The 60,948-nt window shown below is 38.1% G+C and overlaps 3 protein-coding genes and 1 non-coding gene across 6 annotated transcripts; 2 read left to right on the top strand and 2 right to left on the bottom strand.

The window, feature by feature from the left end:
* Positions 1-820: 820 nt before the first annotated feature.
* On the bottom strand, positions 821-11,557 carry LOC130439782 (eukaryotic translation initiation factor 2 subunit 2-like). The gene is made up of 9 exons (XM_056772323.1): positions 11,412-11,557; positions 10,914-11,091; positions 10,711-10,811; positions 10,452-10,584; positions 10,209-10,303; positions 9,943-10,091; positions 9,741-9,797; positions 9,552-9,637; positions 821-2,169 (listed from the first exon to the last, which is right to left on the bottom strand). The coding sequence occupies exons 1-9, from the start codon at positions 11,424-11,426 to the stop codon at positions 1,994-1,996; spliced, it is 990 nt and encodes a 329-aa protein (XP_056628301.1). The 5' UTR covers positions 11,427-11,557; the 3' UTR covers positions 821-1,993.
* A 652-nt stretch (positions 11,558-12,209) lies between these two features.
* Positions 12,210-15,579, bottom strand: chmp4bb (charged multivesicular body protein 4Bb). The gene is made up of 5 exons (XM_056772324.1): positions 15,249-15,579; positions 14,117-14,294; positions 13,909-14,023; positions 13,623-13,749; positions 12,210-12,969 (listed from the first exon to the last, which is right to left on the bottom strand). The coding sequence occupies exons 1-5, from the start codon at positions 15,430-15,432 to the stop codon at positions 12,905-12,907; spliced, it is 669 nt and encodes a 222-aa protein (XP_056628302.1). The 5' UTR covers positions 15,433-15,579; the 3' UTR covers positions 12,210-12,904.
* Positions 15,580-16,451: 872 nt separating this feature from the next.
* On the top strand, positions 16,452-25,266 carry pabpc1l (poly(A) binding protein, cytoplasmic 1-like). 3 transcript variants are annotated; one of them, XM_056772321.1, is made up of 16 exons: positions 16,452-16,663; positions 17,525-17,731; positions 17,997-18,190; positions 18,325-18,440; positions 18,913-19,052; positions 19,140-19,234; positions 19,313-19,450; positions 19,538-19,633; positions 19,711-19,980; positions 20,058-20,139; positions 20,599-20,718; positions 20,862-20,998; positions 24,266-24,368; positions 24,469-24,599; positions 24,702-24,782; positions 24,905-25,266. In XM_056772321.1, exons 2-15 carry the CDS (start codon positions 17,539-17,541, stop codon positions 24,762-24,764), a joined length of 1,878 nt encoding a protein of 625 aa, XP_056628299.1. In that variant the 5' UTR covers positions 16,452-16,663; positions 17,525-17,538; the 3' UTR covers positions 24,765-24,782; positions 24,905-25,266. The 3 variants fall into 3 exon arrangements, with proteins under 3 accessions (XP_056628299.1, XP_056628298.1, XP_056628300.1); XM_056772320.1 differs by lacking the exon at positions 16,452-16,663 and adding an exon at positions 16,700-16,934; XM_056772322.1 differs by lacking the exon at positions 16,452-16,663 and adding an exon at positions 16,946-17,343.
* A 1,550-nt stretch (positions 25,267-26,816) lies between these two features.
* On the top strand, positions 26,817-26,923 carry LOC130407352 (U6 spliceosomal RNA). The gene has a single exon (XR_008904614.1). It is a non-coding gene; the product is annotated as a U6 spliceosomal RNA (small nuclear RNA).
* Positions 26,924-60,948: the final 34,025 nt, after the last annotated feature.

The following is a 60,948-nucleotide window of genomic DNA, read 5'->3' as shown; positions in this document are numbered from 1 at the left end:
TACATATAAATTACTTGACTTCAACAACATACATGCAAGTTACCATACTTTACCAAATATATTATTTCTGCACGTTTTGGTATTGTTGCAAACTGTTATTTCATATTGTAATTTTAGGTTTTCAGTCCTGATTAAAATACTTAAAGTAATAATATACCTACATTAAATACTTAAATTAAATTATTGACAGTTTCTTAAAATCATAGAATTTATTTCAGTTAAATTTATCAGTGTACATTGCTTAGAAAAAAAAAATTACAATAAAACCATGTATCTTAATACCATATACTCATTTAATTTCCCCCCTTGTATTTTCATTATTAAGTTTTTAATATGATGTCTGTATGTAAAGCTGCTTTGCAACAAGGAAAATTGTGAAAAGCACTATATCAATAAATAAAATATTTTGCAGGTAAACATGGACTTGAATTCTTAGCTCATTGGTTAAGGGCCAATTTTTTACTCATTTAAAAGTATTTGTATAATATTTATGTATAGATATTTGGCTCCATCCATGCTCTTGGAGAGCTGTCCTGCATTGACTTCAGCTCCTAAAACAATCCTGAATCCCTTGAAAAGATGGTTCAGGTGTGTTTGATTGGGTCGGAACTGAAATCTTCTGGACGTTAGCTCTTCGGAGGTTGAATATGCAACATTGTGGTCATGTGAGACATTTAATTCCTTTGTATGTCCCACATATAACAGAATGACAATAAAACTGAGCTGACTTGAAAGTATACACAAGTTTGCTTTTCATACTTTAAGATATAAAGGTGGCCTCAAACATCATATTATTCTATCCTGAATCAAACACTTCCACTGAAATAATACACTTTTATTTATTGTGATTAAATTTGAAATAGGTTTCACAAATATTAAGTATCTGATGATAAGGCATTATATTTAATTATATGACTAAATACACCCAACCTTGAAAAAAATTGCACAATAATGCACAAAGGTATCTCAGCTTTATAAGTGTTACCAAAGGGGCTCACTTACAAATATTGATGCATAGTGTTTGACATTCGAATACTGATATAACTGTACTTTTTCTAAACAAACTTGGCTATAGAAATATGCAAGTGTATATGAAAATGTTTGGTGAAAGATGCAAACAAACTTACACTTAATTAGCCTGATATTCTGAATATTGCCATGCATTGATTGACATACTCACAAAGTCACAAAAGATTTAAAGAAAACAGCGAAACAAAAAATAAAGGAAAAAAATCACGAAGAATTTTCCTTATTATTTTAATTTGAAAAATCTTTCAAATGTCAACCAAAAGCCATTACTTCTACTTGAATCTAGGAACTGTAAAACATGCCCGGACCAATCAATGTTAAAGTAAGAAAACAATACAATTTGTTGTTTTCTGTTTAACTAAATAAAAACTCTTATTTTCTAGTGCTCAGAGGAGACTCACACTTGTGTTGAACTCTCAAAACAAGACCAAATCAAAATCTCTGAACATTCTCCTTGTGCATAAATGCACCAGTTAAAATTTTGAGTTTTTCAGATTCACTCTTTCTTTGATAAAAGACAAGTCATATATAACAAGCTTACTTTCCAAAGGAACAAAGGAGAATATGTAAATCTTCACATCTTGAAAGATCTGTACTATTTCCATCCAATAATATCCTTGCATATTTCTCTGAAATATAAATACTCTGCGAGTGTAAATTAACTTAACCTCCTTTAGTGTTCATATGCTGAATGCAGAAAAAAAACTATGCATAATATGTCTAGAGGTGAGACGATAAACAGAAGAGGCAAAGCAAAGACAGCCTGTTTACTACAGCCCTCTAGATTCACACTCGATTATATTCATAGAAATTACATCCAAAACTTTAAAACAGTTTATTCCAGAGATCCACACACTGGATCAAATCACCCACGTCAGAGGGCAGAAGCAGGGAGGGATTGAGCCTTGTCAGCCAGAGAGGCAGTGCATCAGTGTGGGGAAGAGACCAGAACATGATCATTGTATTAGTTGGCTTTGGCTCGAAGCTGAGCTCTTTTTCCAGTGACGGCCTGGAAACCGGTCTTGATGCTAGCTACAGAGCAACGAGAGTGACAGGTTTCACACTGCAGGAAGTAGAGACGCGTGTCCTTCTGAAGAATTGTATCTGGTGAGCGGCAAGTATGACATGTCACATATTCCTCTGTGAAAACAAAACATTGTTAAGAACAGCAGCATGGTAGCATTCCACCGCAAAGATAACTAAACTAAACCTTTGTTCTTAAACCAAATAAAACAATTTAGCCAAACAAAGACTAAGAAGATATGGAATTTATCCAGTGCTATATGAGGACCAGTACTGACTGACAGGCGCAATTTACGCAAAGGCTTGCCTAGGCTGCATCCTAGGGACCCCACCTGTTTAGGGGCCTCTGATTGGCCAGATTTCTTTATTTATTTTAAATCTACTTCGGTGCGAACTGAAGGTTTGTCTGTCAGTAAAGATAAACAGAGACATTTTTAAGGTACTTTAATGTCTAGCGTATAATTACACTCCCTTCCATTGAGGACATCCAAAAGAAACGCTGTCTGCGTAGAGCTCGCAGCATTATCAAGGACTCCTCTCACCCCGCTCATAGACTGTTTACTCTCCTGCCTTCCGGTAGGCGCTTCAGGTGTCTCCGGACAAGAACCAGCAGACTAGGAAACAGCTTTTTTCCCAGAACTGTTTCACTATTGAACTCTGCTCCCCACTGATTCCACTACCCCTCATAACTTTAACTGTAATGCTGCTATTACATTGTTTACAGTGCACTACAGGGCTGCCATGCATGACTGAACGGTACACACTTTACAGTGTACATTTTACAGTGTGTACAGAGCAGATAACATGAAGTACTGTGTAACACATCTCAATAAAATGGAATGAAGGAGGCGGGAACCGGAAGACATTTTAAACATTTAATAAATTAATATAACAGCCGGCGGCCCCTCACGGACGACCGCCGGCGAACAAAACATAATATAAATACAAATACAAACATAACACAAGTTCAGGCCCGGTCCTCTCTCTTCGACGGTCCGGTCGCTCGTTCCTTTTATATGCTCCCATCTCCTACGTGATTCGAGGCCGGTGTGCGCACAGCTGGCGCTAATTCACAATTACTCACCGGACTCGAACCACGGTCTCGCCCCGCCTACTCTACTACATACTGACTTCAAGTTATCTGCTCTACCGGACAGTTTACACACACATAGCATCATTTGCACTCTATACTGCTCACTTGCAAACCAGGAATATTACACTGAATGCTCATTTGCACTAATGGACTACTCTCATAACTGCATAACCTCATCTACTGCACTGTAACTTTCATAACTGCACCAACTTCTCTACTGTAGTGTAACTCATCTATTGCATTACTGCATCTATTGCATAACTAACTGCATCTACTCATCTATTGCACTATAACTTCAATAACTGCATTAACTCATCTACTGCACTGTAACCTTAATAACCGCATTAACGCATCTACTGCACTGTAACATCAATAACTGCACTAACTCATCTACTGCACTGTAACCTTAATAACCGCATTAACGCATCTACTGCACTGTAACTTCATTAACTGCATTAACGCATCTACTGCACTGTAACTTCAATAACTGCACTAACTCATCTACTGCACTGTAACTGTATAACTGCATCTACTCATGTATTGCACTATAACTTGAATAACCGCATCAACTCATCTACTGCACTGTAACATCAATAACTGCACTAACTCATCTACTGCACTGTAACCTTAATAACCGCATTAACGCATCTACTGCACTGTAACTTCATAAACTGCATTAACGCATCTACTGCACTGTAACTTCAATAACTGCACTAACTCATCTACTGCACTGTAACTGTATAACTGCATCTACTCATGTATTGCACTATAACTTCAATAACCGCATCAACTCATCTACTGCACTGTAACTTTAATAGCTAATGTCTGTAACTTATGCACACTCAAGTCACTTGCACTATTGTATAGTCTATATTGTTATCTGTTCATAACCACCTGTACATTAATGTTCACAGTATATAGCCTTCTGTTTATATTGTTCATAGTACATACCGACTGTCATATTTTCATAGTACATGCCCATTGTATAGTATTTTCCTAATATTGTATTCTGTATTTATTCACACTCAAATTTCAAAAGTAAATCAAATAAATATAGCGAAAAACTTTAAGGCGGACGTCCGTTTTTAATGTAAGTGCAAATAAATGAATTTCTTGAGAACAAATGATGTTTTATCAACGCTCATGTATAGGTTGTTGTAAATACGTCACAGGTCAAAGAGCATACGGGTCACATGAACATAAAACATGGTGGACACAGTATGTCCTACTCCCACTCATACTACAGTTGTGTTCAAAATTATTCAACCCCCACTGAAATTGATTGTTTTGGTCGGTTTGACATTGATTATGATCATTCAGTCATCCTGCTTACAATTAAATCAAAGAGGCACGTGTAGGTCAGACAAATATAACATAACATTTATAATGAAATAACCACAAATGTCTTTTCTGAGCTCACATCATTATCAGTTTTATTCAACCCCCAAGTGACATTCAATCTTAGTACTTAGTACAACATCCTTTTACAGTTATAACAGCTTTTGAACGTGAAGCATAGCTTGACACAAGTGTCTTGCAGCGATCTACGGGTATCTTCGCCCATTCGTCATGGGCAAAAGCCTCCAGTTCAGTCACATTCTTAGGCTTCCGCACTGCAACTGCTTTCTTTAAGTCCCACCAGAGGTTCTCAATTGGATTTAAGTCTGGTGACTGCGATGGCCACTTGGACAACTCCAAACTTGAACACAAATGTTCCAGCCTTTAATCTGCGATCATGCTCTAGTGGACTTGGAGGTATGCTTGGGATCATTGTCCTGTTGAAAGGTCCAACGTCTTCCAAGCCTCAGGTTTGTGACGGACTGCATCACATTGTCATCCAATATCTCCTGGTACTGAAGAGAATTCATGGTACCTTGCGCACGCTGAAGCTTCCCAGTACCTGCAGAAGCAAAACAGCCCCAAAGCATGATTGACCCCCCGCCATGCTTCACAGTAGGCAAGGTCTTATCTTCTTCATAGGCCTTGTTCTTCCTCCTCCAAACATAGCGTTGATCCATGGGCCCAAACAGTTCTAATTTTGTTTCATCAGTCCACAGAACACTTTCCCAAAAATTCTGTGGTTTGTCCACATGACTTTTGGCATACTGCAGTCGACTCTTCTTATTCTTTGGGGACAGCAAGGGGGTGCGCCTGGGAGTTCTGGCATGGAGGCCTTCATTACGCAGGGTGCGCCGTATTGTCTGAGCAGAAACTTCAGTACACACATCTGACAAATCTTTTCTCAGTTCCTCAGCAGTCACACGGGGACTTTTCTCCACTCTACGCTTCAGGTAGCGCACAGCAGTCGAAGTCAGCATCTTCTTTCTGCCAAGACCAGGTAGCGTTTCAACAGTGCCCTTTGCCTTGAATTTGCAAATGATGCTTCCTATGGTGTCTCTGGGTATGTTTAACATCTTTGCAATCTTCTTATAGCCATTGCCCTTCCTGTGAAGAGTAATCACCTGTTCTCTTGTCTTCCTGGACCATTCTCTTGACCTCACCATGTTTGTAACCACACCAGTAAATGTCTAGAAGGAGCTGAGTATCACAGTCATTTTAAAGCTGCCTAATTGGTGCTTATTAAGCTTTATTGCTGCTCCCTGATATCCACAGCATTGAACCTCTGTTCTTCAGAGTGGTAGTCTTTAAGGGGTTGAATAATTATGTCAATGAAGAATTCACAAAAGAAACATTTACTACTGTATTACAAAACTAATTGATGTCATTTTAGTTGCATATGGTTCTTTAAGAAGTACTTGTAGGATTTCATTCTGAATACAATTACAAATGTACAATAAATTCCCTAAAACCATTTACAGCATTGGGGGTTGAATTAATTTGATTGGGGTTAATTTGAACACAATTGTATATTGAACGTACTGTTATAATGGCCTATAGGTAGGTACTTATTCAAATTCAGAACATACTGTCACAGCATGCGATTTCGGATGCACCACATGTGTATCCGAATGTTATTGTTCCTGACGCTCCTCGCACCATTCGTTTGGTGTCTCAGCTTGATTCTATCGAACCCTGGTGCATTTTCATTCATCTTATATCATCACAAAAATGCATGACACATGATAGTAAACAGAACACAGGTCAATATAGTGTTTTTTATTCACTTGATGCTATTATGCAGAGGTGGGGGACTCGAGTCACATGACTTGACTCGGGTCTGACTCGAGTCACAATTTTCAGGACTTGCGACTTGCTTGATTGAACTAAGGAAATTACTTAACTTGACTTGAGAGCAAGTGACTTGAAACTTGACTTTTAGTGGAATACTCGATAATGACCTGAACTTTTAATACAGTAAAATAAAGTAATAAAATTTGTTTTAAAAATAATTATTGTGACTCGGCAGGACTTTGATCAGCGCCTGTGCCTTTAACGCTGCACACTTCAAACCGCACCAAACATGGCAGACAACAGTCGAGCTCCACAAATAGTCACATTTGGAATTAAGGACTTTGAACTGGACCTTGCCAATAAAAAAAGATTTGCCAGATGCAGAGTATGCAACGTAAGTCTATCTGACACGACAACCACAATGTCAAATTTCATCCAACATTTCAAGAACCACAAGGAGGGGTAAGAAAGTAATGTCTTTATATCCTTACAACGATTGCTAATGTAATTAATTAATCGTTTCTGTCTGTCATAATTTGGCCTTGGTTTTTTCTTTATTATAAGAAATGTGATCATCGATCATCACTGATAGGCCTAACCTTACGTCTCATCTCATAAGAAGATATATAGGGGAATTTGGCTATAACAGTGGTGTAGCCCGAATTTTAATGTTGGGGGTCATCTTAAAATAAAGGGCCTCTCTATTACATGTAGGCTAATGTCTATATTAAATGTGCGCATTTTCAAGTGTTAGTGGACTGCGTGTGCGGGTCCACCGCAGAGATGACGATTAAGTATCATAATTCATAAGTGGGCTATATTAACATACATTTTATTTATATTCTGCCAAAATGAAAAAGATCTGTTCATTTTGATTAACAATATTCAAGATCAAAGTCAATAAAATGATATGAGATTCCCATAACTGATGTAAATTCCATATAGGCCTAACTTTACTGTGCCCTATAATGGACAGCACAAGTATTACAACATCATATTTATAAAACATATAATAGGCAGATTTTCAGTCACAATTCTTAGTTTATAAGGTTCATCATAGCCTCTATAAATGCTTAAGTTTTACATTCTATCAGATACAAGTATTTCCATTTCTGTGTCTATGTAAACATATGAAAATGTGTGTCTGCTGGAACCAAACTTTGAGCACATACATAGGCAAGTGATCATCACTTAAAATGAATTTATATTTACAATTGATTTTCCTCAATATATGTACAGTATATAAGCTCATCTTTTCTGTGCAAAAATAAAAATGAACCCCTTTTTATCTTAGTACTGTGACTTGACTTGAAACTTATCAGGACTCAACTTGACCTGCTTAGGGTGAACCCTTGACTTGACTTGCTTGATTTGTCTAAACTGTGAATCGAGACTTGATGGTTAAGATTTGAGACTTGCTTGGACTTGACCATATGTGACTTAGCCCCACCTCTGCTATTATGCACAGAGCAGAGTATACAACACTTGGTCTCACTGTGTGTTTGCTTACAGAGCTTTCTGCTGCTTGCAAACAGACTATTTATCAGGAGTATTTTTAAATCTGGAAATATCGGAAATAAAGGCTGACTGATATTATAAGATTTTTTTTCCATAATCACAGGTTTGAAGCAATTGGGGGAAATCACGGAAAACCGTTAACCCCGGGTTATTCTTTGCCCCAGTTAAACAGAATCCTGGGTTATCTGTTTCCATTTCACACTGCTTATAATTTAACAGGGGTTAAGAGATAACCCTGGGTATTCATAACCTGATGTTTCACACTGTACATCACTAAACACTTGGTTAACATTCTTATTTGCAGTGTCAACAGTCATGATTGGATAAATACTGCAGCATCAAACTGATTGAATAAAAATAGTGCATGGTCAATAACTGAAAACCTTGTTGTTCCGCATCCGGGGAAGAATGACGCCCTTGTAAATCCTTTTTGTCTGTTTTAAGACTCCTAAGACGTTACTTACTCAAATAAATAAAAACTCAAAGGAATGTTTCACAGTGCACAGAGTTTCTGTGACTGTACACAGCTTGTGAAAAAAGGTAAGCACTGTTCAGTTTTTGATTGGGTTGCCAAGCATCTGGTAGTATCATTCTACCCCAGCTTCGTTTCATACTGCACACGTTGGCATCACAATGCGGGTTTCATCCGGGTAAAATGCGGGGATAACCTCGCTTCAAAATTTCAAGTGTCAAAATTAGTTTTCCTGGGTTAAGAATGAAGATAACCCGGGGTTAAGTGCAGTGTGAAAAGCCCTATATTGTACTATTGGTTAGGGATGAGCGAGTAAAGAATTATCTGTATCTGTATCTGTATCTGTTAACCATATGAATTATCTGTATCCGTATCTGTACTCGGACTGGGCGGGGCCTAACCAGGAAGTGGGCGGGATTTAACCCGGAAATTGGGTCGGGTTGTCTTGAGATGGGCGGGGCTTTAACCGGTATGTTATTTTAAGCATGCAATTGATATGGGTTGATCAGAAATTGTTATATTTAATGCTAATTAGAAAAATATTTACATGACAGCATCAGCATTGAGCTTCAGATCAATGGTTTTGATCACGATGACAAACGAACTATATACAGAATAAGTTTTGCAACAATGAATACAACACATGCGGTTGCAATTATGAAGTAAAATGTAATGAACAAGAGTTTTCATCTCAACATAACTTTATTTTTTTAACTTTTAATTAAAAACTGGTTAGAGCCAGCTAACGGTTTAAAAAAGACAGGCAGAGACGCAACGCGAGTCGCATTCTACCAAGCACCACGTCTGAACAAACCCCACGTTTACCAAACTCTACTGGTTAATAAGTAAGTACTACAAACCGAAATAAAAACAAACCTGAAGCTGAAGAGACCTAAATGTTAATGGAAAAGATCCGCGAACCTGAGTGACTGAGGGAGAGACAGAGAGAGAGAGAGCTGCGAACACAGTCAGCAACACAATACATCTGTATGTGTGTAGGGGAGGGGCGCTGTGACTATCACAGAACGCAGACACAGTCAGCTACCCAATGAGGATTTTTAATCAATCCGAGCACAGATATTGACTCGTATTACTCGTATAGTACTCGTACTCGGCAAAAGTGCTTTATCCGTACCGGATTCTCGTTTCAGCCGAGTATCCGGCTCAACTCTACTATTGGTGATGTAATTGTATTTACATAGACTATAGAATTAATGTTTTATCTACAAGTCAACCTTTTACTTTGTGCTTGTATTCACAAAATTTTATATCTCCTTGACTTACTTATATATCTTCTCAAAACATTCTCTATTTGTTTCTGTTGAAAACGTCCTTTGATCACAAGCTGGTTATTTCCATCTATCGACCCACTAAAAAGAGAAAACAAACCATTTACAAAATCACTTAATCACATAATCACTTTCCACCTTTACAAATCCAAACAATTGAAAACAACAGAATTTAAAGGTTTACCTCGTTCCTAACTCGGCTAACAGGAATGCCAAAAGATGCTTGGGCTGTCGATGCAACCTGCAGATACACAAACAAAAACTTATTTAATAGCAAAAAGGCCAATATTATTGAGACGTTAGGCCTGTTAGTTAAGTTGTACATATACAGCCGTGGAAGTCCATTTCAAAGTTATTTTCAGTTTTTCTCAGAATTTTGGACTCACAGTTTGCAGATGTCAGTAAAGTTGACGAAGGATGTTTTCTTGCTCCCAACTCGGACCACCTGAGGAGGCTTCATCACAAACTTTCTCTTCTCACCTGCCACCATATCAGGATTCTTCTCCCTCATGATGTTAAACACTCGGCTTAACAACTGTTAAAGGACACAGAAGGCTGAAGCAAACTTACATCTAGATGCCTTGAGCAGAGCAGAAGATAGGTGAGAAAGACATTTCTGTCTTGGGTATTCTGCCTCGTATTATTATCATACCTCATCATATGTGTAGTCTCTCTCTGAATCTGCCCATGCTGGACCCGACAGTGAGCTGAATGTGATGCCATCAGAGTTTTTATCATCTTCAGTGACTTTAAATAATAAATATTTAAGTTATGTGGAGTTCCGATAACATCCATACATGTATCAAAGCACTACTGACCATCATAGTGTGACAAACTACTACTATTTATTTTTACTGACATTGATCAAATGATCAAATTGTGTCTATCTTCATACCATCATCTTTTTCAACAGTGTCACTTTCTTCAACAAATTCCACTTTTTTAGCTTTCTTTTTCTTAGCTGGTAGCATCAGGTCCAAATCCTCTTCCTCCATTAACTCCTGTTGTTCTCCTTCGATTTTCAGCTCCTGGTCACCATACAAACAAAATTAGGGGTCAATAGAATAGAAAATCAGTCTAATATTTTTGAGAAAATGAGATTATGAACACCAAATGCAGATAGCTGTTGACAGCTGTATTGGTTAATAACTAACCGTTATGCCTTCTTCTATGTCATTATCAAACACTTTCTTTGGTTTCTTTTTCTTTTTCTTCTGATTAAAGAAATTTAGATCGTCCAAATCATCCGAAGGCTCTATGGAGACAAACTGTGATGTAAACTGTCATGATTAAATCTTGATTCTTATTTAAATGCATTTAAAACACTGCATGATAACACTAGCATCAATCCTCTCACCCCTTTTCTTAAACTCATCTTCATCTAGCTCCATTTCTCGTTCCTCTCCTGCTTCAGGCTCAACCTCACGCTGTTCAGCCTGCTGAACCTCCTCACCAAGTCCATCACCATCCTCATCCAGCATGAAGGGCTTCTTCTTCTTCTTCTTTTTCTTGGATGAAGTAGGGTCGAATAAGATCTGAAGACACATAATAAAGCACCATGCTTGTTTTCAATTAGACCTCAACGTACTGAAGGAAGGAAATGCTTAAAATACATTGCTTAACTGTTTTTTAAGCAAAGGATAACCTTACTCTTAATGATATGTTTCCCTTTATACTATATTCAATAAATAACGCAATAATTATCATGTAACATATTTATTATAAATTAAAAACACGTAGTTTTATATGAAACATACTGCACGTCAAAGTCAGCAGCATTGCAACTGGCAAGCTTTCTCACAATCTACAGACGAGTGAGAATAATGACAAATACAGGAATAAAATGGCACAATACCTCGTCTTCTGACATGATGGCTTAATCAAAAAGCTATTCTCGTGTAATTCAATTTCAATCACTCGGTTAACCAGACATCCAGCATTCACTCTTGCATCAGCGCAAGGAAGCTTAGAGGGCAATGCGCATGCGTGCTTCAGGCGACGGGTCATTGCGTCACGAACACGACAGACGACAACAATGCGACTGTCCTAGGGTCAGCAAAGAGACTTGATAAGTCAGGGACTATTTAAACTGTGTCTAACAAATAAACACGTAAACGGTTTATTTGTGACTTGTAAAAATAATAGTTCCTGAGCTCGCAGCTCATTGTTGTGGGTTCGATCCCAGGGATCACACACTCTGAATTAAAAGTGTATGAAATGAAAAGTCACTTTTTATATGAGGTCTGGCCGTATCTCTAAATGTGTAATGCTTTTTGAATAAAAACAGGAAAACAAATGATTTTCTTTGCAGAAGACAGCAGCGATACACTTTATTAAAAAGTAAACTCATCCGACACTTGGGATAGGGGAATACACAACAGGGGGCTTTTAAAGGCAGGACAGACAAAAGAAAATGTTTAAGTGTATTACACTGTCTAGCTGCAATACGTGTATCATGCCGAACTTATCCAATAGATCTATTATATACAGACACTCAGGCACATAGCAATAAGGCACATAGCACAGCAGACACATCCGTACTCAATTTTCTTTCGGGGGGGGGGGCTGGGGGGGGTGGCGGGTGGGAGAGGAGGGGCTGTAAGAGTGGACGATATAAATTTTCTAAATACCACATAAAAGACTGACAACAACAGAAGGAATCCAAAAGTTTAATGATCTCTCAAGTAAAAGCCATCTGAAAATGTCAAACACACAAATGTGCACATTCGCAACTTATGTCTCAACCTAAACAGAACAGATACAGCATTTTTCAAAATAAGTATGCTCTCAAAAGAAAAATGTAATATATATATATTTATTTTTTAACAAGTACAACCAACTACTGCCAACTGATGATTAAAATGCTCAGCACATCAATGAAGGCAAGAAAAAGCATAACAGGAGAGACCTAGGTAATTTTCTTAAACAATTTGGACTTCGCACCAAACTATACACAATGGGGTGTCGATGGGGAGGTACTAATTAAGATTGTGATCAAAGACTGAAATAAACAAGTAACAAATCCATTTTGTCAGATGATTTATGTCAACTTTGTATTTCCAAAGTAACACATTAAATAAATTCTATGAGACGAGTAATGGTTATAAACCACAATGCATTGTTTAAATAAGCTTTACCAAATATTTTAGGGTAACCTCACATCTTATGTTATCAGATTGCATTGTCCGTTTAACTTTAAAACCTTTCATATCCATTTGAGTTTGAAACTCTTGACTTCTTTTAGCCACACTGGTAATTGTTTTGTAGTGTTGACCCTCTGAAGGTGCTCAGGTTTGTGTATAGACCCTAACCACGACAAGCAAGAGAGTCTGTCAGTCTGGAGTGAGTTCACATTGCCCATGCTTTTAGTTCTTCCATGTCATCCTCATCCTCCTCTTCTCTCTTTTTTTGAGCTGGATAGACACAAAGACAGAAGCTTATAAAGATTTAGTTTAAGACAAGTGGTATCGTATATGCAACTATTTTAATGTATTTTTAAGTGTGTGAGTTTAATATAGCATGACTTCCCCTCCTGATTTAATTAATATGCATTCAACAGTCGATAATCAGCAGTCGATGATCCAGTATTCAGTACCATTGTGTTTAGAGATACAGAAATTTACAGAGTTTACATAGGGTATTATGAAATGCATTTTATCATAATGTAAAAATTGCCTGTCTAACAATTATAGTCAGCAATATGGAATAATTTTACATAGGCTCTGTGCTGAAATTAGTGTTAGACGATCTGGATCTTTCACCAAGAGAAAAAAAAACAATATTTTTTTTAAAAGCAATGATGACAAAACAGCGTTCTTATTTGATAAGCTAACAACTGCTTATAAAACTGAACCGTCTTCTGACTGTCTAAACAAAGAATCTGTAGACTGTGGTCACATGTCGTTTACATAGGGCTGTCAGGTGACATCAGGTTTCATAACACCTAATTCCCTTATACGAAGTAAGTATTCTGTGCCATTTCATACAATAAAATTAATAACTAAAAGCAATTTCAAATATATTGAAATGTATGTTCAGTGTATATATGTACTAAACAGCACAACACCTGTTTTTTTGGGTAATGGGTTTGAAGGCACATTGGGCAGAGGTACATCCTCCGTGCCACCAATTTCCAGCAGGTTCTTGTCTAGCTCCTCTTGTTCCAACTCCTCCAGTTCAGCCAAGAGCTCATCCTAGAAAAAATATATATATTGTTCAGTCAAAATACAGCAAAGCGGTCTCTGTGCAAACTGTATGCCATGTTGCTGTTTATGGCGCCGTTTAGGAGGTTGGTACAGACCAGAACACCTCGTTAACCTCATTTGGTGAAGCGTATGGACATCTTGACATACCTCATCAAAATCTTCTCCAAAGCCGACAGGCCTTGAAATAGCATCCGAAATTTCCTGTGCTAATTCCTGCTGCTCTGTGATATCTTGCATAAGGTCATCTACTTTGTCTATATCCCTGAAAAATATATAGCAAGTCCAAATTACTAAAAATAACTGTTCTGTTCCAGTCAAACTTCATGAGATTTGAGGTGAAATTTCAATATCTTACATATTTTCATGGGCAGTCTTCATGGCCTTGGCGGCAAAGCCCATGTTCTTAAGCACTTCTGTATTTGTATTAGCATTCTCTAATGCTTCTCGCTGGAACTCAATGGTGGAAAGAGTGCCATCAATCTGAGCAAGCTGCTTTTCATATCGCTTCTTTCTTTTCAGAGCCTGTAAAGCAGCTTTAAAAAGGCAGCAAATTCAATATGGATACTTTCACAGCAACATATTTTTATGTCCGTAACAAAAAATCGTAGGTGTTTAATATGGATAAAACCATACTTAAATACTTTGATACCGTTACTGATAACATCTAAAAGCAACCATGAACAATTATGTTTTTGTAAAAATCCTTAGTAGTTACTGCACTTCTGTAGGAAAACAAATAATTTCCTTAATGACTTTTATTAGACCTGCCCTATCTTTCTGTATTGTGGCCTTGTTCAGACATCTAACCATTTGGCAGGATAAAACTTGATGAACTGGTTACAATAGCCAGGAAGGTCACTGGTGTGAGTCAAGCACAAAAATCTGTTGTTCTGAATGATTTTGAATGATTCAGAATGATTTCTGAAGTGTGGATGAATTCTTCATGGGTTGCCCTCGCCACTTCATAAAATGAACTGATACTGAGTATCATTTAAGATCTAGTATTTATTTTGAGTTTGTCATTTTTATATTTAATTTAATGTAATGATGTTAAGAAATGTTCTGATTCTCTTTTAAACACCGTCTGTAGATAGAACATCAATTCGACTCATGTGTGTTAGGATGTTTCCTGTTTAAATGACAGGTATTTCACAATCACAACACACCACGTGACACTAATGATAAAACTGTGATATGAGTAATGACATTTGAGCAGTAGCAGGCCAAAACTTCTGAATACAACTTCTTAACAACAGGGTAGATTGTTGAATCGTCTCTACTCGTAGTCTTTTAGCAGATCTACGTCTTACATTTAAAAATTAACTTTGTAAATTCGATTAGCACTCAAGTCACGCAAGGGTGTAGCCATCACATCACTGAAATCAGTGACAGGTAGAAGGAGAGGGCTTTTAAAAGTGAAAATTATAGAATTTATAAAAAGTTATAAATACACCATTTAATGGGAAGGTTTGTCGTTAAATACATACCTCGTTTGTTTTTCGTGCCGTTTTTCTTTGCTGTTACTAGTTCGGCTCCAATCTTTTGTTCTAAGTATTCTTGTTTCTTCGTTAACATCGCTTCTGTCTCGCGGAGTTTCTGGATTGCTTCTTGTGGGCTGGGGGCTTTTCCGCCTTTCCCCCCACCGCCAAACAATTTGCCAAATACAGACATATTTTTTAATATTACACGAAGCTAAAACAATCCCTCTGATACTGCTTGTTTTTAGACACTTATAATATCGCCAACCGCTGTTCCGTGTTCAATTGTTGATTGTCTTACTTCCGCCTTCAGGCCCACTGACGTCATTTATCGCGTCACTCTCAGGATACCTATCATCGGGCCAGGAGCCGAAAAGAGCAAACACATGTTGTCAAGCTCCACTAGGGTTCCCTAGAGAAACTTTACATCTCATGTTTTTACCATCACACGTTTTCTTTTTCTCATTTAGTTGAAAGGAACACAAAAATATTCACCAACAACAATCATTACTTACAACAGACCTGACGTACGATAACGATTACTTAAAGTCCCAAGGAAATTAAAAATGACAATGCTCAAAATGGTCTTTTTTTTAATGCTCAAATATCTTATTTTTTCATGAAATATTGCATCGTTTACAGTGATAAATAGCTTTCAATGTGTCTAATTTTCTTTTTAAAACTCGGGAAACCCTCAGAATCTTGATCTGAAATGCACTTCCGCCGTGAAATTACTATCCATCTCAAATGACGTAAATAAGATAGCTTGGGTGGGGCATGAGTTAACTCCCTCCCCTTCAACTGTCAGTCAACAATGATAACATTAGTGGGCGTGGCTTCCGTTTTTTCACTGCGAATTGATTGGTCGTGTAAAAACAAAATCAAAGATGTTGCTTTGACTTTGAAATGAAGCGGAGGAGTTAACGGATGCCCCACCCAAGCCGTCTAATTTACGTAATTTGAGATGTAATTTCAGGGCGAAAGTGCATTTTCTAGAGTCTTTTCTAAATAAATATTTTTCTAAAGTCCAGTGGAGTTTAATAGCTCAGAAACAAACCAAATAAGAAACTCGTCAACAGCTGTCACAAAACATAAAATCTGACATGAACTGTTCAGTTGCCTTCAAACAGTAGTAAGAATCACGTGTGTATGTAAACTTTTGAACTGTCTTATTTTTTGTACAATTATTTACTATTTTTTGATGTTGACTAATATCATCTGTTATCTAAAATAATTTGTTCAAGGCAGTACCTAATTGAAAACAAACCATTATTTTAAAAATGCCTCTTACTTTTCTTAAATTCGCAACATTTTACACATTCTGCAAGGTGTAGGCCTATGTAAACTTTTGACCTCAACTATATGCCTTTTGTCACCTATCCTAACACGATCCTGTCGGGAATTTGCCTGTTCTTATACTTCAGGTAGGTAATGACCGTGCTACATCAAATTAACAGCCGTCAATCTTTAGATTTTTAAACAATTTGCGGCACTAGTTGTACGAGGCAACCCTGAACGGAACTATTTTCTCGCGCGGATGACGGATGAAAATTTAATTGGTGCGCACTAGAGCGCGTTACAAATTTCAGGTGTTTCTCGAGCAATAATTAAATGGACGCAAAATTTGCGGGGTGGAGACCTCTTACATCTGCACTGAAAGATATGCTCATATGCTCCAAATAACACCAGGTTACTGTACGTAACGTTATTAGGCAGAGTTTTCTTACATCCGTTGTAGGGCTTAAATCACAATTTAAAGAACATCAGCAAGGAGTAACATATCCTCATCGTGCTTATTTGTTTTTGAACGAAAGACGCATGCTAGGATTTGAAGTGATCTTTCCGGTTTTGTTTCTTATTTTTGTGGCAATTGTTGTGATGAACGCTTTCGAGTTAATTGGTCATGTCGCATGGCTCATGAGTTGTTATCTTTAACTGCGTAGAGAAGGCTATCTAAGTGAAATGGATCTTCGAATTATTGTTTGATCGCAAAATGTGATGCATTAAAACGTGTTTATGTATACAGGACGTGACTACATCAGTTATTAATGGCTTTGCAATGTGATCACAACAACTGTGCATGATGTGTTCTATGCCAGTTTTGGTATGCAAAACTCCGTTCTATATGAGATGGAACGCAGGGTGTAAAAAAATCTTTTTTTGGTCAGATTTGTCTTTAGTGGCCTACTGGCTTCAAAATGTCCTCCCTAATTGGTTTAAATTGGGTATAGTGGTTAAATGTCATGTTTTAAGATTATAATGTCTTTTCATGGTCCTGTTTGCAGAGTGATTCTGAAGGATGAACAGCAGTGGTCCAGCATACCCTTTGGCCTCTCTGTATGTAGGTGATCTTCATCCAGATGTCACTGAGGCCATGCTCTACCAGAAGTTTTCACCAGCTGGACAGATCATGTCCATTCGTGTTTGCCGTGATGTTATTACACGCAGGTCCCTTGGATATGCTTATATCAACTTCCAGCAGCCGGCAGATGGTGAGAAAAGAAGCCTGGTTGTTCTGATGCCTTTGGATAAAACTGTATAAAAACAAACGGCTGTTTTAATAATTCTTCAAGTGATGTTTACAATTTAATGTATGCAGAGATATCAAGAATATAGAAAGAGATGCTGTTGACTTCCTTTCATGTTGTCCCAATAGTCATTGAATTAGTTTAATATTTCAACAGGAAGATTTCCATCTCTCCTGTTGACAATAATGTTTCAGTGCTCACTAATTACAGTATTTTAATTATTTTTTAGCGGAATGTGCCCTTGACACAATGAACTATGAAGTCATCAAGGGTCGTCCAATAAGGATCATGTGGTCGCAGCGAGATCCAGGCCTGAGAAAATCTGGGGTGGGAAATATCTTTATCAAGAACATGGATGAGTCTATTGATAACAAGGCTCTCTATGACACTTTTTCTGCTTTTGGTAACATCTTGTCATGTAAGGTATGTCCCATTTTCGTCAACATTTGTGATCTTGACAAATATTTGAATAAAAAAAAAACTTTATTGTATAGGCTATTTTTTTGGAATATATCTATTATGTTTAATGGTGAAGTTGTGTTTTTTTTTCATTCTAGGTTGTTTGTGATGAAAATGGCTCAAAAGGTTATGGGTTTGTGCACTTTGAGACTCAGGAAGCAGCCAACAGAGCTATTGGGACTATGAACGGCATGCTTCTGAATGATCGTAAAGTGTAAATATCATAGTCTATCAATGGAATACCACCTCTTTATTTTTCTTTCACATTTGGCTTTTTTAAAAAGGGATTGTGCATCCAAATATTTAAAAAATCTTTTATTTCCTCATGCTCATGTTATTCCAAAACGGAATGATTTTCTTCTGAAGAACACAAAAGATTTTGTTGGATCCTGAGAGCCAAATAGCATTGGCGGCTTTTGACTTCAATTGTATGGACACAAAACCACTTTGACATTTCTCTAAATATATTATTTTGTGTTTTAAAGAAGAAATAACATGAGGGTAAATAAACAATATTTTTTGTTCTGCTTTCATGCAACACCTTGCTTATGCTCCGTTGTCTGGATTTGTTGTTAAAGGGCGTTATTATTTTCCTATTATATGATTGCATTACTCTCAACCTAATAAGTGTTTAAAACTTTACATTGGTTACTGTGTCTGTTTGTCTTACAAATCTTCATGTGCAGTTTTGTAGGGCATTTTAAGTCTCGTAAGGAGCGTGAGGCAGAGATGGGGGCTAAAGCCATGGAGTTCACCAACGTCTACATTAAGAACTTTGGTGAAGATGTTGACACCGTGAAGTTGAAGAGCATCTTTAGCGAATTTGGTAGATGATCATATAACCACTTACTTCACATCTCACCTTGATTAGATTTATTACAGGATATTGATTTACTCGCCCTTTGATTGACAGGTAAGACTCTCAGCGTTTGTGTGATGACTGATGAAAGGGGACGCTCTCGTGGCTTTGGTTTCGTCAACTTCGAAAACCATGAAGATGCCAGAAGGGTATGATAATATAACATTATGCTTGTATGTGTGAGAATAACCTGGTGCTGTTGAATATGAAGTATTTTGCTCTGTTAGGCAGTAGCTGAAATGAATGGCAAGGACTTGAATGGCAGGGTGCTGTATGTGGGTAGAGCTCAGAAGAGACTGGAGAGACAGGGAGAACTCAAACGCAAATTTGAGCAAATAAAGCAGGAGCGCATACAACGGTACCAGGTAAACACTATTGCCTTTTCCCCATATTCTTGACATACTCGTACAGAATAAACAATAGTTATGTATGCATTGTTTCTTTCATTGTAGGGGGTGAATCTTTATGTAAAGAATCTAGATGACAGCATTGATGATGAGAAGTTGAGGAAAGAGTTTGCGCCTTATGGAACAATTACTAGTGCAAAGGTACTGTAAAGTGGACTATAATACACAAGCATAATCAACAGAAGATAAATGTTAAGACTAATATGAATATGTCCTAGGTGATGACCGATGGGGGGCACAGCAGGGGCTTTGGCTTTGTGTGTTTTTCTTCTCCTGAAGAGGCCACGAAGGCAGTCACTGAAATGAATGGTCGGATCGTTAGCACCAAACCGCTATATGTGGCACTCGCCCAAAGAAAAGAAGAGCGAAAGGCCATCCTTACCAATCAGTACATGCAGAGGTTAGCCAGCATTCGAGCCATTCCCGGCCCTGCCATACCCAACACTTACCAGCAGAGCTCTGGTTACTACATGACCTCTGTACCACAGGTTAGGTTAATGCGAGTGTGTTTATTGCAGTGTTTGTTTAATCACTCTTGTGTTAATGTAAAACTTTGCGTTTATAGCATCAGGTTCGCTCTTATTACAATACTGTGCCAAACCTGCGGCCCGCACCACGCTGGCCAGCACAAGCTCCAAGAACACAAGGTAAAAGTCACATCACATGAAACCTAAAATCACAAATTGAAGTGAGTGTCTTAAAGGGACAGTTCACCCAAAAAATATAAAAATTATGTTGTTTACTCAGCCTCGTGTTGTTCTAAATATGTATAAATGTATACGTTTCTTTGTTCTGATGTACACCGAGAAAGATATTTGGAAGAATGCTTGTAATTAAACAGTTCTTGGACACCATAGTTGCTTTATGAATTTCTTTGTTCTGTTGAACTCAAAAGAACATAACTTGAAGAATGTAGGGAAGCAAACATTTCTGGGGAATGTTTTTAAGTGTTACGATGCCATTGCTTAATATTGTTTTTAACCTTATTTCAACAGACCATGTTTATGATGTTTGTTTATTCTTTAGACCCTCAGTAATGTTATTTTTATTCAGTGTCCATTTAAAATATAACTAGATGTTTTCATTTCTGTTATTGTCCACACCAGCTCCATTCCCTGCTGAGTTTGTGAGACAAGCAATGCCACGCAGACCCTCAACCACCATAAGCACGGTCCGCCAGGCCTCCACTCAGGTCCCTCAAATTGTTAACAACAACCAACGAATGGGTAAGGATCTGTATATTTACATATTCTTTGTAAGGTCTTCATATTATTGAGCACCAACGCGTGTTGTTATTTTGTCTCATTTTAATTATATTGTCTTTGGATTAACTGTGCGTTGTCTTTTTAATGTCTCTTTGTTTGGACAGCTAACATTGGGACACAGACAGCTGGTGGGAGAACTGCAGGAGGAGCTGCAGTCAGAGGAGTCAGTCAGTATAAATATTCCGCCGGAGTCCGTAATGTGCACCAGGTCATCCATGCACCAGCTCCTGTCGTTCATCAGGTAAAATTAACATGCATGTCACCACTGATGCAGTTTGCATCATATTAAAGCAGTGCAGTGTTTATTACAAGTCCTAAGCTTTGATTGCTAATGTAAAGCTCTGACTGATCGCTTAAAGCATACATTTTAAGAAGGTTATTTTTTGGGATACTACCAGTGTTTGTATAAAGTACCTAAAAGCAATACCTGAGTAAAAGTACAAATATCCTGCCAGAAAATTACTTTGAAGGAAGTAAATTATTTGGGCGGAAGTAAATTATTTGGGCAGAAGTAAAAGTAACCTTTTAGAATATGGCTTGGCGTCAATATGATCCCGATCAAGTTGTCCTTAGTTCAGAAAGGTTTCCTTCATCTCGGTGGAATAAGATTTTTTATGACTTTCTGCAATTCCTATCTTTATTCACATGAAAAAAACTGGCCTTGATTCAGTTGTTCTGAAGGTATGTAAAATAGTTTTTATTAATCTGGTATTTGAGGTCAATATAAATGAAAGCCTGGTACTAGAGCACATATGCAATGTAGAAAAGAAATGTTAAACATATGTAAACATGTGTACTGTACAAACTGCTTATTCTATTCCCTGACCCTATCCATCACAGAAAACTATGGCATTTTTTCCTTTTTTTTTTTTTAAATATCATTATTTAGTATGTTTTTCTTTGTCCATTTAGAATACGAGGACACAGGAAATGTGTTTACGTTGTTATACACATGTCAACACACATTTGTGTCCTCGTTAACCATGTATTAAAGCACACGCACACACACCTCCCCAGGGGCCAGGGAGATTACAAACTGATTTCGAAATGCATCAAAAAGGAAAAAAAATTGACTAGGAAAGAATATTTATTTGAATCTCTTTTCTAACGTTTATATATACATAAATCTGCAAAATTTATCACAAAAGTTGTGATGCATGCATCTGGCAACATCCAGTAAAATTAACTTTTTAGGTTTATCTCTACTCAGCAGATGGCAGAATTCTACGCCTTAGACCTAGATCAATGTCCAGAAAAAAACTTAAATTGAATTTGGATAACCATTTGTGACCCTGGATCACAAAAGCAGTCTTAAGTAGCACTGGAACATTTTTAGTAATAGACAAAAATACATTGTTAGGGTCAAAATTATAGATTTTTGTTTTATGCCAAAAATCATTCGGATATTAAGTAATATTTTTTAAATTTACTACCTTACATATATAAAAACTTTATTTTTGTGAGTGGATGGCCTGCTACGGTGGGCCTGATAGACAACTTCAGAGGCGATTTTCTCAATATTTAGATTTTTTGCACTCTCAGATTCCTGATTTTTAAGCGGTTGTATCTCAGCCAGATATTATCCTATACTAACAACTCATACATCAATAGAAATCTTATTTATTTAGCTTTCTGATTATGTTAACATCTCAATTTCGCAAAATTGACACACAAGACTGGTTTTGTTGTCCAGGGTCACATTTAAGGATTTTTTCATAAAAAGTGTAATATTTCACATTCAAGCTAATGATATAGTTGAGAAAAGTTGTGTTAAATAGTTTCCGAAGTACTTAATATCTCCCAAAACACAGAATTAATGTATAGATGAGAAGTAAATTATTAAAAATGTTTATATTTTTTACAATTACTTCATCAATTGTTGGGTCATACGGTGAAACGAGGACCATATGAGGGTTAAGTATCGTTTTTATATTAAATATACTTAAGTATTTAAAGTAAAGTTGAAGCAAATGTTGTTAATAAAAATAAATAAATAAAAAATTTAGCGTAAAGATTGAAAAAAAATACATTTACATCTATTCATTTGGCATACGCTTAAGCAAGAAAAGCAAAAAAATGGTGCTTACATAGAAGTTGACAACTTTGAAAAAGCTTTATCTCAAGCTCAGTACTTTCTTCTGGGACATGATGTTGCCAAATTGCTAAACTATCAAAACACAAGTTCAGAAACCACATCTTTACTTTATAATTTAAAACCTTATAAAAGTATAGTTCCGTCCCACCCCCAATATTATTCCTCTAAAAGAACAACTTGGATTAAAAAGAATCTGCATAAATATAAAGACTCCAGTATGTTTTGGGAGTGTTTGTACTTTATTTCATTACAACACTAGATACCAGTCAAATTGCAGTAAGTAATAATGTACATCAAAACTGTCTTTTTACCATCCGAGGCCATAAAGTTACTGTTTGAGAGACCCTAGTGGTAGACGGAGGCATTCTAGCTAAAACACATTTAAGGACAAATTATGGCCATAATAAAACTACGAATTAGATTTGCACCTATTCTTTGAATTTCTTACCAATTTGTTAAAATAATAAAATAACATTAAAATCTATTTTTTTTAAATGGCTTATGTTATGTAAATGTAACAAAACAAATCTTTTTTTTCTAAACTTAATTTTTAAAGTTAATTTCCGACTATGCAGTGAGTTGTCATGAAACATTAGATGATGAACACTTGCTTTTGTTTATTTGATGAAAGAGGTTAATCGGGCAAGCTATGCTTTCATCTGTGGCTGCTAAGCTTCCTTTTCTCGGCACTCATGTTTCAGATATTTTGAATGCTTTGGCATCTTAAGTAATAGTCTCTCACGAGTGAAATCCAAAATGATTACTTTTTGAAATAATCTTTGTCTTTGTTCTGTTTTTGAAGTAATTTGTGTCCCGATTTGTGTCTGTAAACATTGATTTTGTTTTTTTATGAGCTACTGGACGGAGACACAGAAAAGCATAGACTGCTTTCTTTTCAACACCCCCACTGTTTCAGATTTTAAAACACCGTGTCTACACCGGACGTGACGCAACAAGACAACCTGCTTGTCTCAATGGGTTTGTCACATTGCGCCGCATCCAGTGTGGACAAAATTTGAAATTATAACGGGTTCAAGTGGGTTTCTAATGTCTTTTGTTTAGCAGCAATTTGAATTTGTTTTTGTAATAATTGACTTAATACCAGAAAAGCTGACTTGTTTGGAACCCAGAATATTTCTTAGAAGAATTAAACAATTTAAACAAAGTTTCCAGAGGTTTTTCAAACCTTAAAAAATACATTTATGTATGTGCGAAATACACTTGGCCAGTAAACTTGTCTTTTATCTTTTTTTTAAGGAGCTTGGCATGTTACAATAGTTCCATTACACTATTAAATTGGTTCAAGATCATATCTGACATTATAGCGCCCCCTGATGGCTAAACTGAAAGCTTAACTTTAAGTTCCTATATGCTCTCGGCATTTGTTTCAGCATACCTCATTGTTTCATTTAGGTGGCACATAATACAGAACCTGCGGTTCATGTGAGGGGTCAGGAGCCTCTTACAGCCTCAATGCTGGCAGCTGCACCCTTAAAAGAACAGAAGCAACTACTGGGTATTACACACATGCACATTTGAGGGAAAGGAAATGATTAACAGCAAAAAACAACTTTGTCATGTTCTTTATATGCCGGACATCTTTGCATCCTATACAGGTGAACGGTTGTACCCCCTGATACAGGCTATGCATCCCAGCCTTGCGGGGAAGATCACAGGTATGCTGTTGGAGATTGACAACTCTGAGTTACTGCACATGCTTGAGTCTCCAGAGTCTCTGCACTCTAAGGTTTGCACACTTAAATGAATAACCATCAGTGTCCATAATATGATTAATAGTGAGCAAAGATCTAAAGTTATATTATGCCGGTGTGTTAATTTGAACTTTTAGGTTGAAGAGGCAGTAGCGGTTCTTCAGGCTCATCAGGACAAGGAGATAACAACGAAGAAGTGAAGAAGCTCCCTGAGGCAGGCCAGTTATATCCCACAAACATGCACAACTAGTCTTCTGGATAAGAATTAGGTTATATTCAAGCAAAATAACAAATTTTAGCATATTGCGAGTTCACATGTCAATCGTTTTGTTTTTTGTAGGCATGCACGCTGGAGTTCCATGGAGGTTTTTTCAAAAACGGGGATGAAGGAAAAGAGTTGAAAATAGCACTTCAGAGTCATGTTATTCAATGTGTAATTTTGACAAAGCAAATGCCATTTTGCTCCCCAAAATGTTAAGTTTATTCTGATTTTGTTTATAAAAATGAAAAATGGAAAAAAATGGAAAAAAGATGAAAAAGCAAAAAGATTAGTTGAAATTTCTCTCCAATAAATATTATTCTGGCTTGGTGTACATGCAAATGTGGTTTCAGACTCTTATTTTTGATCAATTTTATCTTTGTGACATACACCTCAAGAACACATTGCACTTCTACCATGTTTAATATTGTTTTTACCCAATAAATGGATGAAAAGGGTGTTTGTGAGTGTTGTTTTATCTTACTCATCATTTGTACTTGGTAAGTACAGAATCTCAAATACTATGTGAGTTGTTGATCCCTTTTTTTTTTTTTTTTTAATGTTTATTTTTCTCTGTTCGCACAGCTAATATTGGGCTGACAGGAGAACAGCAGGAGTCTGTAATGTGTAGCAGGGTCTCAATTCACAAGCTCCTGTTTTTCATCAGGTAAAGTGAACACGCGTCACCCCTAATGTCATTTGAATCCTGTAAAAGAAGTGTTAGATTTATTAAATTGGGGATAATAAAATTTTCTGGTTGAGCCTTATTCCGTTTTATGCTTTTTAGCTGCCAGTCTGAATAAGAAAATGTTATTGGGATGCCAGTTAACTTGCAGAAAGTATAATGCACTTAAAAACTGCCTCTTTATAGCCTTTGGTCCGGGGACAGCATTACTTGTGTTCGAGAGCCTCTAGTGGTAGCCAGAGGCATTACAGGTTTACAGACATTTTGGGTTGGTTTCCCGGACCGTGATTATTTTAAACCAGGACTAGGCCTTAGTTTAATCAGAAAATGTAAGTACTTTTAACTTACATGCCCTATAAAAAACATTACTTGTGTGCTTTTTGAGATGGCACAAAGGCACTGATGTATTTTGAGATATGTCAGCAGTTTTCAGTTTGGACAGCTCTTACACTTATTTTAGTCTAGGAAAGTTCTAATCCCTGTCCGGGAAACCACCCGTTTATCAATTTTATTACGTGAACATAAAATAACCATGTTAAAAATAGCCTGATAAAAATGTTATTAGGTTTTGCACCGCTTCATTAAATCTTTAACACGTTAATCCAATGTTAATCTTTTTTTTTGTGCGAATCTAAATCTCACTATCAGCCATGAAAATAAAAAAATGAATAATAGCTGAATAAATACTTCAATAAAGATTATCTCCAAATGTATATAGAAACTGTGATAGGGCAAAGTCTCATCACTTTATCACATTATATATTAGTCTTGGATCTGGTTATGAAGTAAATTCTGTACTAAAATATGACTGTCAACATATTTGTTTTTTTAAGAAGCGGGTGGACGGAGACAAAGAGGAAGCATAGATCGCTTTCTTTTCAACAACCCCCAAGCCACCCCCTCCCGACTCAGACATTGAGCGCCTGGCCTTGTGGAATGTTCTCGTACTAGTGACGAAACCAGTTTGGGTGTGGGGAGGTTGACGAACGTCTGTTCCGGGGGGAGGGGGCGAATCACAAAGCTTCGGGACGTCACCACTGTGAGCCAATCCTGTTTGTTTTTTGGGCCCTCAGATTTGCATGTTTGTCTGTTCTTGGGTAGATAGATGTAGTTTACACGAAATATGTTGTTTTTATTGGTTTAATCATTTATGTGATGCTTGAATTTGTAATGTTATAGCAAATGTACCGGTTTGTATCAGGGATGTGCCAGCCAAAGACCAGTACATATGGTTTGTCCACATACCATCTATTAGAAGACTTGCGGGAGGACGTTGGTATAAATATCCAGCGTCTCAACTGCTTGTTCGTGCTTGCTTCGGCAGCACATATACTAAAATTGGAACGATACAGAGAAGATTAGCATGGCCCCTGCGCAAGGATGACACGCAAATTCGTGAAGCGTTCCTCATTTTTGTCCTTTATTTATAGTTTAATTCATAATTTTAATCAAATTCATCAAAATAAATCAGCTTTGCACATTTCTAAGGCTTAAGGAGGGCTCTTTTTTCATTATTTAAGGACTGTGTGTTGAACTTTAACTGCATAACTTTAAATTCTCACCTTTAGGTTTTTATCTCTTTAAAAGAACATTCTGGAGTCAATACAAGTTAAGCTGCGAGTTGAAACTGTTTTTGTAATAATAACTTCATGCCATAAAAGCTCTTTACTTGTATTGGTAACCCAGAATATTTATTTGAAGAGATCTAAATCCACTAACGTTTTTTGCACAGTCCTGTGGATTATTATTATTATCTATTTTGATGTATATTGTACATATGCAAATTCTCAATACATGGGCTTTGTAAGGGTTATTTAAGCTTTGTGTGTTTTGTAAACCACAATTTAAAATTCTCACTTTAAGGTTTTTATCTCTTTAAAAGAACATTCTTCTCATATTTTATCCATACAAATTAAGCGGCGAGTTGAAGTTGTTTTTGTAATAAAGAATATTTCTACAAAGAGATTTTAATGCACAATTTTTGCACAGTCCTGAGGATTATTATTATTATCTATTTTGATGTATATTGTACATTTGCAAATTCCAGAGCTCTTATAATTCTCAACTATTTATGTGTGTATGTGCAAAGTACACTTGACCAGTAAACTTGCCATTTCCCCTTAAAAAAAAAAAACAATTTAAACAACTTTGCCTTTTATAATAATTCTGCAGGACTATTTAATGGGTTCAACATAATATGTGATCCTATGGCGCCCCCTGGTGCATAAACTGAAAGTTATCCATTAAGGTCTTGAACGCTCACGATGTCCGATTTAGTATATTTATTGAAGGACTTTTAAATGATTTCTCTTGAACAAATCAAATCAGGAGAACCTGTTTGAGTTGTTTAAACGCTTTAAAAATCTCGATATAACTGCGTAAAGATTACAATGGTCGGCAGATGGCGCTACAACATTAGATTACTGTCCTGTGATTAAAACGATGTGTGCGATTTAATAACAATTACAAACATGTAAAATAGAGATATATCTTTGTAAACATGATAGTATAATATATGTGGTCTTTTTTATTTTAGGAGGCAGCAAAATGCAAAGCCTGAGGTTCAGCCTGCACAGAGCCTGTGCCAACTGTTGGTTCCCGAGTCAAGTCAATTAAATGCCACATCATGATCAACTAATCCAACGTTACCAGTTTTTGGCTTTAAAATAACAAACACTATCAAACTCCGTACATTGTTTCATGCAGATCTCGACAGTTTTATTGTTTTTAAAAATAGCTGAATAAAATATTTGTAAATAGCGCTTCAAAGTCACGTTTTCAATACTTTCTGTGTGCAATAATTATTATTCTGCGTTATTTCAAACTCTATTTATAATCATCTTCACGATGGTTTGTGGTTGTTACATATAGCATAGTCATCTCTTGGATCTTTTAGTCGTTGTTCTGATTAAGAATAACATATAGCCACATCGAGTGTAAAACAATATTGTGTAGTGTACCATTTGCTGCGGGAGGCCAAAGAAATTATGTTTTGTACTAAAAGCTTGCAAGAAGTTTTTAGGAATCGGCAATGCAGAACGTGACGGTGCTCTTTTTCACGTTAACAACACATCAGCCAATCAGAGGCCAGCACATTGTTCCAAATTGAAACATTGTTCAAAACTGCTATCGTTTCATTGGCTGTTTGATAAACATTTTCGTGATTCATAAGGCTACTGGAGTTTTTTGTTTTATAATAGTCCTGGAAGCAAACATAATGTGTGACGACACAGCGCATTAAGGAAGTTTAGTTTAAGGAAGTATTGTTTAAAATAATATTTGCCACAAGAAGCCAAACAGTGTGCTCCGTTAAGGTTTTGATTTAGCGTGCCAGAAGGTCCTGGAATCTGTGATATCTGCAACGATGTTTTATACAAAAAACACTACCGTAATACTTTCAGTAATGCAGAGACCGTAAGGGGTGGGTGCTGAAACATATCAGCCAATCAGAGGACAACACATTGTTCCAAATTGAAACATTGCTAACCTTTTATTGGCTGTTTGATCAAATGTTTCACGATAACTCCACCCACCTCCTCCGTTTAACAAACGTTTTCTTAATAGCTACAGTCCAGACAGACAAACATAGAACTCGTAACATTGTCTCCTATTAAGATGTTGAATATAATGAATACATTTAAGAGATGATTAATTCAGCTAATTTCAAAGACCTCGGTAGAGCTCTATGGGCTTATGGCAACACATCAGGCCCGGTTCCAGAACTAAATCACCGAGGGTCCTTTATAAAATAGTGAGGGTGCTCACTTATATCTAAATATATTTTTGTTGTAAATCGCCTGTAATAATAAACGGGAAATAAAACAGAAAATATTACCTCCAAACCAAACATGGTATTATCCATATAGTACAATATATATGTTACCTAGATTTAGTAAAAAGAACAAAATCTGTAAAATTCATAAAAAAATTGTGAACAATGGGACATTACCAAGAAATAGATCACCTTCTTCACGAAAATTTACCACGAAAAACATGTCTTTTAAATCCATAGTTACACGATGGTTTTGCCATTATCAATACACCAACAAGTAATTTTCGTTAGGGATGAGATTTAACAAAAATAGTTTAATTTAAAACCATGTAAACAATGGGTGTAACTCACTCACAGCGGATACAGCACCTCAACGGAAGAGAAATACAAATTGAAGAGCTAAATGGACGAATATTTCCACAGCCGCTAATGGTCACATGTAAGGCTCTTCATCACCTAGATCAATCGGTGGCACTCGCTGGTATTTGGCGAACATCTTGCTTGTTTGGGCTTTTTTTAAAAACATTTCTGAGGTCCATGATTACATTGTTTTAGAACAAAATGGCCGATAAATGTTTTTATTTTTTACCAGTCAGCTAGCAGAGTTGACTTCCAGAGTGGAACGTTCAAACTGGCTGACATGCGCTTCAATTTCGTTTAAGACATGAACCAAATAATACACTATTATAAGAATACAGACATAAAGAAATTAAGATTTTAATTCGAAAGGTTGTGTTTATTTGTTAATTTACTATGTTCTTTGCATCAGCTTTTATTGGCTAATTGTAGTTAACATTATTAATAATACACTATTTCCATACTGTTGTGCTCAAAAGTTTACATACCTCTTGCAGAATCTGGAAAAAGCTGAAACATTTGGAAAAATAAGATTTTTGAAAATTAAGGTTTATTTTTATGAAGTCCTGCCCTGAGTAAAATTATTTCACTAAAGAAATGTTAACATAAAGTTCACACTAAAGAACAATAACAGAATTTCTAAAAATAGCCCATGGCAAACGTTTACTTAGCCCCGATTCTTAATTCATGTTTGATGCTACCTAAACAACCAATAACAGTTTTTATGTTTAGTCATAGTTGTTTAAGGAGCGTCCAACAACAAGTTTATGTACATATACAAGGTGTAAAAACACTATTATGTTGTAATAGGCAATTATTCTTACCATACTTCTTGTCTGACTCTCAAAAGTTTGGTTCCGCGATTCATCCGTCTAGTCCCCTTCTATCCGCTAGCCTTTTGTCATGTGATTGGACAGATGGTGTAGTCTGTTGTGATTTGTCAAACGCGTTCATCATGTTGCCAAATGGTAAGCCTACCATCATTACAGGATTGCTGTTTAGAGGTGGTTGGATGTCAAATATATTATATGTGTAGCTAGAGATGCCGGCGATTTTACATTACCAGTTTTAGCCCGAGTCTGACGAAGAAGCATCAGAAGACGCTAATCCACAACAAACTCCACCACGGTGGCAAGTGACAACTCTTGTCATTTTAAACTCCCAGTGTGACAACATGCATGTTGTGCTTTTGCTCATCAATTTCATAAAACATTATATTAAATTCATAAACGTTGAAAGTATTTAGAAAATTAATCGACCCTTCTGCAGATGCCAGTAAGAAAACGGACATTTACAATTCTCTTGTAACAGTATTATACATGGACTAGTTGAGACGGCATACAGTGTACGGTGTTCGTATTTTAAGATGTTATTACAATACAGATAGTACTCGACTCTGTTCTTGAAATAAATACTTTGAGTGTTAATAGATTGAACAATTAAATTAGCCGAGTTAATAGCAAGATAAACAAACTGCAACACCCAAGAAATAACGGTACATGCTAATGATTGCGTTATATGCATTAGCTAAACACAGACATAGGGTACACACAAATATTTCTTGAAGTTAAGACAAAAATCAATAGTCACGCTTACAGGTTGTAATTCAGTGGAGCTAACAGGTCCAAATAAAGTTCGCATTCCCAATCTTTCAAGGGTAGTCGTTTAACATATCCTGCAGTGAACGCGCCAATATTATTGAAATAATCTTTGGTGAAATGACGCGCGCACAATAAAACCCTGGGGTTATACTCCTTTTGTATCGTTGATGAAAAATTAATTGTAAGCATTGTTCCCTCAGAAGTTCTTCCTTTCGTAGTTGAAATAAAATGGAATTAGTTTCACAACGCAGAACACAGGTTCTAGACATGATACACACGCAGCACGAATGAGCGACAGAGTTTGGGGGAGGAGTGTGAAGTTTTCGCAGTAGTCCCAGCGAAATGTAGACTGTCTAGTGACGTAGATACGTAGCGGTTCTAGTTCAAATCAGCGTCATTACCTATAAGTGCTTTTTAGCAATCAAGCGCTTGTTGGAGTTGTCATTATCTTCATCATCTGTGACATTATCTTCTTCATTGTCATTATTTGCTGACAATCGTTGGATTTGTAGAGGTAAAGTGCATGATTTTACTACCAATTGCTTAATTGTCGTGTGATTCGCAGCACCATAACCAGTACTGTACCTGACTAGAAGTTGATGTTGATTTACCGTGCTTTTGCCATAATTATCATGAATACTGCCTAGTTACATAGTTGGTATAGAGCTATAGTTGCTGTAGTAAAACCATGGTTATTTTTCTCAAGGCTGCCGTTGTCTCTTGATCTTTGATGTTCCTCGAACCGGGGTTTTGAAATAAATGCATTATGTTATCTGCATATATTCTTAAAGTTTTTTTGTTAACTGATGTGGTCATTCTTTAAGTGTGTGTATATATATATTTACTTTTTACACTTTTTAAAATAAATAACAGATAAATACATTTTAGCGACGACACTGTTTTATATATATATATATATATATATATGCATGCTTGCTTTGTTTTTTTACAGGGCAGACCCCGCTGTTCACTCTTGCAAAGTATAACTGTACAACAAAGCATGCATATATATATAACAGTGTCTTCGCTAAAATGTATTTATCTGTTATTTATTTTAAAAAGTGTTAATCAAATGTCGTTATGCATTTATACTAATTCAATTCTAAGCTCTGACAGATACTTAGTGAAAGTGAAATAAAACCCATTTTGAGTTAAACTTTAGCCTTTTTTGCCTTTTTTTATGAATTCAATACAATAACCAATACATTCCTTATATTTTGATGGTTTAATTAAACTTGTCGGATCAGTAAAAGCAAATATTGTGCAAATGTACCCATGGACATCATCTGACAAGTGTATTTGTGTTTTAAGATCGGACAAGTGTATTTCCTTGCCCGAGCCCATAATAGATGAGCCGCCCACTCAGAGCCAGGTAATTTACCTCCCATATAGACATTAACATTGTTAACATTTTGAAGTAGAAGTTACTTCATTGCCTCACTTTTAGATGTTTCAAAGTCTTACATACTTTGAAACGCATATCTAAGCATTGTAGCACTTGTGTAATAATTTCCTTAATGTACAGATGGAGAGCCTGGGACCAGATGGCAAACCTGGTTATGATCACGTCATCAGGTTGGCCAACAATCTGGTGGACCTCAGAAATGAGGGTTTCATTGCACAGCAGAAGGCGGATGAGATTGTTACTCTGTGGGATAAACTGTCAGAGGATGACAAGGGAGCTCTCATCTACCCAGCTCTCCACCGTGAGAGGCTGGTGAAGGGGCGCTTCAAAGTCAGTCACTCTAAGACAAATGTTACCCCTGGAGCAGTTGGACAGTTTGAAGTGGTATGTGTCCACATTTGCCAGACAGTTTGTAGAATTTGTATTTAATTCCCTTTTTTGATATTTTCATCACTTACTCTACTGTAACATTACATGTCTTCTTTTATTTCTCAGCTGCTTCCTTGGTGAAGTCAGTGGACCTGCTCAGTGGCCCAACGCCAGCCGTCTTGTAGAGACAGTCTGTCTGGCTATATGCCGAATTTACCCTGCTGGTCAGACAGTGGCTGGTGTCAGGGTGAACAGTTGGTCTTCCATTCTACATGCATACAGAACAATAAGGGATGTAGTCATGGACAGCCCCAGACTCATGGCTGAAACAAAGCTGCAGCTGTTTGAGTTAAATCAGCAGACTCTTTCACAATGGTAGGTTCAGTAATCAATTGTTCACATACATTTGTTGTCATATACCACCCTTCTCTGCACTATTATGAATAGTAATGTGCTAAATACTTTTCTTCTGGACGTAGGCACGGTGCACGGATAAAGAAGCAGGAGAGCAAGGTCTTACAGCAGGGCATTAAGACCTTTGCCAGTACCTTGGTGGCCTCTGAACCTCTCCCACCTGTGCTGTTTAAGGAACTTGAACCGGTCCCGCATGGGCACCCACCCTACGGGTTCAACATTCCTGCGGATGCATCGGGACAGGCAGTGCAGCGTGTTCCAGGCCAACCCTCTTCAGCGGCTTTTGTCATGCCTGCTGCAGCACAACAGGTCCGAGGCCAGCCTCCTCCAGTCCAGGTGGGCGTCACATTCCCTGACACAGCCCACTTGCTTCAAGCTACAGACACTACAGATATTGATGTACCTGCTGCTACACCTCCTGGTCCAAAGGTCCCGAGAACAGCTTGGCGGCGGAGGAAGGCGGCAGAGGTGGCTGCAGCACAAGGTTTCTTTAAGAAAAATAGGCAAAAGACAGAACAACATTTTTGTAAAAAGTGTGGCCACCCAAAGACTAAAGAGTTTGGCACCAGTCAGTTTCGAGGGGTTCACTTTTGTGCAAAAGCCTCAGGAAAAACTTTTGAGCAGTAGACAGAGGAGATGAGGAGGAGACAACGCTGAAATTATATATACAGACATGTACATATTATATGTTATATCGTTTGTTTGTTTGTTTTATTGTTTTTTTCTGTATATATTTGATATTAATAAAGCTTGCCCTTTTCTCATTAATGTGGACATTTCTACTTTATTAAATATTTATATTTAATGTGCATTGTGCAATACCCCAAGACATAAAAAGAACATAATAAGGATATGAAGAAAGCACTTTATAAATTAAAATAAAAATCAATAAATTGTTGTTCGCATAGATTAAATGATTTTGCATGTAAGGATGAAATAAACCACTTACACTGCTATAAACATTTACTTCACAGATATGAAGTTCAGAAAGCATTTTGGCAAAATGAATAAATGGCCTCTCGAGTTAACATTTATAACATATAAACACTTGTGCATATTTATGGCAAAATGTGTGCAAATACACAAAGAACACTGAAATAGATAGCAGAAAATACATTTTATTAAAACATTTAGCTTATTTGAACCAAGAGAACATAAAAAAAAGAACACAAGCACATGGCTGATTAATATGCATAGGTCATGTCTCAGGTGACCCTAGGTATGGATCCACATGGCTACTTAACATGCAGAGCTCAAGTGCCTTGCTGTCCCGCCTCCTGGTGCGTTCCATATTTTGAGAATTTCCTAATCCCAGGAACTACCAACACCCACAACCCCATGGAGGTCCCAATTGGGACCAGGGGCCCAACCCACTGGGGCTCAGTGCCACAGGGCCCGTCAAGGGTGTCAGGGGGCACAGGGGGGCCGAGGAGAAGATCCATCACCATCCGCCGAGCCGATCTTCTGTTCCAATTCTGTTCCAATTCTGTTCCAAATGTTCCAATTTCTGGGCGCGCTGATTCGTGCTGCACCTCGGCCCGTGATTGGTCCGTAGGGATGTTCCAACTTGATGCGCAGCTCACCATTTGTCCATTTTGGTGTTTCAATTTGTCACTTACAAATCTGTGCGCCACGCCTTGGCCGTGATTGGACGGTCGGGATGTTCCAACTTTATGCGCAGTTCGCCATTTGTCCATTTTGGTGTTTCAATTTGTCACTTACAAATCTGTGTGTCGCGCTGATTGGTGCGGCGCCTTGGCCATGATTGGACGGTCGGAATGTTTCAACTTTATGCGCAGCTCGCCATTTGTCCATTTTGGTGTTTCAATATTTCTCGTGCACGCCGATTGGCTGTGTGGGCGGGCCCACGGACTGCGCGTGTCGCGAAGGGGATGGGAAGGTTTTCATGACTGTACAATGCTTCGTTGAGACAGCATCACCTGTTGTATTATTGCCTTTGCTATTTGCATCTACATTCGACATTCATCTTCGCCATTTCTACGCATCAGGTAATTGCGATCTAATGTTTACTTCTGTGTGATTTAGTAATTGTACGTACTGTAAGCAACGCATGCCGTGAAAATGTCGTGTCGTAAGTTTTAAGATGTAAATAGTTTGCGGATTAAATAAGTAAAGTTATTTTGGTTAAGAGATTTTCAGTGGCATTGTAAAAGTAGTTCGATGCGTCGTTGTTGTGTTTATTACTTCCGTTGTGGGTTTACTTCCCATTTCATGGTTAAAGTACTGTTACTGTATTAAAACAACGGCAAGTGACTGTGGTTATGACTGTGTGTCATTTGACCTTACTAGAGTAAAACCACTTACAGTAAGTTTTTCTCTTTGTGCCAAGTTCTTTCTCTCTGTGACTAGCACTACCATTGTCAAGTGTGCTGTACTGAAACTCATGATGAATTGTACTTTATGACGAAGTTCAAGGTGCAGGTAATAGCAGGGTATCAAAGTGCCCTGTGCTGGTGTGAAGCCCTTGACCTTTCATGTCTGTCCCTCACACCCGCACAGGGCGCTTTGACTCCCTGCTGTTACCTGCACCTTGAACTTCGTCATAAAGTACACTAAATCATGAGTTTCAGGTGCCTCTCTGACCTTTTTGACCCTTTGAATGCACATATTTCTTCCTCTTATCTGTGCAGTGCTTGATGTATTGATGATGTATAGATAGATCATACTGGTGTATGTGTTTTTTTTACGGTGCTGTGTCTTCTGTTCTTCTCCGTGCCTTACAGAACATGGATTTCAATGCCACGTTGTTAGAATGTTATTTTTCTTATGTCCCCTTGTCTAAGTATTATTCTAAGGTTGAAGAGTCTAGTCGACGGAACGCACAGAGTTTCAGGATCGATCCGGGAGACCAAGAATGAAACACAGACACAGGAGTGTAGTTCAATCAGAGTCCCAAGTTTATTGTATTAAGGACTAATATTTATATGCTTAAAACAGGAGGTAACATTGGTCATGGAAAATCACCAGACCTTCTGTTTATTCTTACTCCTCCTGAGAACAATCAGATATGATATCACAAAATATGTATTCGATATGTGTCTTTATACCTTCAACATTACAGTATCAAAACAATTGTCCCTTGACATCATTAGGAACCTTGAGATGGAGACCAACAGATACTCAGATCAGCATAAGACACAATACAACTCCCAATGAGGTTAAACAACAGGAAAGTAAGGCACATATTATATGAATAGAAGCTAATACTAATATGAATGAATACATATGATAAATGAATATTGTATTATACACAGATGCAATATTTGTAGAGGACACGGACGAAATCCAGATCTCACAATGGCCACTTTCAGACCAACGGTCTTACAAGCAGTACTGTGTCCCTTTAAAGAACAAAATATAGAATAGAAAAAGGTGTTAATACAAAATAATAAAAGTATAGTTGCATTTGCGTATTTTTGTGTGGTTGTCTGGTTTGCAAGCTGTTCTTTGAGATAACAGATCAGTCAGACTGATTTGTAATAAAAACATAACAAAACAAATCATCCCCAATAAAAACAAAAACATAAACATAATTATATCTACTCTTCATCATCTACCGTGCCAATCTCAATTAAGTGATTAATTACTGTACTGGTTATCCAATATCCCCATTCCCCGTAGGCTGTCCAACCATTGAAACCATGTTGCATCTACCGTTGTGGGTTCACAAACTGATTCTCTCATGTGCTTTACAACGTCAGTGACATTATCTGAATAATCTGGAATTGAAAAACAACAAGATACCCCTAGCATTTTGCACACTCCTCCTTTCTCTGCTGTTAATTGGCCAAAGCAATTCTATGTTGCACAACGACAACTCTCATTTTCTTTAATTCGAAGGGGGTTAAGTTTAAAGCATGTGCTGTGTCATTTTCCAGTGAAAGAACTCGCCATGCAAGACCATTGATTTTGTTCAAAGCAACAGTGGTACCAGTTCCTGTAAAGAAACCTGCTATGGACCATCCCACGTTTTCCCAAGGAGTAGTCCATGGATCACTAATCGTGTGGCCTGCATAATACTTAGGCAGTTTCCCTTTTTTGTCTATTCAAAGATGTGGCCAGATTTCTATTTTTTTTCTTTTCCATTATGCTAGTTCCTGTGGACAAAATAGCAGCATAACAACAACCTTTCCATTCTCCTGCATCTAAATGGTAATATGCAGTTTCACCACAAACCCACACCATTCCTGGTGCACTATCTAAGTGTGAGAATAGACGTTCAAATCCCTCAGTAGTTTTGTTGAGATATTGTATGGTGCAATTATGACGTCCGTTATTTGATTGAGAAAGAGTAATTACATTTCTACAATCGGACATTCCTACTATATGACTGCCTGATTTGGAACATACACATAATTCTGCGGGATGAGCATATACAGTTGAAAGAAAAAGTATGTGAACCCTTTGGGCTTACTTGGATTTCTTCATAAATTGGTCATTAAATGTGTTCTGATCTTCATCTAAATCACAACAATAGAGAAACACAGTCTGCTTAAACTAATACCACACAAACATTATACGTTTTCATGTTTTTATTGAACACAACATGTAAACATTCATAGTGCAGGGTGGAAAAAGTATGAGAAACCCTAGGCTAATGACTTCTCCAAGAGCTAATTGGAGCCAGGAGTCAGCCAACCTGGGGTCCAATCAATGTGATGAGATTGGATGTGTTGATTAAAGCTGGCCTGTCCAATAAAAAACAGACATCAGTTTTGAGTTTGCTGTTCTAAAGAAGCGTTGTCTGATGTGAACCATGCCTCGCACAAAAGAGCTCTCAGAAGACCTACGATCAAGAATTGTTGACTTACATAAAGCTGGAAAGGGCTACAAAAGTATATCTAAAAGCCTTGATGTCCATGTGTCCACGGTAAGACAGATTGTCTACAAATGGAGAAAGTTCAGCACTGTTGCTACACTCCCTAGGCGTGGTCGTCCTGTAAAGATGACTGCAAGAGCACAGCGCAGAATGCTCAATGAGGTGAAGAAGAATCCTAGAGTGTCAGCTAAACACATCTCAGGCACATGCTAACATTTTTGTTGACAAATCTACAATAAGGAAAACATTAAACAAGAATGGACTTCATGGGAGGACACCACGGAGGAAGCCACTGCTGTCCAAAAAAATCATTGCAGCACGTTTGAAGTTTGCAAAAGAGCACCTGGATGTTCCACAGCACTACTGGCAAAACATTCTGTGGACAGATGAAACCAAAATTGAGTTGTCTGGAAAGAACACACAACGCTATGTGTGGAGAACAAAAGGCACAGCACACCAACATCAAAACCTCATCCCAACTGTGAAATATGGTGGAGGGGGCATCATTGTTTGGGGCTGCTTTGCTGCCTCAGGCCCTGGACGGATTACTGTCATCGATGGAAAAATGAATTCCAAAGTTTATCAAGACATTTTGCAGGAAAACTTAAGACCATCTGTCCGCCAACTGAAGCTTAACAGAGGATGGACGATGCAACAGGACAACGACCCAAAGCATAGAAGTAAATCAACAACAGAATGGCTTCAACAGAAGAAAATACGCCTTCTGGAGTGGCCCAGTCAGAGTCCTGACCTCAACTCGATTGAGATGCTGTGGCATGACCTCAAGAGAGCGATTCACACCAGACATCCCAAGAGTATTGCTGAACTGAAACACTTTTGTAAAGAGGAATGGTCCAAAATTTCTCCTGACCGTTATTTAGGTCTGATCTGCAACTATAGGAAACGTTTGGTTGAGGTTATTGCTGCCAAAGGAGGGTCAACCAGTAAACCCAAAGGTTCACATACTTTTTCCACCCTGCACTATGAATGTTTACATGTTGTGTTCAATAAAAACATGAAAACGTATAATGTTTGTGCAGTATTAGTTTAAGCAGACTGTGTTTCTCTATTGTTGTGAATGAGATCAGAACACATTTTATGACCAATTTATGAAGAAATCCAAGTAAGCCCAAAGGGTTCACATACTTTTTCTTTCAACTGTACATAAAATGCAGGACCTTGAAAAGGTTCTCCTGTGTACGAACAGTTATAGTCTCGCATTATGGATGTTGGTGGTCTTCCTTCCCGAATATTCAGAGTCATTTGTACTATTAAAGACATTTGTTTTGGCATCTCGCAGTCACCATCATCATTTAATAGCATGTCTGCTGTAAGCTCTTGCGTTCTCCACATTGAGTGGAGCTGTAGACATACCCAAGAATCTCCTCTAACCTCATCTTCCAATACTCCTCTCTGCAATAAGGCTAAGGCACATGCGTAGTTACCACCACATTTAGCTTTTGCAACTCTTACTTCTTTTGTTTCTTGGTCGAGATTAGAACTCATGAAAAAATCAATATCCTGCGATGCTTCTTCTTACTTATTTGAGCAGCTGTGTATCGGGCTTGCACTTAGTTCCTTAATTATTTATTTTACTTCACTCTTTTTTGGTGGTTCTATTTTAATTTGAACTTCCTGCTAAAGCCCATGCGCAATAGTAAATTCCTTCATCCTGAAATGTAACATTTTTTATGGTAACATTCATTACCCCTTAATAACTTTCCTTATAGTCTGTACCAAGAAGCGAAGGAAGAGATCGTTCATCAATGGTCCTCGTATTGTCACAATATACACAGCGTTTTCCATCCCATGTTACTCTCTGTTGTAACTTTACAATCTTTATCCCAAACCTGGGGTCGGTGCCTGTGGCTTCAGGGCCATGATACGCTTACCTCTGACCACCCACAAGATCCCTTGCAAACTGAAGAACACAAACTGATGAAGGCAGATCAGTCATTTTGGCCAAAGTTCTGTGCACTGCTGCAGAAAAGACAACGGGTGAGTCTACATACCCCTGTGCAAGGCGTTTCCACGAATATTGCTGTCCTTTAAATGTAAAAGCTAACAAAGGCTGAGTATCTGGGTGTACAGGTACAGATAAAAAAGCTGCACACAAATCTATTACTGTGAAATACTTGTTGCAAAAGTGACACTGAATTCATAACAGTCAAAACATCAGGCACAATTGGTGCGAGTGGTATAATTAACTGATTGACTGCTCTTAAATCTTGAGTTAATCTCCAAATTTTCCCATCATCTTTCACAACAGGATTAATTGGTGTGTTATATGGTGATTGTTCGAGGACACCCTGCTTGACAAAATTTTAAATCAAATGTTTAATACCTTCTTCCTTATCTTTAGACAAAGGGTATTGTTTAATGTTGACAGGTTTGTTTGTTTTAAGTTTAGCCCTGTAAGGTTCCATGTCAATGAAACCAGTATCATCCCTGAACTGAGACCATAACAAAGGGTTAATCATGGAGTCCACCCCTGTATGCACGCTGCCACTGGAGGCAGATGCCCTTGAGCCGCCTATCAGTCCACTTGTAGGCAAAGGATCGACGGATGCCTGTAAACTAGACAGAAAAGAAAAAACAACCTTTTGATCAGTAAATTTAATATCCATGCCTAATTTATGCATCATATCACAACCTAAAAGATTTAATGGAGCACCTAGAATAATTGTGAATTTGAGGAAAAATGGTTTAATACAATCGGCTTTAACCTCCAGTCGAGGTGTCATAGCACAGGCAATGTCAGTTCCGGAAATTCCCACAGAGTGAATAATTTGATTAGTTATGGGACCCTCATAAGTGTTAGAAGTCATAGACGAAGCATCTGTGCTTGTATCAAGCAGAAAGGTTTGAGGCTGCCCATTTATCATAAGGAAAAAATAAGGCAAATCCTCCCCATTATTCGAGAATGTTAGGGTCAACATACATAAATCAGAACTGACATCCCTCTGAGGGCATCTCGATGCTTGGTTTGAGTGCCACTGGGTTGGGTATGAAGCACTCGTGTTCTCATGTCTGCGCTGTGGTGTGTGCTGGTGTGTGTGTGTGACCAGAAGTCGGCTGAGGTGACACAAACTTGCGCAACTGTCTGCACTCTCGTTTGTAATGGCCCCTCTTGCCGCAATGAAGGCAAATTATTTCAGACTTCTTCCTTCGGCTAGGATCATAGACCTGTGGATTTACAGAAGTGTGTTCAATGTTCCTATTTTCTGGATAGCCTGTAAACATAGCATTCTCAACTTTTACAGCGAAACCACCAGAGGCATCTAGTTCCCTGATTCTCTTTCCTAGAGCATCTTAAGTCATATCATGCAGGTTAGAAGTTGTTTTTCTGATCAATTGTTTAGGATTCATGTTATTTAACATTGTGTAAACAAACAGAGGCTTTATGTCATTATTTAATGGCAATTTAGAATCTTCAATCCGTGATTTCTTAAAACGCACAAAAAATTGAGCAGCTGATTCTTTCGCTGCCTGCTTAGTGCCTGCTGCAAAAGATAAGTCCTGTTGGCTCCCTAAGCGTTCATCCAGAAACACTCTCAGTTGTTTAAAAAATATTTCAACATTTGCAGAAGTTACCCAAAATGATAAAAATGTGATTTTATCATTTTCAATTGATAATGCGGGAAATTTTTCAATCAGCATTTCTTTTGTAACATCTTTCTTGAGTGTTCTTAACAACACCGCTCGGAAATCTCTACCTGTAAAATGTGCATATTTTGTATGAGTCTGTAAAATCGACACATATTTTCCTGCTTCCTGTGGGGAAGGCAAACTTTTTCAAATTGCTTCCATATCAGACATTCTTAACGGTCTAACATTTACCGTGTTTCCAGCTCTTACCCAAACCATTGAATGGTTTGTAGTTGCGTCAGGTTTATTATCAATTAATTGTTTCACCGTTTTTTTAGGCTGTTTTATATCGACTGTTTGTTCTTGACCTGTAGTGTGAGGTTTTGCGGAAGCTTTGGGTTTTATCGACAGTGAAGGTGCAGGGGGAGAAGTCTGGTTTTGGCAAGGGACAGAGTATCCCAGCGGCTTTTCTAATGGCCACTGGTTTTGATTTGCAACATAAGCAACTCTCAACTCAACTCAACTTTATTTATATAGCGCTTTTTACAATTTTCATTGTTACCAGGCAGCTGTAAATGAGACACATTGAATACAAGTATGAATTCGAAAGCAGCCCCCCCCCGGCCAGGCAGATAGTGCAAAACAATATGCAAACGGTGGTGAGAAACCCAAAACTCCCATCGAGAAAAAAACCCTCAAGGGAACCCAGGCCCAACCAGGGGATTCCAGTTCCCCTCGGGCAAAAGCTGCTGCCTCTGCACAAGCTCAACAGTGCTTGCACAACAAGGCTTAATAAAATATAAAAATTAAGGATTTAAGATTATCATTAACAATCTAATAGCATTTTAAATGTTGTAGGAAAAACAAAGTTGTCGCGTCCTTTATCCAGCTCTATCCTCTTAGCTCTTTTCAGGTCACCGCTTCCCATTCTCAGCTCTGCCATCAGGTCTGGGCATGAACTGCGTCCTGCGGTAACCTTGGAACAAAGAGACAAGACTGGCTGAGAGTAGAGTACTGTTCTGCACTCTTTGATGCAACAAGTACATAATTTGTTGTTGGATGTGTTCCTGGTTCCGGTTGATCTAAATAATGCAGCCTAAATCCTCTGAGGATTAATATTATGGAGGTGTAGTGTATGCAAGATTAAAAAAATGAGTCTTTAGTCTAGATTTAAACTGACAGAGTGTGTCTGCCTCCCGGACCGTGCAGGGAAGAATATTCCAAAGTTTAGGCGCTAGATAAGAAAAGGATCTACCACCTGCACTCGATTTTGAAATTCTAGGTATTACCAACTGACAGGACGCCTGAGAGCGTAATGTACGTGGGGGTCTGTAATACAATAGAAGTTCATTCTGCGGCGCTAGACCATGTAGAGCTTTATAGGTAATAAGCATGATCTTAAAGTTAATGCAATGCTTTATAGGTAACCAGTGCAAGGTTGACAGAACCGGGGTTATATGCTCATACTTTTTTGTATGTGTAAGAACTCGAGCTGCCGCGTTTTGAACCAGTTACAGTTTTTGTAATAGGCCCGCAGGGCAACCACCTAGAAGTGCATTACAGTAATCTAGTCTTGATGTCATGAATGCATGAATTAATTTCTCTGCATCTGACAGTGACAGCATATGACGTAATTTAGATATATTCTTAAAATGGAAAAATGCAATTTTACAGGTGTTGGCGACATGGCTTTCAAATGACAGAGTACTATCGAATACAACACCAAGATTCTTAGCTGATGAGGAGGATTTTATGGAGCATCCGTCAATCGTTAAGCAGTATTCTTGGTGGTTACACATTGCAGTTTTCGGTCCAGTAAGTAGCACTTCTGTTTTGTCCGAGTTTAGTAGTAAAAAATTGTTACTCATCCACATTTTTAAGTCAGCTATGCAATCCTTTATTAGATGAAACTGCTGAGTTTCATTAGGCTTCGCGGAAATATAAAATTGAGTATCATCAGCATAACAGTGAAAGCTAATTCCGTGTCGCTTTATTATATCTCCTAGAGGTAGCATGTATAAAGCGAAGAGCAGAGGCCCCAAGACTGAGCCCTGTGGTACACCGTACTGGACTTGTGATTTGCGGGACACCTCGTTGTTTATTGCTACAAATTGAAAACGGTCGGATAAATAAGACTTAAACCATTTCAATGCTATTCCGTTAATGCCGACGCAATTTTCGAGTCTATGTAGAAGTATGCTATGGTCAATGGTGTCAAATGCAGCACTGAGGTCTAGCAGCACCAATAACAAAATACAGCCACGGTCAGACGCTAAAAGCAGATCATTTGTAACTCTGATCAAAGCAGTCTCTGTACTGTGACATGCTCGAAATCCAGACTGGAATTCATCATTAATGTCATTCCTTTGGAGAAAGGAGCATAATTGAGTTGAAACTACTTTTTCCAGAACTTTAGATATAAAAGGTAAATTCGATATAGGCCTGTAATTCCCTAGTTCTTTAGGGTCGAGTTTGGTTTTTTTTAAAAGAGGCCTTATAACAGCCACCTTAAATGCTTTAGGCACATGTCCTAATGTCAGAGATGAATTAATAATACTGAGAAGAGGATCTATAATTTCTGGGAGCATTTCTTTCAGTAGCTTTGTAGGTATAGGGTCTAGCATGCATGTTGTTGATTTAGATTATCTTATGATTTTAGACAGTTCATCGTGTTCTACTGTAGAAAATAATTGCAATTTCTCCTTAGGGGTGCTGTAGTTAGTTTGTTCAGCGGATTTCACTACAGGTTGCATTGTTATAATTTTTTCTCTTATATCTTGGATTTTACTTGTGAAGTAGTTCATAAATTCATCACTGTTATGCTGATAATCAGAATCTGACGTCGATGACGACTTTTTTTTTTGGTTAATTTAGCCACGGTGTTAAATAAAAACCTAGGGTTGTAATGGTTTTCCTCTATTAGTGTTGAAAAGTAGGCGGATCTAGACGTTTTTATTGCATTCCTGTAATTTCGAGTACTATCCTTCCATGCTATACGAAATACCTCTAAATTAGTTTTCTTAAAGTTGCGCTCCATTTTCCGGGACGATTTTTTTAGAGTCCGGGTGTGTTCATTATACCACGGTGTTGGGCTGCTATTTTTAATTTTCTTTAAACGGAGAGGAGCAACTGTGTCTAATATTTCCGAGAAAGTAGTGTTAAAATATTCAATAGTAGTGTCAAAATCGTCAACGTTTTTACTCATGCTAGATATTTTATACAATTCAGGCAGATTATCAAGAAACGCATCTTTGGTAGTTGAAGTAATCGTTCTGCCATATTTGTAACAAGGAGTTTGATTTGCAGCCGTAGGCCATTAAAGCAAACAAAATATCAGATAATGATCCGAAATGTCTTCACTCTGCTGAACGATTTTAACATCGTCCACATTTATACCATAAGAAAGTATTAAATCTAAAGTATGATTACGAAGGTGAGTGGGTCCTGACACATGTTGACTAACGCCCATGGAGTTAAGAGTGTCTTTGAAAGCCAGTCCCAAGGCATCTGTATCATTGTCTACATGGATATTAAAGTCACTGACGACAAGGACTCTATCTGCGGCCAGTACTAGTTCTGATAAGAACCCACCAAAATCTTTAATAAAATCTGTGTGGTGCCCTGGAGGCCTATATACAATAGCTAGAATACATTTTAAAATTGTTTTGTCCTTAGTATTAGGTGTCGATACGTGAAGTACCATGACTTCAAAAGAATTGTATTTAAAATTAGACTTCTGAGAGGTGATAAAATAATTATTGTAAAGTGCAGCGACACCTCCCCCTCTACCTTTTAGACGAGGCTCGTGTTTATAGTAATAATCTTGGGGAACGGATTCATTTAGAGTAATATAATCATCTGGCTTTAGCCATGTTTCTGTCAAGCAAAGCATGTCTATTTTATGATCGGTTATCAAATCGTTAACAAAAAGTGCTTTATATGAGAGAGATCTAATAATAAGCAATCCGAGTTGTAACAGTTGATTATCTGTATTTTGTTCATGTTTGATTTGTTTAACGTTTATTAAATTACTTTCAAGAGGTTTACGCAATATCTTATGTTTGCTAATCCGGGGGACAGACACAGTCTCTATTTATGTTGTTTGTAAAAAGGGATTATTACATGTTGTATATTTTGTGTATTCTGTAACGCGAGACGGCAAGCAGACAGTTGGTTAAGCCATTCTGTCTCCTTCCTGACCTGGGCCATAGGTAGTCAGACAGCATTATTAAGACTGTGTGCCAAATTTCTAGAGAGGAGGGAAACCCCATCCCAGGAGGGATGGAGACCATCTCGTTTCAACAGGTCAGGTCTGCCCTTAAAACTCTTCCAGTTATTTATAAAATCTATATTATTCTGCAGGCACCACTCAGACAACCAGCCATTTAGTGATGATAATCTGCTATAAATCTTATCACCACGGTAAGCAGTAAGGGGGCCAGAGAATATAACAGTGTCTGACATCGTTTTTGCGAGCTCACACACCTCTTTAATATTATCTTTAGTGATCTCCGATTGACGGAGTCTAACATCATTTGTGCCGACATGAATAACAATCTTACTTTATTTACGATTAGTCTTAGCCAGCACATTTAAATGTGACTTGATGTCAGGTGCTCTGGCTCACGGTAAACATTTGACTATAGTGGCTGGTGTCTCTATATTAACGTTCCGGACAATAGAATCACCGATTACTAGGGCACTTTCAGCAGGTTTCTCAGTCGGTGCGTCACTGAGCGGGGCAAACCTGTTCGAGACCTTAATCGGAACGGTTGAGTGATGTTTTGTCCTGCGACTATGCCGTCTCACCGTCACAAAGTTTCCCAGCTGCAGGGGATTTTCAACCGGAACCGAGCTGTGTGCGCTAACGTTGCTCGCATCCGAAGTGTTTTCTACAGTCCTAACACTCTTACTATCCTCAAATATAGATTGGATGCGAGACTCTAATTCTAAGATCTTCTCCGTCAGCCTAACTACTTCCCTGCATTTATCACATGTAAAACCCTCGCCGCTGACAGAGAAGGCTAAGCTAAACATATGACATGATGTGCAAGTAACAACAATAGGAATAGAAGCCATAACTCACCGGGTATGAAGTGCAATCCTAACTTACCAAGGTTGCTTGATGAGTCTTAGTATATACACTTAAAAAGAGAAACAGTTAGCACACAAGACAAATAGGGGGAGATGATATTCCACAATGTAAACAGAAGGCAATCTAATGAAGGATTTTTTTAATAAGTTTTATTACGTTTAAATGTTTATTCTGTATTACAGTTTTGATGAACATAATATGTGTGTGTTTTAATGAGAATGTTTAGGCAGAAAACTCTGAGGAGTTAAGGGCTGATTGGAATGTGTTTGCTACAGGATTTGGTATGTATGTGTGTGTAGCTTTGTGTACAAAGGTTGGGGGGAAGCAGTAGATAATACAGATTGGTGCCTCTAGGAATATGAGTGCAGACAATAAATTAAAGGGTCAGAGAGCAAAGGTGGAACAAAGTAGTGCATGCACACACATATCATTATCTGAGTGCTTAGCTATGCAGAATTTGGGTATTGTGTCGTGTCATTTGATGTTTGCAGACAAAGGAGAATGAAGCTGATTGAATCAAGAAAGGGAGGCACCGCCTGAAGAAAGAATATCAGATGTAAACCAGCCTTGCCATAGGCCAGGGATCGAAGCAAGCTTGAAGACACACCTACACATACACACATAAATATGTAACCAAATGTATAGACGGGGCTGATCTTTGGTAATACTCTGTGCATAGAGTGAGTGAGCGAGCCAGCCCAGATCTGTGAATCAAACCAATAAACTTCAATTATTGTACCAGATGTCCAGTAAGTCCAATTCTTGACCACGCAGGACTAATGATGTCCAACAGATGGTGACCCCGACGTGATTGGCTAGAAAAGGACGTTTTGGACAATTTTTTAAAGGCTAGAAAGTGGACAAACCGAAAAGGAACATCTTGGGTTCAACACAACGCCCGGGCTATAATTAAAAGGTAAGCAGAGACCTGTTATATCAAACATCTGCCAATTGACTACTCTAAATTGTTTGTGTTGAATTACAAATATTCCTGATCATTTTATTTTTAAATTTGTACAAAAGTGAAGTTTGTTGGATTGAGGTTAAGTCGTAGGGTAAAAAGTGCCTACGCAGGTTAAGTCGTAGGGTTAAAGTCCCTACGCAGGGAAAGTCGTGAAGTTAAAATCTTTACGTACTAAATTGAGTCGTTAGGTTAAAATCCTTACGCAAATAAAATAAGTCGTCTGGTTAACGGTCCATACGCATTGAATCATTTGGTTAGTTCCTTATGAGACATTATTAAGTCGCGGGGTTAAAAGTCCTTGTGCCAACATTATTATGTCGCGGGGTTAAAATCCTTGTGCCAACATTATTAAGTCGCGGGGTGAAAAGTCCTTGTGCCAACATTATTAAGTCGCGGGGTGAAAAGTCCTTGTGCCAACATTATTAAGTCGCGGGGTTAAAAGTCCTTGTGCCAACATTATTAAGTCGGAGGGTCAGAGAACCCTATGCGAGGTTACGTTGTAATAAAACCGTGTGTATTGTGTATAAAAGTGTGTTAGAAATTGTATAAAAACTGAGGTTATATGAATTATAAAAGATCGTGGTAATAAGATCGTGGTAATAAGAGTGCGTAGTTAAAGTATAATTATAAGCAATATAACCTAAATATGGAGGGAGAATTTGAAAGAGAGTGTGATGAATATGGGTGTTTCCCTGTGACTGAACAATGGAGCAGTATGAGGGATATGATGTTAGCACAGATGGAGACTAAACATCACAAGAAGGAGCTGAAGTTAATGGAAGAAAAATGGAGTCAGATATGTCTTGAAAATGGATGGGATAAACCACCACGGGTGCCCTTGGCACCCAAAATTGGGGATATGGAGAAAAGAGCACACATGCGCGTTAAAGCACATGAAGCGGGAAAAGATAAAGTTCCGTTTTTAAAGCAACGGCAGCATGAGAAAGTGGACAAAGAGCTCCGTGAGGAGCTGAGACAGTGGACTAAATTGGCGTTGACTGCCACAGCACTGAGTAAGAAAAAGGAAGTGAGCAAGTCAGAGCAGCAGAAGCAAGTGAGGGAAAAAGGAAGTAAGCAAAAGCCAGCATCTGGCTCACGCCCCTCTCGGGGCCTCTATCCGTCACTAGAAGAGCTCAATAGGCCCCCCACATACTCTGCTGCCAACCAACAAGTGCAGGTCACGGTTAAAGAGGCGGCGGTGGAAGTCGACATATCAGATTTAGTTGAGATGTGGCGAGAAGTGAAGGATATGAGTGACAGAATGGCAGCAGTGGAAAAAAGGGGAAGACACCACGGTAGTACAGAAGGGGAGGAAAGAGAGCCGAATGGAGAAAATGAGGCAGGAGAATTACAGGATAAAGAACCAAGTTTAGAAGGAGGTTCAAGCAGAGGGGGTGATGGAGTGAAAATAGTCAGTGAAACTCCACAGCAGTCAGCCCCCAACAGAGAAGAAAAGGAAAAACACATTCCACAAGAGGAGGGGGAAGGGGCATGTGGAGAGATAAAACATCACCCTACACCCTCTGTTTTATTGCATAGCCGACAGAGTTTAGTGCATCACATTGAAAGCACAATTGGCACATGCAGCTCATTTGAATTGTGCTAACTACTATCTAAGTTTCTTCCTAGATGTGTCTGAAACAGGAAGCAGTGCACATGAGCACCTCACGAACATCCCACTGTGTCCACCTCCAAGGAAAAGGCGACACGTGGTACTATTTGTCCTCTTGTGTTGCTTTTTAGTACCCAAACAGGTCTTTGGAACAGACGGCTGTGGACCTGAGATTTCAGGTCCAAGAGAGGGAGGGTGTTGAAGGTGAAGCAAAAGGGAGCGCAGAGGAACATTACAGGTCATATAAAGGAAAGGTGACATTTGAATCTTTAGCGCACTGTGTAAGTGAAGATTGTGCATATGGGGCAGGCATTGCAGTAATATTTAAGAATAAATATGGTGAAAAGTGAAGCATCACATGCATTTCTAACTTTTATGGGTCAAACCCATTTAAAGACTCATAGAATTATTCTATTTTTATTTCATTGGTCCACTACCCGGTGCCAAAATGGGGGGTATAATTTTTATAGTTTTTCATTAACACTATAGATACCATGGCACAAGTGATAGTGAAACATCTGTTAAATATCACACAGAAATTTCCTAGTCCTTACAGGCCTCAAAGATCTCAAATGGACAGGTGTGGGTAGTGCCATAGAAATGAACTGCCAAGCAGACAGCACCACAATATATGGACTGATATTTAACCCACAGATTTGACTGAATTGAGAGAAAAATCTGATCTCTGTCTGTTATCCTAAAGTCTTTTCTTTTCAGATTGATCACTATGACTCCTTATAGAGTCCAGATACCAGAGAGGTGTCTTAGAACCTGAAATGGAGGAGATGGGTGAGATTATACTTCAAGGGGTCATTCACACTTCACAGTTACATCACAGAAATAGTTACACGGCCTCCCGGTGTAGCACCGGATCCAAATTGTGCAACACAGATTGTTGTAGATACCCATCTCCCAGACATGAACATATAGCATTGTGGACACACTTTCGCCACTACAACCTCATAAAATGATTATCTGGCATAATCTTAAAAGTTATCCAGACTCAAAACACTACACATCGCCTAGGATGTTTAGGCTAGATTTTAAATATGAACATAAGAAGGATCTATAGCCTGTCATGCATACACACAACTATATAGCATCTCACACATAGGACAAACTCATGATGCTAATTTAATTATAAGATAAAACCTGTTGTTACAATTCTGTTGATTTATGTGAAACCTTGCAATGTACATAGTAAATCTGCATGTTTATAGTTTTATGTATGGTAAATGGTTTGATTTCTGATGAAGAGAGGTGAAATTGAAAATTTGTGCAATTTTCAATTGAAATCATTGGCATTGTTCCAAACCAGATAGCACACTGGTTTTTAACATGTGTCTAATGATATTTTTAAAGAGTGGTTAGATCTGAAGTGCTGGCGCTTCTGCAATCGGCCTCGCAATTCTCAATCAGATTTTGACCATTGAACATGAAATGGCGCACTGTACACATCAACATTCACAGAATTTTTTGACAACAGCTATATTAGAGATTCAGAATATGTCCTAATACTTCTTTGTAATGATAGATCTGCAGGGTTAACTTGTATTTGAGTATTCTGAATTACTGTTATGGTTATTACAATAAGTTATATAACTATACCATATTATGCATAACGTTGTATCTGGATTTTATAAATACATGAAAATACATTTATATGCATACTGTAGATTTGTATTTTGGTTGCAATATATTTAAAAGATATAATTATAAACTATTATTTTATGATGTATACCACTGGAGTATGCCAGTTAAATTGACTTTTGCCACTCTTCCTATAAAATACTCAAGAGTATCTAAATTCCACTATAGTAGTGAAGAATCAGGTAATCAAATGGGATCACTTTATGTGGCTTTGGATGAAATTGAGACCTTATTCACCACTCGCACCAGGTACCATGAAATATTTTTATTTTTTATTTGTTGTAACCCTTTATCATCTTCTCCCAATGTTATTAAAATTATCAGTGTTCAGTTGTTGTATGCTTATACAGATGCCGTTCAGGTGTCTCATACACAATGGTGTGTTATTAGTGAGATGAATTCCTTAACCTATGGATCTGCGCTGCAAACCATACCTTCTACTTAGATGTTCCTAAGGATAAAAGGGTCAGATAAATATCATGGGGAGGATACTACTACACACAGATGTTTCTCTTCGGTGGGAAGACACCTTCTACGAACAGAGCACATGGGCTCTGACTGAATGGACTTGGTACAACAAATTATATTGCAGACTATCTGACTAAGGTGGAAACCAACCTGGGCAAAAGAACAGCAGAGGTCCACCTGTTCTGCACAGTACCAGCTCTACAGAGACTTCTGAGGTAATAATTGATACACAAAGACCAAAAAATGCCTAACTGTGTCCCCCTTGGGACTGCTCTGAGATTGCCCCAAGGGGTCAGGGGAGGAACTGTAAGGCAGCTGGAAAAGTGCAAAGAATTAAGGTTGTTTGTAAAGCTGGGACTAAACAATCAAACACCATTTGTTGCTAGATTCTGAGGAATGATATCCTGCCCTCCCCTAAGGTTTTGTTGATGCCCAAGAATTGAACCCCATCTTCTTATCACACCTCTCCCCTTCATCTCTTCAGGCCCTGATCACTAGGAAAATGCTTACCCTTTATTCTGTGTATATTATTTATTGTCATAGTATGAAGTTTGATGATTCATGTTTGGTATTGTTTTAAAGGTCATGGTGCGATGGGTGAAGGGGTCTAGTTCTTTCAAATCTAACATGGAGTATATAAAAACTGTTTAACTATAATCCATTACCTGCACTCCTCTAAGAAGATTGGCTTTATCGGGGAATCCTGTTCACAGATAAATTGGCATCCCATTTGATGATCTCGTCAGCCACGAGTTAAACTAAATTTCACAATGACCATTGTATTCACAATGAACATTGAGTACAGTACATCATTCTTGGGTATAAAAGGTGCATTGGCAAAAGACTCGGGGAAAGCTTCTGTAACCAGAACTTCCCACACTGCAACTGTGAGTCTTGATTTTACCAGGTATGATAAACTTTGTGTTATTTTTTCATTTTAACCATATAATTGTGTCTATGGCTGTGTTTGTGGGAATTTTGGTCAGCTGTGGATGTTGCTGTATTCCATGAATCAGATCATTATGTAACCGTTTAATTGTGGCTGCAATAGAAAAGAAAGATCTCACCACACCCCCTTACAGTATGCCACTGTTGTCTGAGAACCAATTTACTGATGATGATGGTGATTACAACGATGAGAATGATGTGTGACCTCTTTCAGAGGTCAAGAGAGGGATTGAAGGATTTTTTAATAAGTTTTATTACGTTTAAATGTTTATTCTGTATTACAGTTTTGATGAACATAATATGTGTGTGTTTTAATGAGAATGTTTAGGCAGAAAACTCTGAGGAGTTAAGGGCTGATTGGAATGTGTTTGCTACAGGATTTGGTATGTATGTGTGTGTAGCTTTGTGTACAAAGGTTGGGGGGAAGCAGTAGATAATACAGATTGGTGCCTCTAGGAATATGAGTGCAGACAATAAATTAAAGGGTCAGAGAGCAAAGGTGGAACAAAGTAGTGCATGCACACACATATCATTATCTGAGTGCTTAGCTATGCAGAATTTGGGTATTGTGTCGTGTCATATGATGTTTGCAGACAAAGGAGAATGAAGCTGATTGAATCAAGAAAGGGAGGCACCGCCTGAAGAAAGAATATCAGATGTAAACCAGCCTTGCCATAGGCCAGGGATCGAAGCAAGCTTGAAGACACACCTACACATACACACATAAATATGTAACCAAATGTATAGACGGGGCTGATCTTTGGTAATACTCTGTGCGTAGAGTGAGTGAGCGAGACAGCCCAGATCTGTGAATCAAACCAATAAACTTCAATTATTGTACCAGATGTCCAGTAAGTCCAATTCTTGACCACGCAGGACTAATGATGTCCAACACTAACACGCTAATATGCTAGCGGCGTTCCGCTTCAATTAATATAAATTTCGAAAATAAAGTTCTAAATAATTTGTCAACGACAATGATAGGTTACTATAGTAAAATACACTAATATTAAGAACAGGAACAAATGTGAGGTGAAGCAAGTGTCATAGGATACAAACTAGCCGCCGGCAGTGATGCAACGCGAACTCCTCCACACAGCACTCCAATCAGTCTGAACATAAGCAACAATTTTTTTTTTCCGGACCCTGGTCCCAAACCTTTTCATGTCTTTCCATACGACATAAGCTTTCCTCATGTATGGATAATCCCACATTGGGTCTCCCCAACCTTCATTTACCATGCCCTTTGCCGATACCATACACTCATAAGAAAAGGAACGTTCCCTCGGATAGGGAATCTCAATTTGCGGTTTTATTCCCTCTGACCATCCTGCGAGATTGCTAACATATGGATCTATATAAAACCCTTGATTATTTCTGTACATAAATGCCACTGGCGTTTCGCCCGGCAGTGGTCTTGAAACAGAACCCCCCATCTTACACTTAAAAAAAATGCCAGTGATAAAACATTACAGACAAAACAAAAATCTGAGAAAACCCTTGTGTTCAATCGACCAACAGTTTCAACAATATTGCATGTATTATATTGTGATCAGGAGTTATATCTTTTCCCTGATAACAATATTTCAATATACCATGCAGTAACAGTGATTTAACTGTAAGAATGTTATTTTTTAGAATAAACATCAAACAGATTTTTTGTGAGTAACAAAGCCTCTTCCTCTGAGCAGCAAAGCTGACACTTTATTATATATATCCCAAATTACAGTGTGATCAGGACTGCATAACCGTTCATATTCGTGCGTTAATAATTATTTTACTAATTACTATTGCCAGCTGCGCTGTCACAACAATGGGAAGTCAAATCCCACTAACATGAAGTGAAAACATAACCATTCATATCAGTGCGTTAATAATTATTTTATTAATTACTGTTGCCAGCCTCGCTGTTACAACAATGGGAAGTCATATCCCACTAACATGAATTGAAAAAAAACCTATTTCGTCTGGACGAAATATTAATTCACAAGAATCCTACAGGGTAAGCGTTAGATTTCTGTAAGTCAAAAACGAACTGTATAGAAATACACTTCACCCTTTTAATGTACTGTGCCCGATCGTCAGTGCGCTTGCCTCAGGTATGCTTGGTTCTAAGAGAGAAGAGAGTCTCTTCCCCTCTTTCGCAGACGAGCCCCCAATTGTTAGAATGTTATTTTTCTTATGTCCCCTTGTCTAAGTATTATTCTAAGGTTGAAGAGTCTAGTCGACAGAACACACAGAGTTTCAGGATCGATCCGGGAGACCAAGAATGAAACACAGACACAGGAGTGTAGTTCTATCAGAGTCCCAAGTTTATTGTATTAAGGACTAATATTTATATGCTTGAAACAGGAGGTAACATTGGTCATGGTGGAAAATCACCAGAATGGAAAATGTTGGACATAAGCTGTCCTGCGTGTCCAAAAATTGGACTCAAGGACTTCGGTTGAACAAAAGTTGAAGTTTATTAATCTGAAATACAGCGCGCTGGGCCTCCTCAGTCTACAGAGTCTACACAGAGAGTCAGCCCCGCCTCAGTGGTTTACAACAATTTTATATGTGTATGTGTGGGTGTGTCTTCAAGCTTGCTTCAGACAGTGGCCAACCCCTGAGCGCCTTGACCTCTGCTACTTTCTTTGTGTCCAATGGAGTGATGCTTCATCTCATATTTTCGTAGACTACGTCCTTCTTCTTTTACTATCTGCAACACAAAATACTTCCCCCACCTGCCTCCACATAAACTTAGGACCCCGCACTATTAGGGTATGTGTGTTTGGATGTGCAGCACACATCTCTTATCTTCTCCCCTGCATGGAATGCTGCCCACACATACTCAACCCCCACATCCTGTTGAAAATACCTCTTTGCCCTCTAATATTCTCTCTTAACTCTGAGGCCCACAGTAAAATAATGTAATGTTATATAAGGTAAGCAGTAATAAGTAATAATCATATAAAAACACACACAGAAAATGTAATTGATATAAACCCTTAGACAAAACATATAGAACGCAGATAAAATATATAAAACCCTTCAATCCCTCTCTTGACCTCTGAAAGAGGTCACACACACATTATTAATCACCCTTAAATGGTAAGAAACAGATAAATTGTACTTAACATGTAAATCGTAAATGACATATTTGTAATTGATATAAAATTGTAATTGATACAAAACATTCCCTTATTCATTGTCTTCGTCCTCCTCCTCACTATCATCATAGAAGTGGTCTGTGGTCAACAATGGCATAACATATGGTGGGGGCTCTCGTTTTTCAATTGCAGTAACAATTAGGCGGTTACATAATGATCTAATACACGGCACACAACAGCAACATCCGAAGGTTGCCAAAATTCCCACAAACACAGCCATAGACACAATTACATGGTTAAAATGAAAAAATAATTCAAAGTTTATCATACCTGGTAAAATCAAGACTCACAGTTGCAGTGTGGGAAATTCTGGTTACAGAAGCTTCCCTGAGTTTTTTTTTTGCCAATGCACCTTTTATACCCAAGAATGATGTACTGTACTCAATGTTCATTGTGAATACAATGGTCATTGTGAAATTTAGTTTAACTCGTGGCTGACGAGATCATCAAATGGGATGCCAATTTATCTGTGAACAGGATTCCCCGATAAAGCCAATCCTCTTTAGAGGAGTGCAGGTTATGGATTAAAGTTTAAACAGTTTTAATATACTCCATGTTAGATTTGAAAGAACTAGACCCTTTCACCCATCGCACCATGACCTTTAAAACAATACCAAACATGAATCATCAAACTTCATACTATGACAATAAATGATATACACAGAATAAAGGGTAAGCATTTTCCTAGTGATCAGGGCCTGAAGAGATGAAGGGGAGAGGTGTGATAAGAAGATGGGGTTCAATTCCTGGACATCAACAAAACCTGAGGGGAGGGCAGGATATCATTCCTCAGAATCTAGCAACAAATGGTGTTTGATTGTTTAGTCCCAGCTTTACAAACAACCTTAATTCTTTGCACTTTTCCAGCTGCCTTACAGTTCCTCCCCTGACCCCTTGGGGCAATCTCAGAGCAGTCCCAAAGGGGACACAGTTAGACATTTTTTGGTCTTTGTGTATCATTTAATACCTTAGAAGTCTCTGTAGAGCTGGTACTGTGCAGAGCAGGTGGATCTTTGCTGTTCTTTTGCCCAGGTTGGTTTCCACCTAGGTTTGATAGTCTGCAATATAATTTGTTGTACCAAGTCCATTCAGTCAGAGCCCATGTGCTCTGCTCGTAGAAGGTGTCTTCCCACCGAAGAGAAACATCTGTGTGTAGCAGTATCCTCCCCATGATATTTATCTGACCCATTTATCCTTAGGAACATCTAAGTAGAAGGTATGGTTTGCAGCGCAGCTCCATAGGTTAAGGAATTCATCTCACTAATAACACACCATTGTGTATGAGACACCTGAATGGCATCTGCCTAAGCATACAACAACTGAACACTGATGACCATAGAAATTGGGAAAAGATGATGAAGGATTACAACAATAAAAAAAAATATTTCATGGTACCTGGTGCGAGTGGTGAATAAGGTCTCAATTTCATCCAAAGCCACATAAAGTGATCCCATTTGATTACCTGATTCTTCACTACTATAGTGGAATTTAGATACTCTGAGTATTTTATAGGAAGAGTGGCAAAAGTCAATTTAACTGGCATATTCTCCAGTGGTATACATCATAAAATAATAGTTTATAATTATATCTTTTAAATATATTGTAACCAAAATACAAATCTACAGTATGCATATAAATGTATTTTCATGTATTTATAAAATCCAGATACAACGTTATGCATAATATGGTATAGTTATATAACTTATTTTAATAACCATAATAGTAATTCAGAATACTCAAATACGAGTTAACCCTGCAGATCTATCATTACAAAGAAGTATTAGGACATATTCTGAATCTCTAATATAGCTGTTGTCAAAAAATTCTGTGAATGTTGATGTGTACAGTACGCCATCTCATGTTCAATGGTAAAAATCTGATTGAGAATTGCGAGGCCGATTGCAGAAGCGCCAGCACTTCAGATCTAACCACTCTTTAAACATATCATTAGACATGTGTTAAAAACCAGTGTGCTATCTGGTTTGGAACAATGCCAATAATTTCAATTGAAAATTGCACAAATTTTCAATTTCACCTCTCTTCATCAGAAATCAAACCATTTACCATACATAAAACTATAAACATGCAGATTTACTATGTACATTGCAAGGTTTCACATAAATCAACAGAATTGTAACAACAGGTTTTATCTTATAATTAAATCAGCATCATGAGTTTGTCCTATGTGTGAGATGCTATATAATTGTGTGTATGCATGACAGGCTATAGATCCTTCTTATGTATCATATTTGAAATCTAGACTAATCATCCTAGGCGATGTGTAGTGTTTTGAGTCTGGATAACTTTTACGATTTTGCCAGATAATCATTTTATGAGGTTGTAGTGGCGAAAGTTTGTCCACAATGCTATATGTTCATGTCTGGGAGATGGGTATCTACAACAATCTGTGTTGCACAATTTGGATCCGGTGCTACACCGGGAGGCCGTGTAACTACTTCTGTGATGTAACTGTGAAGTGTGAATGACCCCTTGAAGTATAATCTCACCCATCTCCTCCATTTCAGGTTCTAAGACACCTCTCTGTTATCAGGACTCTAAAGGAGTCATAGTGATCAACCTGAAAAGAAAGACTTTAGGATAACAGACAGAGATACATTTTTTCTCTCAATTCAGGCAAATCTGTGGGTTAAATATCAGTCCATATGTTGTGGTGCTGTCTGTTTAGCAATTCATTTTTTATGGCACTACCCACACCTGTCCATTTGAGATCTTTGAGGCCTGTAAGGACTAGGGAATTTCTGTGTGATATTTAACAGATGGTTCACTATCACTTGTGCCATGGTATCTATAGTGTTAATGAAAAAGTATAAAAAAAGTATACCCCCCCTTTTTGGCACAGGGTAGTGGACCAATGAAATAAAAATAGAAGAATTCTATGAGTCTTTGAATCGGTTTGACCCATAAAAGTTAGAAATGCATGTGATGCTTCACTTTTCACCATATTTATTCTTAAATATTACTGCAATGCCTGCCGCATATGCACAATCTTCACTTACACAATGCGCTAGAGGTTCAAATGTCACCTTTCTTCTATATGACCAATGTTCCTTTTTCTGCGCTCCCTTGTACTTCACCTTCAACACCCTCCCTCTCTTGGACCTGAGATCTCAGGTCCACAGCCATCTATTCCAGAGACCTGCCTGGGGGATCACAAGCAACACAAGAAGACAAATGGTAACACGTGTCGCCTTTTGCCTTGAAGGCGGACACAATGGGGTGTTCGGGAGGTAGCACGCAATGGTGTGGACCACCGTGATTCGCTCCACCTCCTGCAGAAGGTCTTCAGTCGCAGCCACTCACTGGGTCGTGGAATAGGTTCTGGTTCAGGTCCTGTTGTGACCTGCTTTGAAAAGTGTTAGATCAGAGCAGTTAGTCTGTCAAAATATTCACAATCTGACAACGGTTTGATGGTGTCTGGTCTCAGCGGTGTGCTTGGTCCTGGAAAAGATCTACCTGTAAGCAATTTAAATGGTGTAAAGCCTGAAATCCTGTTAACAGAAGAACGTACAGATATTAATGCCAACGGAAGAGCTGATAACCATGACAATTTGGTCTGTGCACAGATTTTAGCCAATTAGTTTCAGAGTGAGATTCATTCTCTCCACTTTGCAATTGTTCCTTCAGCACTATCTAAACTCTGTCTGCTATGCAATGAAACAGGGGGTGTGTGGTGATTTATTAACTGTCCACACTCCTCTTCCCCCTCCCCTTGTGGAATTTGTTCTCCCTGTTCTTCTCCCTCGGTGGCTTACTGTTGTGCTGTTCCACTGACTAATCTTGTTAGTTGTTGTAATTGCTGTGTTATTTCATTTATATCAAACATTGTGTCAGGCAATTCTTTACTATGTTTACTTGGTTTATGATTTCTTATCAACCCTTCCATTTCTTCACACACTGTCATATCAAACGTACCACTTACTGGCCATGAAGTTCTTAATTTTTTTTGTTCTTTCTGCCCATTCCATTTTCTACCGCTTATCCGAACTACCTCGGGTCACGGGGAGCCTGTCCCTATCTCAGGAGTCATCGGGCATCAAGGCAGGATACACACTGGATGGAGTGCCAACCCATCGCAGGGCACACTCACTCATTCACTCACGCACTCACAAACACACACACGCACGCAGAGTCTCAAAGGCTGAGGTTTTTTCTCTCTCTCTCTCACTCCTGGGTTTTTCTGTGTCACAATACAATATACAACAACATAAAAAATATATCACAACGCATTCATACCCCCCACGTGACCTGTTTCCTAACAGGATTTTAATTTGCTCATACATACACGATTTAATACATAGAAAATTAAAAATGTACCAAAGAAATCACAGAAAATATTAATTTACAATTTTATAAATTTATGGTTTCCAGAACCAAGGGACTCCAACCCAAATTGGTACTTTATGGTTATTAATAAAACCAAGGGCCTCCAACCCAAATTGGTACTTTATGGTTATTAATAAAACCAAGGGCCTCCAACCCAAATTGGTACTTTATGGTTATTAATAAAACCAAGGGCCTCCAACCCAAATTGGTACTTTATGGTTATTAATAAAACCAAGGGCCTCCAACCCAAATTGGTACTTTATGGTTATTAATAAAACCAAGGGCCTCCAACCCAAATTGGTACTTTATGGTTATTAATAAAACCAAGGGCTTCCAACCCAAATTGGTACTTTATGGTTATTAATAACACCAAGGGCCTCCAACCCAAATTGGGACTCTAACCCAATTTATTAGTATAGGACTTTAACCTATACTTCTTTATAGCAGGACTCGAACCCACTTCTTTTTGCGTGGGGACTCTAACCCCACGTCTTTTTGTTCAGAGTAACAGACTTCAAATTTTGCTTAATTTTTATATCTATTAAAATGATCAGGAATATTTGAAATTCAACACAAAACAATTTAGAGTGTTCAATTAGCAGAGTTTGAATGTAACAGGTCTCTGCTTACCTTTCTTTATTCAGCCGGCTGTTGTGTTGAACCCAAGATGTTCCCTCTCCGCTTTTTGTCAATTCCTACTCTTCTAAAATCGTCCGAAATGTCCCTTTTTAGCCAATCACGTCGGGGTCACCATCTGTTGGATATAAGCTGTCCTGCGTGTCCAAAAATTGGACTCAAGGACTTCGGTTGAACAAAAGTTGAAGTTTATTAATCTGAAATACAGCGCGCTGGGCCTCCTCA

Source organism: Triplophysa dalaica, chromosome 18 (assembly GCF_015846415.1).
Source record: "Triplophysa dalaica isolate WHDGS20190420 chromosome 18, ASM1584641v1, whole genome shotgun sequence".
Lineage (NCBI taxonomy): Eukaryota > Metazoa > Chordata > Actinopteri > Cypriniformes > Nemacheilidae > Triplophysa > Triplophysa dalaica.
This window is presented reverse-complemented; position numbering and strand designations above follow the sequence as displayed.

Excerpts from the sequence above, each read along its gene's own strand:
- LOC130439782 (XM_056772323.1), bottom strand. Across the intron at positions 10,812-10,913 it reads AGATGAGTTTAAGAAAAGGG|AGCCTTCGGATGATTTGGAC; the intron begins GTGAGAGGATTG and ends TTGTCTCCATAG. Across the intron at positions 10,304-10,451 it reads CACTGTTGAAAAAGATGATG|TCACTGAAGATGATAAAAAC; the intron begins GTATGAAGATAG and ends TATTATTTAAAG.
- chmp4bb (XM_056772324.1), bottom strand. The coding sequence starts at position 15,432 with ATGTCTGTATTTGGCAAATTGTTTGGCGGTGGGGGGAAAGGCGGAAAA. Across the intron at positions 14,295-15,248 it reads CGGCACGAAAAACAAACGAG|CTGCTTTACAGGCTCTGAAA; the intron begins GTATGTATTTAA and ends GCCTTTTTAAAG. Across the intron at positions 12,970-13,622 it reads CCCATTACCCAAAAAAACAG|CTCAAAAAAAGAGAGAAGAG; the intron begins GTGTTGTGCTGT and ends GTGTCTATCCAG.
- pabpc1l (XM_056772321.1), top strand. The coding sequence starts at position 17,539 with ATGAACAGCAGTGGTCCAGCATACCCTTTGGCCTCTCTGTATGTAGGT. Across the intron at positions 18,191-18,324 it reads GTAACATCTTGTCATGTAAG|GTTGTTTGTGATGAAAATGG; the intron begins GTATGTCCCATT and ends TTTTCATTCTAG. Across the intron at positions 24,369-24,468 it reads AGAACAGAAGCAACTACTGG|GTGAACGGTTGTACCCCCTG; the intron begins GTATTACACACA and ends CATCCTATACAG.